The sequence below is a fragment of the Terrapene carolina genome, unplaced genomic scaffold (genome assembly GCF_002925995.2).
Source record: "Terrapene carolina triunguis isolate 2854851 unplaced genomic scaffold, T_m_triunguis-2.0 Scaffold131, whole genome shotgun sequence".
In the NCBI taxonomy this organism is placed as follows: domain Eukaryota; kingdom Metazoa; phylum Chordata; order Testudines; family Emydidae; genus Terrapene; species Terrapene triunguis.
Window position 1 is genome coordinate 2,530,863 of NW_020664482.1, and position 72,089 is coordinate 2,602,951.

General features: G+C 42.6%; 2 protein-coding genes across 5 annotated transcripts in view; both read left to right on the top strand.

Moving 5' to 3' along the window:
- Positions 1-11,577: 11,577 nt before the first annotated feature.
- WDR44 (WD repeat domain 44) lies at positions 11,578-54,962 on the top strand (the record flags this gene model as incomplete). The annotated part of the gene is made up of 19 exons (XM_024215546.2): positions 11,578-11,769; positions 18,533-18,607; positions 19,268-19,922; positions 23,757-23,839; positions 25,014-25,109; positions 27,233-27,369; positions 28,940-29,023; positions 29,778-29,884; positions 34,515-34,666; positions 38,359-38,497; positions 38,631-38,695; positions 40,061-40,174; positions 44,421-44,543; positions 45,275-45,466; positions 45,722-45,823; positions 49,474-49,589; positions 52,036-52,163; positions 53,135-53,266; positions 53,800-54,962. Coding segments are annotated over 19 exons (2,787 nt in total), but the record flags the coding sequence as incomplete, so codon positions are not given.
- Positions 54,963-62,372: 7,410 nt separating this feature from the next.
- Positions 62,373-72,089, top strand: part of DOCK11 (dedicator of cytokinesis 11) — a 121,498-nt gene continuing 111,781 nt past the window's right edge. For all 4 annotated transcript variants that reach the window (XM_026653046.2, XM_026653048.2, XM_026653047.2 and 1 more), the window contains exon 1: positions 62,373-62,495. In XM_026653046.2, the coding sequence (XP_026508831.1) occupies positions 62,394-62,495 (102 nt within the window). In that variant the 5' untranslated portion in view covers positions 62,373-62,393. The remainder of the gene's footprint in view (positions 62,496-72,089) is intronic.

A 72,089-nucleotide genomic window follows, 5' to 3' on the forward strand; every position in this document is an offset into this window, starting at 1 on the left:
TTAGCTAATTATCTGACTTTACAAACTTTTAAAAATGTATTTTCCTAATTGAGGCTGCTTCTGTCAAAAGGTCCTTTGCGCCTTGAAGAATGATTCATGTTTGCTTTGGTGATTCACATGTATGCGGTGGTAAAAAACTTAAATGCAATAGAAATGGCTTCCTACAAAATAAAAAATTGGTGAAATTAGCTATTTTAGAAAAAAATATCCCTGCAGTGTTTGCAAGTCAAACCTTGCATCATGGTGCCAATACATGAGATCATGAAAATGGCACTGATTGGTTTGTATTCATTGTCCAAACTGAGAGAGAATCTGTATGTGAAAAGCAAATTAGATATTTATAAAGATCATGGAAGTGTTAATAACCATGTAAGAATTAATAATATGAGTACTAGTTTTTAAAAGCATAATTTTTAACTTCGTAGTGTTCAATTTAAGGCCTTCTTATGAGCTGAGATGCAGAGAGTGAAAACAGTTTCATGTTTATAAACACAAAGTTCATACCTAGGAAATACAGAGTTCTTGAGGCAATCTACAGGTTTTGTGGACCTGCTTCAATATCATGTTTTATGCTTTTATGTTACTTTTCTTTTATGTTGAATTTGGAGTTTAAGAATGCCTGTACAACTAAGCAAGCCACACAAGACTCTGCAATTTAGATGATGTCATCTTTCATTTTAGAATATTTGTGCTACATCATCTAGTTTACTTATTTCATAGGATATACTCTTGCTAACGCTAGTTCAATGCCTATTGTCTTGAATTAGAGAGGGTACCATTATCAATGTTAAAGTTCAAACCATTACTGTTTAGTAAAGCCAGATTGTCTACATTTGTAACCTATGCGTGTTTGTATTGCGGGTTTTTGTTAATTGCTACAGCTGCATACTGTTTGAAAAACTTCAGTCTCATATGTTTGCTGTGCTTCAGAAACAATTCTCTATTACTGAAAACTAATTATAGGTTTTGGTAGAACAAAAATGCTTAAAGTTTTCATTTTTATCTTGAATATAAAAAAGCTCTTTAATTGGCTGCACTTGATTACACAGTTGCTGTTGGGGAGAAAAATATCACACAGATGACAAATGGGAAATAAAAAAACTCTAACCTTATTCTTAGTATCCATTACATATTTTTACATGTATATTGAGAATCGTCTTTGTAAAATCATGTTTGTGTGCCCTGGCCAAGTAATGCATTGCCTTATATAAGGACATAAATATCTTTATTACATGCAGTAGAAGGTGGTGGTAGACATTACTTTTATATATAATCTAGGAACCACAGTGAACCATAGAAGTAAGGCAAAATAAATGAGTTTTTATTTCAATGTAAAATCATAAAATGACCATCTGGAAATTGTGGATTAGCTAAAGCCACAACTACCCCTGCTGCAGATAAGTAAGCTTTTATTATAGTAACCTGTCACCAACGCCTTTCTTTTTAACTGTATATTTTAAATAGTTATTAGTTGGATCAATTCTGTGTTGCGCATAGTCTGAGCCAAAAGCCATACACCCTTTGACCTTGCAGTGGAAGACCATATGTAGCTTGTTGAAAGAGCAGTAAGATATGGGATCCATTCCATTTTTAAAACTTTAAGTTAGGGTTTTGGTTTTAACAATCTGTATATCAGCAAGCAGCCAGGGTCCAGAGCAAAGCAATAGATACTGAGTCCACACTGTCTGCACCCCCCCACCCCCCTATGCACTTTTGTCAAAGCTAGTGCATTCTGCACTATCAGCTTTTAACATGCACTCTGTCCTGGGCTATCTTAATATCACAAAGATGTATATTAGGGTTACTAGGCCTGGTATGTGATTTTTTTTTTTCTAATGTCACTCACCATGGTCATGCCTAGGCTGGATGCATAATTTAGTGGCCACCTCCAGGAAGCCCCTAGAGAATTACTGGTCTTACCCCATCTTTTTAGTAACCAGTTGCTGTATGATTTCCATGTAGAGCTGGTTGGAATTTTTTGACAAAATGGGTTTTCATTGGAAAATGCTGATTTGTCAGAACTAAGGTTTTTTTTACAGGAACCTATCAGTTTTGGGAAGGTTTCTCTGGCCCAGATTGGATTCAAGAGAGACTGACCAATGTATAGTCCAGAATAGGCCATAGTCTGGTAGTTAGGGCACTCACATGGAATGTGGTAGATCTAGGTTCAAGTCCTTGTCTCCAATTTTTTGCAAAAAACTTTGAAAGATCTTGGGTTCATCCCAATGCAGAAATATAAATTCTTGGAAAATTTCATGGGATGTAAAAACAGTTTCCCACCCAGCTCTAATTCCATCTCTGCCATTAGGTATAGAGCCTGCAAAACAGTAAAATTAAGCAGAAATATGATTTCTCACCATTTCTATGATCTGTCATTAACATTTGTAATTAATACTTGGTCTCAGGAGTACAAAACGGGAATTAATTTACGTGGTGTAATACTCCAAATACATGGTTTTTCTTTAGTAGCAGGAAACAAGAGGCATAGCCTAATAAATAGAACATGGGACTGGGTTCTAATCCTCTTACTGATATGGAAACCTCTGGCCTTGGACAAGTCACATGACCTTTGTTTCGCTGTCTGAAAATTAGGAATTATATTGCCTGCCCACATCACAGGAGTATTGTGAAGACTCTTTTTAAATAATTAAGCTTTAAAGTGCTAAGTATTATTACTAGCAAAACCAAGTATAATTTGTTAACTAGCTGTATTTTCAAATATTCCCACTGTATTCAGCAGTCAAAATGCCTGCCATTATGTTTGACTCTCTCTGGGCACAAATCATTTAGAATTAATTGTAACATCTTTTGAAATTGGGCTCACTCCATCTGGCTCATGTAGCATTTTTTTGTCGCTACCTATACAATTCATATGCTTCTGAGGCTGGATAAACATTTTTTGTTTTAGGTTGTGTTCTGCTGTCCCTGTTGCTCTTGGAGGTTTCTGTGCATGTGGGAGGAACAGTATTTGAGTTGAGATCCACAAAAAGAAATATGCCCTGAGAGAGTAAGAACTGATTGGAGGCTCTTCCCATGCAGGGTATGTCTACACAGCAGCTGGGAGTTGTGGTTCCCAGTGCAGGTGGACATCCATACACTAGCTCTACACGAGCTAGCCCCTGATCATAGCAGTTTGGCCACAGAAGAGGTGGTTAGCAGAACCACTCAATACAAACATCCCACACACAGCGTAGTTCCTCTGACGCTTTGTTGGAGTTCTCTACTCAGCAGAATGAGTCCTATGACAGCCTCTGAAGACTGGTACTTCAGACTATTTTTCTTGCTAATTTTTGCTAAAAACTTTTTCATGACTTAGTTCATTTGATCCTTGGAAAGCACTTTAACACACTTACACAAAAAATATTCTTCAGTGCATTACAGATCTAAATGTGTATATCCTTCAGCATGGTGTGTGTGTGTATATGTATTTAACAGCTTTAATGCATCATACCTGAATTTTTAAAATTTTTGTTGCTAATACAACTTTCTGTGCTTATAAAGGTCAAACAGCATAAAGTTGGGCTTGATGTAAACAACATAAGTGGACAAGTAAACAACAAATGAAATCCTCACTGCTGAGTCTGACTTAAACAAAAACGTGAATTTAACAACTTAACCAAATAATGGTTTAATGGAAGCAGACACTTCACCTGTGTCTATACAAATGGCAGTGTTTTAATGCCACTGACTTGCCCACTGGGACAGCTATATTTAAATCGTCTTGTAAAGCTGTGCAGAACTTTATGATTTTATTGCCTTTCCAGTAGACTGCATCTCTTGTTTTTTAGCCTTCTTATCAAATAGCACATGAACATTAGATAAAGTTACTCCACGTGTCATCAATAACATGTCATATCAAGTTGACATATTGACCTTGTTTTATATGACCTAATGTACTTAGTCAATTTATGAATGCTTTTATTTACATCTTGCTTACATGACTAGGTTTTTACACAGGTTTTTAAACAATTTTTAAGTGTAACAGACCTGTGCAAATGTTATATACAGCAAGAGAGAGTGGCTGTATACTTTCATGTTCTAGTTTTTAATAGTATATGAGTAGGATTCAGAATATAGGGGCAATATCCTCATGTCGGGGAAAATGACTTAACCTCCCACCCCAAAATAGTCAATTTAGACATTGCAAAACATTCATGAGCACCCATATCATTGCTGGGACAGACCTTTTTGCAGTTCCATTGTGTTCTGTTTCTGCCAAGAGTGGGAATACATTTGAAGGGGGCTGGAGTTGTCCTTGGGAAGCATGACTTGGTCTGATTAACTTCATGTTCATTCATACATGTGCATTCAAAGTTAGGATGGTATTCCAGTGCTGCGGTGGGGAGATCCATCAGTATAATCAGGATTTATTTTTAAAAAAAAGTTAGTGTTTATGGTTACAGGGATATGTTCTGATAATGAACCAGAGTCATGCTGTCTTGCTGAGACAGCATACAAGTCAAACAGTAGCTCAGATATGTAGACTACACCACTTATATCAGTTGAATATTGACTCTGAAATTTAATGATGGTTTAAATGTCATTGTTAACAATTTCATTTCTGAACATGTCAGCAAAATAAAACTAACTTTAGAGGTGGAAAAAATGTATTGGGCCACCTACTTCCTTCCCTGAGCCCTGAATAAGATTTTCCCAATGTGTATATTCTCAGGGCTTTTTCCAGACTAATTACGGTAGAAATGGCTCAAACAATGTGGTTTCCATCATAGCTAAGGAGACTGATCTTAAGAAGTTTTCCTAAGCATTATTCTTTTTTTCTTAAATTAATACCATTATTCTTAGTTTGACCCCAGTGCTCCAGGTGAAAGGAATTAAAGAGGGGTAAAAGCTACCTATGGATGGGGTGTTATAAATTGGGCATTGGTTTTCAGTTTAACACCGGTGTGGACCATACATCCCACTACACAGGTGACAGTTCTTGTTGCTGAGGGCTTGCAGTGTAATCTCTGCAAAAGTTTGGTTTGGTCATATTGACGTAATAGCCACAGGTTAGGTTTTTCACTGTTAAGGGTGTCCACGTGTGTAAGTGTCTAGCTAAAACTTGGAGCTGATGGAAGAAACATGTGTAAATCAATAAACTTAACATTTGATTGTTTCATATAACCAGCTTCTTTCCTCAGTTTGCTAGGCCTCAGGGAGCAGTGGCTTTAGCACAGCTCCCCTACTCGAACTGCACTTTGGTAATGACAGAAATTAATGTCAATGAAACTTAGTCTAGTGACAACCACTGGTGTTTGAAAACCCTTTAAGTTTTGATGGTGGTGTGGAGAAAAAACACCCCAAGTCCTACTTGTGATTAAATTGTGTTGCTAAGCTAGAATTCTTTACATCTAATAACGTAATAAAGATGAGTTCAAGCTATTTATTTTTCACTTGTGAGCTTGCTTGGTGTGTTAATTTTGTTTTTCAATCTAAATCTTAGGGCAGGTCTTCACTACAGGGGGGGGGTCGATTTAAGATACGCAAATTCAGCTACGCGAATAGTGTAGCTGAATTCGACGTATCGGAGCCGACTTACCCCGCTGTGAGGACAGCGGCAAAATCGACCTCCGCGGCTCCCAGTCGACGGCGCTTACTCCCACCTCCGATGGTGGAGTAAGAGCGTCGATTCGGGGATCGCTTGTCGCGTCCCGACGAGACGCGATAATTCGATCCCCGAGAGATCGATTTCTACCCGCCGATTCAGGCGGGTAGTGTAGACCTAGCCTTAGTGTAATGGAAGGTCTATTGTATTACCTAGAATGCCTTGTGTAGCTTTTTATAAAATGGTCTGGACTAAGGTATAAACAGAATAGCTTTGAGGAATAGCACAAACTTGCTGTTTTATTGTTGAAAATATCTGATTAGTTATTTTAGAGCTGTTTGTTTAAGCAGCTGTCGAGCTTCTTACTGCAGTACTATGTAAGTAGTTTGTATTTCGGAGAGTGGAAAACTTGTTTTTTCACATCTAGCAGCACTATTGGGAAGGCTGGGTTTAAACACCCCATGCTGCTACTCTTATTGATAGGCCAACTTTTCTGCAGATGTCTTCACTTATGATTTGGGAGGAGCAGCTAACATGCCACAAAAGCCAGTAATTGGGATGTATGACTCTGAAGCACAAAGCCAGCATTTCAGGGAAAGCAAAAATACAAGAGGAGTCTGAGTATGCAAGGCTATCATTACACTATACATTCTTCAAAATAGTGACTTGATTTGGTATTTTTATCTGTTGCATAGTGATATTCATAGTAACAGCATAAATGATTTTAACAGGAATCACAATTAGCAATGAGGATTTTGTATGACTACACTATTGTGCTTAGAGTCAGTTGAATCTCACTTATGGGCTGCATACACTGGTGGCAATGTTACTTGAAAACCCTACTTGTCCCTCAGAAAAGAATATTGTGACTCGTGTTTAAAATCTTGTGTCTGTCATTCTGTTTAACACAACTTCAAGAAAAACCTTCTGATTGCAGCCAAATATTAAGCGATGCCCTTAAAGAATTGTCTACTCCAATATCACTATGACCCTGTGTGCATAGGAATATCTTTCAAAAATTTCCCACCACTGATGATGATAGTTCAGTTTTCTGGTGTTAGCAACTTTGGGGAACGCAACTGCTGCTGTTTTAAGCACCATGTTGTCTAACACTCAACTGGGGTCATCTCAAACCTCATTTCTTGCTTTTGCAGCCGTAAATATCTTAAACAATGTCCACTGTGATTTATGTGGCGGAGTACAGGAACCTAACAGTAAGGATAGACTGGGTTTGCTAACTGCAGACTCAGGAAGCCCAACCACTCTGGCAAATAATGAGTTAGAATGGATGTAACATTTCTAATTCTCTGTGTGAGAAACCTATTGAGATGAAAGTGTCTGGTCAGTATATGAAGTGTAATAATTTGAGATTCTATACTCTCTTCTATGACAAACATCAGTTTTGCCTCCCAACACTGCTGTGAAATGTATTATCTCCATTTTACAGACAAGGAGACTGAAGCATAGAGTAAGTGACCTGCTCAAAGTTGCTCTCACCTCTCCTGCTGTGTTTTGCCCACTTTTCAGGCCTTGTCACTCCCTTTGTCGCCTCATCCCACTCTCGCCTTTGTGCTTCTTGACATGCTGCTCCTTATGTCACGCTTGCAGATGTCATTCCAATCAGAATTTGTAATTTGTCCATTATATAATTACTCAAATTTTTTCTTTTAACCTTTGACTCTCCTTTCCCTTGCCCCTCCCTTTGTCTGTCATCTTGTTGTGACCTAAACTTCTATTGCAAGACTGAACTTTTCAAAGGAGACTTGGGCTCCCAACTCCCATTGCAAGTCAATAGGAGTTGGCTGCCTAAGGCCCCTTTGACAATCACAACCTCAACTCCTTCGGGAAGCATCATGCAAAACTATGGTGCTATGTAAATGTTTAATATGGATAAAAATCCATACAAGTAACTGCATAGAATGCAATTTATCCCGAGGATTAAGGGCTGAGTTTACCCTTCCGGATTGGGGACTTCAGTAAGATTAAATATTCTAAGCCAGATGTTTAGGGAGCTAAGGCATTCCCTCTAGCTGAGCCTATATGCTTCATTGTCAAAGTATATCTTCTTTTATTTGTAACTATGCTTCTATGACTGGACATATGGAGAGAGTCAGTCTCTCAGATAACTGGGTCCTGGACCATGTCAGCCTTAATTAGTTTCCTGTACATCACTGAGGAAAATAACTTGGGCATTGTTATGGACTGATCAATGAGAACATCTGCTCAGTGTGCAGCTAGGGTCAAAATGCATCCTAGATGACAGGCTGTATTAATAGAGAATAAAACTGAAAATATTGTAATGATCCTATATAAACAGATGGAATGCCCTTATCTGGACTACTGTTTTTAGGTTTGGTCACCCCATTTCAAAAAGGGTATAGTGGTAGAAGGGGTTCCAAGGATGGCAATGAAGATTAATAGAGACATGAAGATTTTCAGGAGAGGAAAGTGATTCAGGCTCTTCAGTTCAGAGAAGAGGCAAGTGAGATGGTAGAGATAATGAATTGTATAGACCAGGTAAATAAACGCCTATGAGTGACTTTATCTCATACCACAAGAAAAAGGTGTCACCCAAATGGAAACAGTAGCAGACTTAATACTGATAAGGGGATACTTCTTGTGAACTACACATAGGAAACTTTGAACTTCTTGTTACAGGAGATTGGGGCAGAGCCTAGTAGGATTAAAAAAAGGATTAGACTTCCATGGACTATAAAATATCCTCTGTTACATTAACTAGGTAGGGTAAATATTTGAGGGTTTCAGCGCTTATGCTTTTAGGATGTAAGCCAACCACTAGTTTTCGGGGGTTACTATCTAACTATCCCAAGGTTATTATATTATTGGAGTTTTAAACTTTGAAACATCTCATACTGGCCATTATTAGAGACTAGGTAAAACGCGGATGTGACATGTATGGTAATTCCTTTGTTCCTATACTTATTTTAACCAACATCTAAAACTGCACTCAGAGTGAATCGGTAGCCAGTGCAATGTATGGTGCATTAATTATATCCTTGTAATGGCTGGCCCCTCCTGAGACAAGCTTCTTTGTTCTCTATCAGCTGACATTTCCAAATGTTTTCCAAGGGTAGCCCAAGTAGAGTGCGTAGCAGTGATGTATCCTTGTGATTACAAAGGTCTAGACTACTGCAGTAAGATCTGCAGATAGGAATAATTGCAGCCTCTACCAGCCATAGGTCATAGGAAGGAGGAAAACATTACATGTCCTTGGTGTCACATGGAAATCAGAGCAGCAGTGGATATGATGACTGGACTGGGCTGACTGAGGTCAAACATACCTCCTGTACAAGATGGTCTTGTGGCTTCAGTCCAGTCCTCTGTTTCCCTCTTCCTGTCAGCCTCATCTTCCTCTTACCTAGGCTGATCCTAAGCCAGTTTGCTCCCCTCTTGTTCCTTCATCCCAGGAAAGCAAGGAGATTACAATTAAGGGATTTGACAAAAGATCTCGGTGTCTTTCATAGACGCATAAAATTTAAGCTCAGAAGGGACCATCATGATAATCTAGTCTGACCGCCTGCACATTGCAAGACATGGAACGTCACCCACCCACTCCTGTAATAGACCCCTAACCTCTGCCTGAGGTACTGATGTTCTCAAATCGTGGTTTAAAGACTTCAAGTTCAGAGAATCCACCATTTACACTAGTTTAAACTTGCAAGTGACCCCTGCCCCATGCTGCAGAGGAAGGGGGAAAACCCCCCAGGTGCTGGGCCAATCTGACCTGGAGGAAAATTCCTTCCCGACCCCAAATATGATAATCGGTTAGACCCTGGGCCTGTGGGCAAGACCTACCAGCCAGACACCTGTAATAACTCAGAGCCTTTCCCATCTAATGTCCCATCACCAGCCGTTGGAGAGATTTGCTACTAGCCGTCACAAATCGGCTACATGCCATTGTAGGCAGTCTCATCATATCATCACCTCCATAAACTTATCAAGCTCAGTCTTGAAGCCAGTTAGGATTTTTGCCCCCACTGCTCCCCTTGGAAGGCTGTTCCAGAACTTCACTCTGACGGTTAGAAACCTTCACCTAATTTCAAGCCTAAACTTGTTGATGGCCAGTTTATATCCCTTGTACTTGTGTCCATATTGGCACTTTACTAAAATAGCTTTTCTCCCTCCCTGGTATTTATTCCTCTGCTGTATTTATAGAGAGCAATCATCTCCCTCAGCCTTCTTTTGGTTAGGCTGAACAAGCCAAGCTCTGAGTCTCCTCTCATAAGATAGGTTTTCCATTTCTCTGAGCATCCTGGTAGCCCTTCTCTGCACCTGTTCCAGTTCGATTTCATCTTTCTTAAACATGGGAGACGAGAACTGCACACAGTATTCCAGATGAGGTCTCACCAGTGCCTTGTATAATGGTTCTAATGCTTCCCAGTCTCTACTGAAAATACCTCACCTGATGCAGCCTAGAACTGCATTAGCCTTTTTTACAGCTACATCACCTTGGCAGCTCATAGTCGTCCTGTGATCAACCAAAACACCCACGTCTTTCTCCTCCTTCTGTCAATTCCAACTGATATGCCCCCCAGCTAATAGGAAAAAAAATCTTCTTGTTAGTCCCTAAATGCATGACTTTGCACTATTAAATGTCATCCCATTTCTATTACTCCAGTTTACAAGGTCATCCAGATCTTTTCGTATGATGTTCCGGTCCTTCTCCGTATTAGCAATACCTCCCAACTTTGTGTTATTTGCAAATTTTATTAGTGCACTCCCACTTTTTGTGCAAGGTCAATAATAAAAATGTTAAATAATATTGGTCCCAAGACCAATCCCTGAGGAACTGCACTAATAACCTCCCTCCAGCCTGACAGTTCACCTTTCAGTATAACCCACTGTAGCCTCCCCTTTAACCAGGCCTTATCCACCTTTCAATTCTCATTAATCCCCATCTTCTCCAATATAACTAATAATTTCCCATGTAGAATTGTATCAAATGCCTTACTGAAATCCAGGTAGATTAGATCAACTTGATTTCTTAGACAAAGGAAATGCAGTAATCTTCTGAAAGATGATGTATCATGGACAATGCACGCCTAAATGTCTCCTGTTTTCACTTGCACTGAATTTAGCAAGAGCTGTTCAGTGATGAAGACATTAATCTTCATGAAGTCTCCACTCTTGCTTGACAGTCTACTAGCATGGAGCTGCCCAGTAAGGGGAAACAGGGAGGAGGAGGCCTTTTATAGCCTGGTCAGTTTTAGGATGAATAAGTAGGTTGAATGAAAGATTATAAGAGCAAGATCTTCAGGAGGCTGCTGGTATTTTCAGTTTTAGATATTTTAATAAGCTGGTTATGTTTGTGGCTGTCCCACTGGCTATTCTTTGACTCCTGCTTTGTCTATTAAACCCCATTTGTTCAGGTGTAGTGACGATGGCAGTGATATAATAACCTAAACAAGCTACTCTAAACATTTCATCTGCATTTAAGTGAAAATCAGTTTTGTTGGAAAGGATTTGTATGAAATCTGTTATGCAGGGATGATCCTCTAACTGCTAAATATCAGATAATGGGATTATGGAGCTGATAAATTTCCTGGATGAATATCAGATTATATTCAACAGTACTTTCATAACTAATAACCGTATCTAGCATCTTCATTTGCCTTTAGTACATTACATTTCATTGTTAATATAGCATAAAGAGACTTCCTAATTGATTTTTTCATGCAGACTCAAACTTCTATAATATTTGTACCAAATAAATTTCATGTCTTCCGTACATTTATTTATGAAACTGCTGCTGTTCAGATACAGTATTTGTAAAATCAGTGTCTGATGAAGTAGATCTGATAGATAATTTTAGGGGGCTGGGAAAGAAAAGAAAACCATTACAGAACAATATTAACAAAAATTCTTATTGGTAAAAGTGCCAATAAGAAATTGGTAAAAACGTTTAACTCCCTTCAGCTTCTCTGAAAAGTCTTCACTGTAAGTGTTGAGGAACCTGTGGTACAATCACTCTTCTCCATGTAGAAGAGGCAGACATAATATTTTTAACCTGAAAATTCAAAGTAAACCACCAGTTTAGAGAAGACTTTTGTCCTTGTGCTTTTTGTATAGTGAAACTTCCATTAAATAATCAAGGGAAGGATTCATTTTTGGAGCTTTGGGATTCTTTTGCATACTTTCATCTAAATCTTTTTTCCTTTTTTTCTAGCAGGTCACCGACAAAAGTTGGGTCCCATGTATTAAAGGTGTGTCTTTCTTTATATAATCTTAAATGTTTGTAATTTGACAATGCTTATGTAACATGCCTGACCGTAAGTCCATAAGGTTGATTCATGATATTATATAGCTGCATGTCTAGGCAGAAAATGGCAAACCAAGGATGAAACTTTTTCCCAAATCAGACTTTCCTTGTTGTGGGTTTGTTGGTTTTTTTTTTTAATGCTTTTTTTTTTTTAAGTTTTTAAACTTTTCTTGTTTCCTTTGGCTTAAAAAAAAGGAAAAGAAAAATGAACCCGTTTGCTTTGACTAAAGAGCTTAATAAATGGTATCCTTAAATTTGCAGAGTTTTTAATTACTCAAACAGTATGTAGAGGAACTGGGCCCATCTCTTTTGTTTTATATTCAGATACAGGAGTATGTCGGAGAGTTTTGGTCACCTTGATTATGCTGACTTATTTCAAATCGTTGACTTAAAATTTCTATTCGTATTTTGGTGACAGAAGGCAGCAAAGTGTTTATACTTCAAAAGCTACCACTTCAGGTGACATGAAAGCAAAACTCTAAATTTAGCTTATCGAGGCAGCATCACCACTTCCCACGCAGGTAATTAGTATGCTGCTTCTGTACACAATGACAGTGCAGCTGAACCTCTGGCATTTATTAAGTAGGTCAGGAATTGGTATATGTACAGATACAATTCATTATATGGGTTGGGAGAAGGGCCAAAGGTGATGCTATGCAATAATCTTTTATGTGGAGTAAAGCAGGGTTGGCCTTTTCTGTCCCAGAAGTGCTGGGTAATCAGTAGTAAAAATAGCAATATTTTGATTCATCAACAGTGGTAGAAAATAAGTCACAACACTGTCCCACAGATAACAGCATATCTTTATTCATTCCACTGTAATGTGATTTAGGAGGAGAGATTTAGAAGTCAGTGACTTAATTATGTCATTAAATTTATAGGTGTCTCACCTGGTATCCTGCTTGAATTTCAATGTCTCCTTGACAGTATGGTATTAAATGTCTAAACTTTTCAGTAAATGTAGTTCCATTTAATTCTGACAGAAAGTAGTATGTGGACATGGATTGAGTTGGATTCCATGTATCACTGGCTAAACTTTGAGTGAGAACATTTGTCTATAATCTACATTTTTAAGTACACCTCTACCCCGATATAACGCTGTCCTCGGGAGCCAAAAAATCTTACCGCATTATAGGTGAAACCGCGTTATATCGAACTTGCTTTGATCCGCCAGAGTGCGCAGCCCCACCCCCCTGGAGTGCTGCTTTACCACGTTATAGCCTAATTTGTGTTATATCGGGTCACGTTATATCGGGGTAGAGGTGTATATTCAGTGGCTGGGCACTACTGTTTGTTGCTTATGGGGTCCTCACCATGTTACTAATTTTCATTTTTCATTAAGGAGCAACTTCCTAAATCACTTGACCTTCAAAAATCAGCCTTGTATAAAAACACACTATCAGCTTCACCGCTTGGTACCATTATCAGTTCATTAAACTTGTGACTAACCGTACAGCTGAAGGAGTTTGGGATCTTTCACAAGTCCAAAGTCTACTGTGTTAATGTCAACAAAAGTGGAAATTAATATAGCAAGCTTGTTGAGGCACGGACTATAGTGGGATGTATTTGTGTCAAAGTGTGTTTGCTTCTTGTCACCTTGTCAGTGTGCCGTCGAAGGCAAATGTTGTAGGAGTTTATTATATGATGTCATGTCACTAAGAGTAATTAGAAAAAGTACATTAAAATATACAAGTATTTCTGTTATGGGGAAAGTGCCTATATACTCTCCTGTTGAGTAATTTTGCTCATTAATTAGTTCTCTGATAGAATAACTGCAGGTGCTTCTCTACTATATACTAATGTACATTTCTGGGCCAACACTTAAAAAAAAGTGTGCCTAAACTTGGCTTTCAAAAGACAGCTGAGTTCCACTGAAGTCACTGATAACTGCTGGGTGCTCTGCTTGGTTAAAAATCAGGCTACTGATTTAGATGCCTGAATATGGATTTGGGTGCTGGAAATCAGGCTCCTACTTTTCAAGAACTTGCCCTTATTTTCTAACTTTTCAGTTCTAATTGTTGGAGTGTATTATAGACAATTCTCCCTGTTCCTTCTCAGGCCATAAACATGTTGACTTCTGATTTTTAACTGAGATTAGTTAAGGGGTTTAATTGTAGACTAAACTGGATCCCATTCAACAGTTAAAATTTGGTCTGATATTACAATTTTTTGACAAACTTGATATTACAGTAAAAGCTTTGTTATCCGGCATGTTGGAGGAATGGGGGGTGCTGGTTAGTCAAAAACTCCAGTTAACTAAGAGTTATACTTACCAATGGGTTACCAATTTTCAAAGAATTAGAATACAATAAAATGAATAAACATTCCTATTCTCGCCCTTTACAAGACATGTACAAATATCTATTTTCTGTTTTAATATCAATACAAGTCTCTTACACTTCTCTCCTTTGCTTTTCACTGGTATTTTGGATGCCATAATGGTAGTGTGGCATTGATATCTTATGATAAACACAGGACAATGCACCGAGTAATAAACCGACCAATCACAATGGCAGATACAAACAGAACAGCCTTTGGCTCTTCTTGGCTAAATCGAGCGTAGTCTGACTGCTCTCGGAAATACTCGAGTCCCGAATAGCTTCGGCATCAATTCCGGTTAGCTTCAGCATCGGTCCTAGTTACTAGATTGAAGATTTGTGTTGGGAGGTATCAGAAATGCCGGTTTCTAGAATTTTCCAGTTGGTAAAGTGCCGGATAACCTAGTACAGTTAAAAGGTGTGTTACTAAAAGATCTAGAAAAAATAGACCAAAATAGACCAAATCTGCTTGCAAATTTATACTTAATGAAATAAGAGGTCTGGATGGGGGTGTGAGGGAGCACGGTTCAACTCACATGAAAATCACTGCTTCCTGATTTGCGCTATCATCACCCCAGAGGTGTAGAATAGCGTTGGCTGCATCCGAGTTCAGAGACTCAAAGTGCATTCATTTTATATTGCTCTTGCATTGGTTTTACCTCATCACAGGTTAAAATAATGGCTTATCAGATTACTCTTCTCAGCCAGTTATGCACCAGGATTTATCTCTTCTGTGTAAGAATAGCTAATACTGGCCTTTGCCTGTGGGTTTGGGCTCTAAGTGCACTCTCTTTTCTCCACATCATCGTAAGCCATATAGTATGTGAGTTGCAGAGTGTCTAAAAGCTTACGGGTCAGCATATGATCAATATTCTGTCAGCTGAAATGAAAACTAGCTTTTTTGTCCCCTTAGCAGTGTTGAGGAGGAGAAAGTGAATTCCTAATAAGTAAATTGCAATAGCAGATGTGTAAGGAGCACTTCCACTGATTAGTAACATCAATTTTCCAGTATAACTTTTTTCTGTTCCTGAAAAATGCTCATTTTTGGTCCCTGGGTTAAACTTGAACAAATGGTGGTGGTCTCCTGAAAATACTGCACAGAATGTCATACCAGTACAGCCAGTAACTATTTAGAAATGCTGTTCAAGAAGTAATGGGTCATAACTATAAATCAAATAGCATATTTCAATTAAAGAAATACTTTTTTCTTTTGTACATTTCTTTTTTTTTTTTGGTCATTGTATGAGAAGTCCACACTTTTAACATGCAATTGTAGTCTTTAACCAATCTCTAAAATGTTCAAAATTAAGTTTAGTTACTTGAGCTAAATAAATGGCTAATGCTTTAGAATTGGGTTCCAAACATTTGCTTTAGGTGTTAGTGTATTTAATACACTTAATATAAAACTTCATTGTGTCACTGTTTTCCTGGAGCTGCTGCTATGTAAACTTGCTAAAATTTATGCTACATTGTACTTTCTTGGCTAAGTGTGACTGGGGGTGAAACAACGTGCTCTAAGGGTTGCATTGTATGTTTAAGATTTGTTCATAAAGTTAAAATATAATCAGTGGAAATACTATTCAAATGAATGGTACAAGATGCAAACTGCCCTGGATGTGAAAGTATTTTCTAACCACAACATTTCTTATTTTTGTAACAAGCAAATATCCCATAAGGATCACACTTAATGACTTTCATTTTAGGGTGGAGCAGTTTTGTCTGTCTGAGGAATGGTAAACAATTGCTTAAGTATTTTCTTGTTTGTGTTCATTAAACCACATAATGAAATGGGTTTAATATACTGTACTGCAGATTCATTAGATTCCAAAAACATCTGATTGAACATATCTTTGTATTTAGTTGTATTAACTAGTATTGCTATGCCAGGTGTTAAGCAGTTATAGTTAGGACAGAATACAAGGTTGTGAATTTTCAAGAGCTCAAAGACTTATTTGTGATTGCCAAATGTGACTATCCTGATTTAACCTGGCAACTACTAATCACATTTGACTTGCTATTGTGGGTGATGGTAGTACTAGGCTTTAAAAATGTGAAAATACTGCAAGTACCTAAAGATCACTTGTACTGAACTAGTTTTGCATAATCAAGACAAACTTTACGTAAACTACTATAAATGTAGCTGTGTTGATCCCAGGATATGAGAAACACAAGGCGGTAAGGTAGTGTCTCTTATTGAACCAATTCTATAAATGATTGTATACAAGAAACCCATGTATCACCAAACTTACCTTCACAGATCCAGCAACCACCTTAGACACACCAAAAAATCTGTTATCTACAGCCAGGCACTCAGCTACCACTGAATTTGCGCCAGAGAAAGAGTCGGGGATACACATACCTAAACACACTTAAAACTGCCTTCATCAAGCGAGGATAGTCTACCAGAGAAGTAGATTGCATAATGGAAAGGGCCACCCAAAGACCCTGGGAGAACCTATTTCAGTATGTGGGAAGGGGGAAGCCAATGACCGCTCACCCCTAGTTGTCACCTACCACCCCACACTGGAGCCCATACGGAGTATCATCATCAAACAATTACAATCCATATTTTATAGGGACCATATCCTGAAGGGGGGAGGATAGCTCAGTGGTTTGAGCATTGACCTGCTAAACCCAGGGTTGTGAGTTCAATCCTTGAGGGGACCACTTAGGAATCTGGGGCAAAATCAGTACTTGGTCTGCTAGTGAAGGCAGAGGGCTGGACTCAATGGCCTTTCAGGGTACCTTCCAGTTCTATGAGATAGGTATATCTCCATATGTTATATTATATTACAGAAATAAATCTTTCCTGAGCCCCTTCCTCTGGCTTTCAGACAACTCCCAAACATTAGTTAGCTCCCCACGGACCAGGACACACCAAATCAAAAATGGCACCAGAGCCTACCAGAACAATGGCTACAAAACCTACGGACATTCTCCACCCCTGTGATGATGAATACCCCCCACAACGCACCTTTCAAGATTTATGGATCCTATACGTGGCCTGTCGCAACACGTAGAGTACCTCATCTGGTGCATCAGATGCCCCAGTAACAACTATGGGTGAAACTAGACCATCACTGCACTCTAAATGAACTCTCAGAAAAATAAGACAAAAATGCCATCTCATCCATCAGTGAACACTTCACAAAGCAATCACTTCATATCTGACCTCTCCTTCCTCATTCTGACACCTGCACAACACTTTCAAAAGCAAGCCTGGGAGCTTAAATTCTTAATGCTGGTAGACAGTAAAAACCATGGACCTAACAGGGACACTGGTTTCATGGCTCATTCCAACAATCTGTAACACACACCTGCCTGCTAACCCTCAGGCCTGGTCTACACTGGGGGGGGAATCGACCTAAGATACGCAACTTCAGCTACAAGAATAGCGTAGCTGAAGTCGAAGTATCTAAGGACGACTTGCCTCGCGTCCTCATGGCGCGGGGTTGACTGCCGCTGCTCCCCCGTTGACTCCGCTTCCGCCTCTTGCCGCGGTGAAGTACAGGAGTTGACGGCAGAGTGATCGGGGATCGATTTGTCGCGTCTACACTAGACGCGATACATTGATTCCCGATAGATTGATCACTATCCGCCGATCTGGTGGGTAGTGTAGACATACCCTTAATGGTCCACTTCAAACCCCTTTTGCATAACAATCTTATTGCCCACACATCTCAAGGGATCTGCAATATGTTACCTCCTTATGCTTACTGTCTGTCCCACTCTGATTTCTTTTCCTAGACCTGAAGAACAACCATGTGTGGTTCAAAAGCTTGTACCCTCCACCAACAGAAGTTGGTCTAGTAAAAGATATTACCTTACCTACTTTCTCTCTTATAAATGTTTAATTTTTCCTAATTTTCATTTGTTGCAGATTAAAAAATATGCTTGCATTTGTTTCTCATAACTCAACATTACCTTCAATTTGGTCATTTTAGCAATGAAGTCAGAATATTGGTTTTTGTGAGATTTCAATGGGAAAACACTGGGTTTCATAAGCATGAGATTCTAATTTCTGTATAGGATCATTTAGATGGAAGGAGGTTATCTTGTGATAGGCAGAGACCTTACCAAGCACTCCTAAAATAGCAAGAGAATAGAAAAGTACTGAAATTGAGTTACACTACACTGAGAAATAAAAAAGTATGTTGTCTATTTCTATGATTACCCCAGTGTGACATCTTTTCCAGTTTGCTCTGTGAACTACTGCTTAAGCTTCTCAATATGACAGCAATCAAACCAGTCTTCATAGATAGCAGAATGTTTGCCCCTTGGGATATTTTGCTGTTTTGCCACTTAATTTGTATCTTTGCTTAGTTACCTTAGCTTAGCAAAGAATTTCTTATTCCTTTCCTTACTTATTATTAATGGTTGTTTTTACAGGAAACAGACAGCAATATACACAGAGTTGCAAATGAGGCCCTGATACAGGAAGTAAAACAAGATGACTCTAAAGAGGTTGGTTAAACATCTGTTTAGCAGTATATAAAAATGTCTAAATTTAGATTGAAAATTTTCTTCGCTGAATTAAAATATTTTAATATTAATGTTTAATTCTAGCAATATATTGAAATTGGAATCAATAAGTTTTTAAATTATCTTAATACAAAGTTTTTAGAAATAGTTATTGTAAACAGCCCAAATGCTGTTCAGTGTGGGGAAAATCAAGCTAAATATGTTCAAAATAAAAAATCAGGATTTGTGGCCACTAAATCATTTGGCTAGTTTACTTTTTTTTTGACATTTATTATCCCTCACTCCCCCTATTTATTATACTGTAATCAGATTTGATTTTTGTGTTTTGTTACCTTATCTTTTAAAAAATATAAACTACACTAAAATGCAGTCTACGTTTTCTGAAGTCACTTGCCCCCATTACCACTCAAGTGGGCGTATTTCTGTACTTATCTTCTAGCCCCCATAATTTTGTTTAAAACATGCTGGAGGGTAATATTTACTGGTTGTGTCCTCGTTTTCATTATAAAAGTGAGGTGACTTTTCCTTAGAAGCTGAGACTTATCCTATGCTGTGGCATGGACTGCCTGACAAGTGTGCTCTAAGAACGCTGCCTTCCTATATTTGTATGTCTTGGCAAACCTATGTTTTGGGTTTTTGTAGATTATTGACAGTATTCTAGAAGAAAGCCAAAAGGTACAACAGCTAGAAGATGATCCTTTGGCTTCCCAGGGAAAAGAACTAACTGATCAAACTTCAGACACAAATACTTGGATTCCTGGAGCAGATATCCTTAGTGATATTCCTGAGCTACTAGCTACAGAATCAGCATTACAAGAAGATACTCAAGAACCTGTGACTCAGAGTACATGTAAGGAGGCAGAAGTGGAATCCAGAGGGGGTTTTTTGCCTTCTGACCATGCCGTTGAGCATCAAGAAGGTGAAACCACTAATAAACTAGCAGAAATAATAAATGCAGCTGAAGAGCTTAAAATCACAGAAACTTACTCGCCAAAAGAAACCTCTAAAAATGAGGAAATAGAAGTGAAACAGACAGTTATTTTAGAACGGGTAACTTCTGATTTCTTACCTACCAAAGATCTTACAACAGAAGAAATGCCTCCAGCCAAACCCCCAAGGCAACTTAGTGTAGAACCCGATATAGTTGCTAGCACTAAGAAATCTCTTCCGGCACGCCCACCGCCTCCAGCAAATGTTCCTCCTCCTAGACCACCACCACCTGCACGACCCGCTCCACCACCACGGAAGAAAAAGAGTGAATTGGAGTTCGAGGTGCAAAAATTATCTGGTTTAGAAGGTAAGTATATGCTTTGCCCTAAGGTATTCTGTCCAGATTAGTGCACCAACTTTCTATCAATAGACAGTTGCCATTTTTCTGCGTTTCAGAAATTACTGAGCCTCTTGATTTTCTTTTGGCTAGCGATCCTTGAATTAAAGAGATGCAATCAACTGAACAATCACATGAGATTTTCAGATATCTAGGTGAGTTAGGAGCCCAAGGCCCTTTCAAAGTCAACAGGATTTGGGCTGTTAACTCTCATATTTTCTTTTGAAACTCTCACTCCATACTTCTGCCAGAATTTTTCACCCACTTTTTTTATTCAGAACACCTAAAACAACAGAGCAAGAGAAAGTAATGGAAATATTTTCTCTAATTTCTTTATTTTCTGTGTTTGCACCATTTTGTGATCAGTTTCACTGTTCCTTTATCTTTTCCCTGCTTATGTCTCATCTGCACAGCAACAGGAGACTAAATGTTTTTTAAAAAATAGTGACTAGAAAGCCACAGATTAGATGTGGGACTCAGTTATGGTTTTGGCTAGATCTTTAGAAGTAGAGTCTTTCTTTGGTATTCATATTGAACTTCTTAAAAATCTGTACACATGACTTTTAGTTATTATTGTTGCCTATACTGTAGGTATCTTACTACCTTCTACTAATGATGGTTGGGTGTGCATTTGTATTGGAGTGTCATAAATAAACATGATACGCAGTCCTGAAGCTAGCACTATGCCACTTTATACTAAGTAATTATATACTGTCCCAGAGAATTGCCCAGCAACAGTGAGGACAGCTTATTAGAAACAGTAATCAGTTCACAAAAATCAAATTAAACCTTCAGTACTAAATTTCTGATGCAATAACTGTCAAAAATAATTTTTAGTCAGAACCAAAAGAAGCTTGATCTTCTGGCACTCTGTCAACTATTTCTGCATAGGAGAGGGCTGTCTTTTATGTTGAGAATAGTGTAGGACAGAAAATGGCAAGTTTGATAGGCTATAAAATATATTTTGAGCAAGATAGAACTCTTGTGGTGAAAGGTAAAACGCAGCATAGTACACGCATAAATTTCAGTTTTCCAGTGATGGATTTTCCCCATATGTATTGTCTGAGGATTTGGTTTTTAAGCAGGGCACATCCCTAATGAAACTCTTTGATGAAACATTCCACTAGGAGGAAAATTAACCTTTGCTCCAGCAAATAGAGAAATTGTGTAGTTTCAGTATGCCAAAAGTCAGCTTAAATAAATTTTTGGGTGCTTTTTAACCACTGGATGATGAAGAGAAGGAGTTAGCGGTGTCATATTGTAACTATATCATTTTATATCATTACAGATTATTTCAGTTCCTGCTGATTCTAAAATTATAAATGACCTGTAAAATATTCTATAATAAATATTTAGTTTCAGAGATTACTATGGGGGAAAAACAGTTCAAGAGAGTGGGCAGTTTTTCAAAGAGACATTATTAAGGTCACAGTAAGAGCAAACTATCCCACTGTGTAGGAAAGATAGGAAGTATGGCAAGAGATCACCCTGGCTTAACCAGGAGATCTTCAATGATCTGAAACTCAAAAAAAGAGTCTTGCAAAAAGTGGAAATAACACGAGATTAAATTAACTAGAGACATAAACGGTAACAAGAAAATATTCTACAAATACATTAGAAGCTAGAGGAAGTCCCAGGACAGCGTTGGCCCGTTACTCAATGAGGGGGGTAAAACAGCAGAAAATGTGGAAATTGCAGAAGTGCAAGATGAGTTTTTTGTTTGTCTTCACCAAAAAGGTTAGTGATTGGATGTTTAACTTAGTGAATGCCAGTGAAAATGAGGTAGGATCGGCGGCCCACATAGGGAAAGAACAAATTAAAAGTTACTTAGGTGTCTGCAAGTCACCAGGGCCTGATGAAATACATCCTCGTATACTCAAGGAGCTGACTGAGGAGATATCTGAGCCATTAGCGATTATCTTTGAAAAGTCATGGAAGATGGGAGAGATTCCAGAGGACTGGAGAAGGGCAAATATAGTGCCAATCTATAAAAAGGAAAATAAGGACAACCCAGGGGAAATTACAGACCAGTCAGCTTAACTTCCGTACCCAGAAAGATAATGGAGCAATCAATTCACAAACACTTAGAAGATTATAAGGTGATAAGTAACAGCATGGATTTGTCAAACCAACCTGGTAGCTTCTTTGATAGGGTAACAAGCCTTGTGGATATCCGGGAAACAGTAGATATGGTATATCTTGACTTTAGTAAAGTTTCAGACAGTCTCGCATGGCCTTCCCATAAAGAAACTAGGGAAATACAACCTAGTTGGAGCTACTATAAGGTATCAGTTCTGGGTCTGGTTCTGTTTAATATCTTCTTCAGTGATTTAGATAATGGCATAGAGAGTACACTTATGAAGTTTGCGGATGATACCAAGCTGGGAGGGGTTGCAAGTGCTTTGGAGGATAGGATTAAAATTCAAAGTTATCTGGAGAAATGACCTGAAGTAAATAGGATTAATTCAATAAGGAAAAATGCAAAGTACTCCACTTGGGAAGGAACAATCAGTTGCACACATACAAAATGGGAAATGACTACCTAGGAAGGAAAGGGATCTGGGGGTCAGAGTGGACCACAAGCTAAATACGAGTCAACAGTGTAACACTGTTGCAAAAAAAGCAAACATCATTCTGGGATGTATTAGCAGGAGTGTTGTAAGCAAGACACAAGAAGTAATTCTTCTGCTCTGCTCTATGCTGATTAGGCCTCAACTGGTGTATTGTGTCCAGTTCTGGGTGCCACATTTCAGGAAAGATTTGGACAAATTGGAGAAAGTCCAGAGAAGAGCAACAAAAATGATTAAAGGTCTAGAAAACATGACCTATGAGAGAAGATTGAAAAAATTGGGTTTGTTTAGTCTGGAGACCGGGGGGGGGCGGGGACATAAGTTTTCAAGTACATAAAAGGTTGCTACAAGGAAAAGGGAGAGAAAATTGTTCTCTTTTACCTCTGAGAATAGGACAAGAAGCAACGGGCTTACATTGTAGCAATGGCAGTTTAGGTTGGACATGAGGAAAAATTTCCTAACTGTCAAGGAATAAATTGCCCAGGAAGATTTTGTCATGGGAGATTTTTAAGAGCAGGTTAGACAAACACCTGTCAGGCATGGTCTAGATACTACTCAGGCCTGCCATGAGTGCAAGGGTCTGGATTAAATGACCTCTCGAGGTCCCTTCCAGTCCTAGGATTCTATGTTTAAAGAAGCTCCTATATTATTGTTTCACCAAAGTACAGTATCTGCACTGCCTGGCTGAGCTGCCTGTCCTGCTCAGTAGAAATAGTTGCCTAACCAAGTCTTGTACAAGGAACAGAACAGTGAATAGTGTATTCAGCAGCCTTGTGTACACGGCAGGCTTCCCAGAGCTGTGCACATTGCAGCTGAAGCATGTATAATCTATATCTCCATGCTAATAAATAGACAGAAGTAAACAAAAAACAAGTGCTGCTCAGGCCCTGGGGGGAAAAAGCCAGTAACATAAACACTTGCTGAATGGAGTAGAGGTTAGTAGCAAAACTTATTTTCAGGCTTAAATGATCCCCTTAACTGGTGCTGGATTTGTGTGCATAAGAAATCTAATTGGCAATACAGATTACTAATAGTGTTTGATATTTATTTCAGTTTGAAAAATGTGGTTTATTAATGTAACTTTGACTAAATGATCTCTGTTTGGTATTGTAATTAAATACAAAAAATTCTAGGGCATATAATAATATCATGGTGCACCTTTTTCTAACCTGCAGTTGCTTTATAGTTCCTAGAGAGAATTTAACAACTGGTGTTCTCTTTGCTTTGAATACAGTGACAGACTGCATGGTCAAAGATTCTCAGCCTTCTTTGGATCTGGCAAGCGCAACCAGTGGAGATAAAATAGTTACTGCACAGGTTAGTGAACTATTATATTATTCTGCATTGTGGCTATCTGGAATCACATTCATGTATCCGGGCCCCATTGTGCTAGGCACTACATATGTGTACACACAGACAAAATGAAAAGATAGTCCTTGCCTCAAAGAGTGTACAAATAAAGTAACATCTTTGGCCGACCCGAATAAAGTATTTAGAAATCGTACCGAATGGGTTCATTTAAATAGGCACTTTCACATCATAACAAACTTGGAGAAATCAAAGGTGTACGTATGTGTAGCTAATATTGCATAAAATACAGTGCAGCAAAAGGAGAATGAAAATAGTGACAGCATGTTGTTTTTAATTCTTGAAAGTCCTTTAATGCAGATGGAGCCTCACACCAGTGCCTGGCTCCTAGAGCTGACTACAAGTAGCAGCGCACTTAGATGCTTTCCCTTCCTTCTCCAGGTTCTCTCTAACCCCACCTACCTGCATCCCAACTAGTCAGGGGGAGAGCCTGTTACAATAGAAAAGACATTTACTTTGTCAGTATTTTTTAGTACGTCTCTTGCCAATGAAGGTTTTTTTTGACTGAATAATATTTTTCTATCTCCCAGTCCACCTTTTGTTTGATTGTACAGTAGATTTTGACAAACTTGCAGCTGAAATTATTGTGGCCAAATTCACCTTAGGGTTAACTCCATTATAGCCAGTAAAGTTGCCCAGGGATTTGTTTGACTCTGAACTTTCACCACAGGACGTAGCAAGAGAAAATGAGATAATCGGAAAGTCACTTAAATATAAGCACAATCACCCTTGGTTGGGATCAAGGCAAGGGAAGCTATTAGATCTTGGGACCCAATCTTTCACAAGTGCTCAGCGTTCACAACTCTTTAATAGAAGTCAGTTGGAGCTGCAGGTGCTCAGCACTTGCAAATATCAGGCCTAGAGGTTTAAAGTATTGTGTATTTGGTAGTCCATCTGTATAGCTATTCATTCAGAGTTTAATTTCAGAATACTTTATTTATAAACATTAAATGTACATTTTTCAATTGGAAAATGGTTAATATCTCTATTTTTCTGGGAATCTAGTGTAATGTAATTGCCAATTTGTACTTCTGGAATTATAGTGAAACTAATGTACTTAAAGAATGTTTTAAGTAAATACATATATTAATATATATATATCTATGCACACCCACAACTGCAGGAAAATGGAAAAGCAGCTGATGGACAAACCATACCAAATGAATTGCTTGGACCACAAAGACCCAGATCTAACTCTGGAAGAGAACTCACAGATGAGGTATTACTAGGACTTCTACCCAGTTTTTTCTTGTGTATGCTTTTTCTTTGCAGTTTGAGAGGTGGGTTAGAATAGTCATGTTTCATCACCCCTGCTCGTGCACTGTTGAACCATGATATAATGAGATGGGGAAAAGGATGGCACGGTGGGGAATGGTGAAGAGCAACACAATTTTTCTTCACAAGTTAGGAGTTTCAAGTGAATCAAGGCTGTGAATGCTCACAACGTGTTTAAATGCTTCTGAGCGTACTGGAATTTCAAGAGTGTTTGGCTGCATATTTTATTAGAAGATAGAATATTTTCTGTTATACTTATGACTAAGGGTATGTTTATGTCACGGAATCCATGTCTTCCAAAGACCTCTGTGACATTTTCTGCTTCAGCCCCTGGGGCTGCGGGACAGGAGCTGGCAGCCAGAGGGGCCCCGGCAGGGTTCCAGCAACAGCCAAAAGCCTCCTCAGGGTTCGCCTTCAGGTTTCCAGCCACAGGCAACAACCTCCTCAGGGTCTCCCTGCAGGGTTCCAGCAATGCGGGGGCCCTCCTCAAGGGGACAGCTTCCTGGGGTGGAGGTGGGGAGGGGAAGAGTACCTTGCAGTTCCCAGCCACCACGGTGGCAGGAGAAACCATGGAGCTGCAGTAGCAAAAGTCACGGACAGGTCACGGCTTCCGTGAATTTTTGTTTATTGCCTGTGACCTGTCTGTGACTTTTGCTTAAAAATAACCATGACACAATCTTAGCCTTACTTATGACTTGTATTCTTGTGTGTATTCTTGTCCATTCTGACATTATAGGATTCCCTCCCCTCATAAATAGGTACTAGCTGTCTTGTTGTTGGAATAACACTGTTGGCTTTGTGTTTTCTTCACGCTTTTCCCTTATGTATCTCTTGCTTCATTCCATACCTTAAATTTGTACTAGTTATTTCAGCAAAATTTTCGATTCCGTTCATAAGAGCATAAGAATGTCCATATTGGGTCAGATCAATGGTCCACCTAGCCCAGTATCCTGTCTTCTGACAGTGGCCGGTGTCTGATGCTTCTGAGGGAATGAATAGAATAGGGCAATATATTGAGAGATCCATCCTGTTGTCCAGTCCCAGCTTCTGGTAGTCAAGGGTTAGGGATACCCAGATCATGGGGTTGGATCCCTGACCATCCTGGCTAATAGCGATAGGGGACCTGTCTTTAAAATTATTCTTTCTTGGATTGCTTTCCCCCCACTCCATTCTCAAACTAAGTAGCTCATGAGTGGGAATTTCAGCAAGTTTAACTTGTCATGCATCTAAAAAGGATGGAGGAAAACCTTTCTTCATATCAAATGAACATCTTCCTAGTGTCATTAGGAAACAGATGGCTTATTAATAAACTAAAAAAATGAATGGTGGCATGAATAAGCCAACCCAGGATTTAATCATTGCTATCATGAGATGGCAAACCATGTCTAGGACATCAGTAGGTTAAACTGCCTTTCAAAAGCTGTCTGTCTTTCCCTGACTAGGACTCAACTGTTCCAGCCCACAGTGCCCCCTGGTGAATAGAGGTTGGCAGTAGGCAGATAATATGATCCTCTCTCTTTTCCATTTGGACATAAACCTAAAGTAAAGTTTTTGAAGAGAAGGATTTCAGAATTTTGGAATCTGCATCTTATCCAATATGCTCCCTTATCCAGTTTTCTAATTGTATAGTGGTACAGTTGGCTATTAAATAGGGCAGTATCAGTTACCAAATATCGATTCAGAAATTGAAGATAGTTGAGTTTGCATGTTGTAAAACAGAAGACAAGTTAGGTCTGTGTTCTGCAGAGGTCAGAGAATGTTTCTCTTCACACATCTAAAATGTGTAACTCTACCTGTATAATCCAGTTAGTTGTGTCCTTTTTTAAAAATGCATCATGGGCATTCTACATGTCTAAATCAAGACAATTTATGAAAAAATGGTTCCTATAATGCAGTATTGTAAGGCATAGAGTGTACTGCAGAATTTCTCACTAAAAACAAATACAAAATATTCCAGTATATAAGGTGTCTTTTTTTTCTTTAGAATCCTCTAAAATCATTGTTTTAAGTCTCAGGACTTAAGGAAGCCTCATTAATGTCAGATTCTTCATATTTTCTTTACTGCAGGAAATTCTAGCGAGTGTAATGATAAAGAACCTTGATACAGGTGAAGAAATACCATTGAGCTTGGCAGAAGAAAAATTGCCAACAGGCATTAACCCCCTGACGTTGCATATCATGAGGAGAACTAAGGAATATGTCAGGTATGAGTGAAAATGGTTTTTAGCTATTCATCTCTGGTAGCTTGTGATATATTGCTGTAGACCCTTGCTCTAATATTTCTGCTTTGTTTCTGTACTCATTATTTTGTTTAAAGCCTTTTTTAACGGAAGCAAGGAAGTATGTTTCAACCCATCCATCTGTTTGTGATGTGTATAATTTGAATGCTGTTACCTGGTTCTCTCTGACACTAGCTTATTTAATTAGGTAACCGAGGATATCTATTGAAATACTGTATTTTTAGGATAACTGACTATTGGACAATAAATCTCTGACTGGATCTGCACGTGTTCAGCATCTCTGAAAATCAGCCCTAACTCCAAACCAAACAGCAGTAAATATGCGTAATGTGTCACTTCTGACCTGAACTGAATGCATTTTATTGTATCACAATAATGGGTGCCTAAGAAGTAGTTAAAATAAATTTATGGGAGAATAATTATTAAGAGGTAATTCATGCCTCGAACATCTACGGCCACCATTACAGTTGAGTATTTTACAGTCTCCATCCTATTTAAGCAGGTGTATAATTTCTCTTTTGAGTTCTTGAATAAGTTTGGAGATTTTTGTCAATTGACCTTATGGTAGACTATCACAGATACTGATAAGTAATGGTACGTCTACACTTACCGGAGGGTCCGGCGGCAGGCAATGGATGTTCTGGGATCGATCCCGGAAGTGCTCGCCGTCGACGCCGGTACTCCAGCTCGGCGAGAGGAGTATGCGGCATCGACGGGGGAGCCTTCCTGCCGCGTCTGGACCCGCGGTAAGTTCGGACTAAGGTACTTTGAATTCAGCTACGTTATTAACGTAGCTGAATTTGCGTACCTTAGTCCGAAGTGGGGGGGTAGTGTGGACCAGGCCTAAGTCATATTTTAATGCAGAGATCTCTAAGCTCTTAGCATAAATGTCAGAGAGGAATTTGAACATTTGTACTGTTTATAAATACGTATAGCATTGGACAAAATAATGTTCAGACAGCCACATAAATAAACTTCTGTGTGCAAAGTTTTGCTTTGCATTTTCTTCCTTCAGTATTGGTTTTCTTAGATACATATTTGCTTAATATTTACAATTGGAAATGAAGTAGCATAATGGAACAGAAGTATCCATAACATGTTATGAAACAATAAAAAGTTGTTATACATACAAATAATTTGTTAGCCAATTCATGTATTTAGTCTGCTTCAGACATTCTTTCTTGTCTGTGTTTTGAAAAATGTGCCCTTTCAGGATACTTGAATGTACAGAAGGTGATAGATAACATGTAGCTTGAGTTGATTGCTCTGGAAGATGTGTATGCAGTTTGCCTTAATCAAGGTACCTAATGCATTGTATCTGCTGACTAAAACTATTGCTTGCTGAATGTGATGCTGAACGTTAATGGAGGATGTTGAACTTACTAACGGGCTCCTAAATCAAGAGCTATCAAGATGTGTGCTATAAGTAGGAATCAGAAGATATGGTTTAATGCTTAATAGAATGATGCTAACACTTTAATTTGTGTTAAGAGCTGATAATGGTATTTTGCATAAAACATTGTATATTTCACAGCAATGATGCGGCACAATCTGACGATGAAGACAAAATGCAGACACAGCAAACTGATTCTGATGGAGGAAGATTAAAACAAAAAACGTAAGACTTTAGGACTCTTGTTTTAATATGTTTTATGTAAACTACCAGTATCTTTAGAAGTACAAATGTTTTGTTTTTATGTAACGATCTGCACTCTGGTCACAACATGTCTCCCCTTTGTGTTTAAGAACGATTTCAGAACAAGGATCTGAAATAAGTTATGCCTACTACTATATATTAAAAACAGGCAGCTATATTTTACCCTAATTAAATTACTGATGCTTACAAGCAAAAAAGCTTGAACCAACAGATTTAAAACAAACAGAAGGAAGTACTACTTCACACAACACACAGAAAACTTCTGTTACTCATTGCCAGGGGATGTTGTGAAGGTCAAAAGTATAACTGGGTTCAAAAAATAATTAGGTAAATTCATGGAGGATAGGTCCATCAGTGGCTGTCAGCCAAGATGGTCAGGGATGCAACCCCATGCTTGGGGTGTGCCTAAGTTTCTGACTGCCAGAAGCTGGGACTGGACAACAGAGGATGGATCACTAGATAATTGCCCTGTTCTGTTCATTCCCTTTGAAGCATCGGGCACCAGCCACTGTTGGAAGACAGGATACTGGGCTAGATGGGCCATTGGTCTGACCTAGTATGGCCGTTCTTATATTAAGATGTAAAAATACAAATGGAAAGAAATAACACTTTTTATTTCAAACCCAAAGTGGTTTTGGGTCACAGATGGCAAATACTATGTGATTGGTTTTCTTTGCATGACATGGGTGGTGAAAAAATATTCTTGCTTTTTAAGGACTCAGCTGAAAAAGTTCTTGGGCAAATCAGTAAAGAGGGCAAAGCATCTTGCTGAAGAATACGGTGAACGTGCTGTAAATAAAGTTAAAAGTGTTCGAGATGAAGGTCAGTGAAATAGAATCATTATCTAATAGAGCCGAATCTTGTTGTGTATCCCTTGGGACAAAAGCCAGCTGTATAAGGGAATTTGAGATCTTCCTTTGAGGGGAAAATTAAAAATGAATTATGCTCCCACCAAATAGCTTCGACAGAATGCGGGTTCTCGAGACAGGTCTGTCCTGCAGTTCTCTGTATACGTGACAGATGAATACTTCAGGGATGGTTTTGTTTGCTTCCCTTGTGGTGTTACTGTTTCTTACACAGTACAAACAGCAGGGTGGTGGGAGCTGAATAACCATTTTAAATGTAGCATAAGATCTAGTCTATAGATGTACAGGAAATATAGGGGATTGTAAGACATTTAATCGATGTATATACTTAATAAAAACATAACTAATTTAGTCCTGGTCCCCATGTGTATTCCACACCTGGGTGTGCATGTGCCCGAGACTAGAAATTTGTAGCAGGGAGTGCTCTTTGATCTGCACATGCACAGTTTGTTTCCCCATGATCCAAGCCATGGGCATAAAGGGCGGCGTAGACCGATGCCACTCCAGTTCCTTCTTACCACCGCATGGCCTGAATCAGAATTCTGTGTCTGCTATGATCTTCCTCTGCTTTCAGTATCTATAAGTGGCCTCAAACTGTGAGCGGCATCAACCCAGTGTAGAGGCCAAATCAGTTAAGCCTAAGAAACCCTCTCACAAGAGTAAGGAATATGACCACAGGCATAAGGACAGATCCCCATCCTCATCTGCCTCTAAGAGAAAGCATCCCTCCCCATCCCAGCCCAAGTTGGGTGAGTCTTTGTGTGCAGATCATAAGGAATTTAGGTCCTCCTAAACCTACCCAAGAAGGAAAGGTGCTACTGAAGAAGGATCTGACAATACCGGCTCTGGCCCACAAGCCAAAAGATCAGCACTCACTGCTCCTGTCCAGGAGCGTCACGCTGGACCCCATTCAACAGTTCTTGCACACTCCAAGTGGGATCCTCAGAGTACCAGGTCATTAGAGGCTCTGTATCTGTCAGTTCCCACCTCAGGAACTCCAGGTAGGACTGAAACCTTTACCTCGCCCGAAGATATTTTCCCTCTGCCCTATCCACAATCTCTTCTTCTGTCGGGCCTGGTTCTCCTTAGAGACTTTTCAACACCAGAAGAAACCATCTCAAGGAGAAGATCCTCCCCTACTGCATCCACAGGTCACAGTATTCTCCCATTGGCACAGTTGGTAGAACAGGAGCCTACCTTTTCAACAGATGGATCCGAAGCTCCAGATGAGCACACTCGATCACACAACTATCAAGCACTGTTAGCAAAGTACAGTTTCCTAAATTATTCTGAATTTCTGGAATTCAGAGAGAAACATCCTCAGGAAGATCGAGCTCAGCTCCAAGCCCTCATTGATGAAGGCAGGTTGTTGGCTAAAACATCACTCCAAGCAGCTGTGAAAGCAGCTGATACCGTGTCTAGAGCCATCTCCACAGCCTAGTCATGAGGCATGAATCGTGGCTTCACTTGTCAGGATTCCCCCATAGAGGTCCAGAAGACCATCAAGGACTTGCCCTTTGAGTCTAATCTCTACAATGAGAAGACCAACAAATCACTACATTCTCTTAAGAACTCTAAATAACGGGGGAGCGGAGGGTTTTCCTAGACCCTGGTCCCAAAGAGGAAACACCTCAAGCAAACCTACAGGCCATGACCTCCTTCCCACCAAGCATTTATCACCAGTGCCCTTATGAACTACCACTCAAGCGACAGGGTTCAGGGACCCAGGTACGTGGCTTCCTCCACTTCTGTGATCACTGCCCATGCCCACCTACCATGTAAGGATTTCTTTTGATGGATCGCTCAAGCACTGCGTAACAATATTTGATGCCATGACGTACTGCCCCCCATCTTTTGGTGGCTGTCTTACCCACTTTGCTCACAACTGGAGGGCAGTAGCAACAGACAAGTGGGTACTAGATGTCATCCACTCCAGCAACCCAATCAAGTTTATTTCACCCCCCCCACCACCACCACCACCACAAACCACCTTCCCAGCCTCTTCTCAGGGATCACTCTCATGAGGAGATCCTTCGTCAGGAGGTGAACCTTCAGCAAGGGACCATAGAACAAGTGCCACCACAACATCAAGGGAAGGGGTTCTACTCTTTATATTTCATAGTTCCCAAGGAAAACAAAAGATGAAGACTAATTCTCGATCTACATCAACTAAATATCCTATTCGCAAATCAAAATTTCTCATGGTAATACTGGCAGAAATAATTTCCTCCTGGGAGAACACATGGTTCCTGGCCCTCGATATAAAAGATGCATGCTTTCATGTGGGTATTCACCAGTCCCACAGAAGATTTCACAGATTCATGATAAGACAAGAGCATTACCAGTTGAGAGTACTCCCATTTGCGCTGGCAACAGCACCTAGGGTCTTCACGAAAGTCCTCTCTGTAGTGGTGCCTAGTGTGACACCCTGTAGCCCATGCTCACCACTTATATGGTTGATCTGTTTTGTACAAAGCATGCCTTATGAGGTATCATTTGAAAACTCATGAGCTACTGAGCATCGTTATCCTATTAATGTGTATCGTATATGCAGTTATGAGATTTTGCTATAGTGTACTGAAACATGAGAGTCTGGGGAACACCCACAGACTAGGTCCTTAAAGATAACAAAAGGACTGTAAACAAAGGCCTTGCATGTTGTCTCTGAATATGCCTGTCAAAAGTCAGGTACACAGAAGGTGTGAGCAAGAAAGTGACACTTCACCTGAAAGATTACTCGAATCTCACATACACCAAAGAGTGATTGTCTGCACCTCAGCAGGGGTGGAGGGGGGGTGTGCCTTAAGGAGAGGAGGAGGGTGTTAAAATAAGAGATAATAGCTTCCCCATTTACCTCTCCTCTCCCCCACTTCAGACGCATGGAAGCAAGATCATTCGGAAGATAGAGAAGCATTGAAGTGTGGGAGGGGTGGTCCCAGCCTGTGAAATGTATTGCAGCTTATGGTAGCCTGGGTAAAGTTTAGGAATTAAATTGCGATTTTATCATTTTATTTCCTTTTGTAACCAGTTCTGCCTTTTATGCCATTATCACTTAAAATATAGCTTTCTCTAGTTAATAAACTTGTTTTAATATTTTAATCTAAGCCTGTGTTTTGACTGAAGTGTCTGGGGGAATCTCTACTCCGGTTAACAGAGGCTGTGGCATGATCATTTCCTTCGATGCAATGAACTAATTAATGAGCTTACAGTAACTCCTCACTGAACGTCGTCCTAGTTAACGCTGTTACGTTGCTGATCAATTAAGGAACATGCTCGTTTAAAGTTGTGTAATGCTCCCTTATAACGTTGTTTGGCAGCCGCCTGCTTTGTTCACTGCTTGCAGAATGAGCAGCCCGTTGCAGCTAGCTGGTGGGGGCTTGGAACCAGCAGCCCCCCCCCATCAACTCCCCCAAGTTCCCTGTGTGGCAGCTGCCCAGGAGGCTATCAATTGTGGGCAGTTCAGCTGTCCCTCCCCCCACTACCATGTGCTACTCCTGACCCCTGCCTTGGAGCTGCTCCCGGGAGCCTCCTGCTTGCTGTGCAGAGGGCGGGGGAAGAGGGGTGCTAATGTCAGGGTGTCCCCCGCTCCTGTACCCCATCTCCACAGAGCGGGGGGACACACGACAGGGCTCAGGATGGAGGGAGCTTGCTGGCAGCAGCTGCTGTCTCAACTTGCTCATCTAGATACAAAGGCACTGTACTTAGTGGGGTCAGCGTGCTTAAAGGAGCAATGCGTGTCTGTCTCTCTCTCACACACACCACTTTGGAAAGTGGAGGGAGTGGTGCCCTACAGTGGGATAGCATGGGTTCAGCATCACATTCAGTTTCCGCAGGGAATGTTTGCTGCCACTGCCATGCTGTCTCCTTCCTCCATTCGTGCTGCCTTGTAGGGTGTGAGGCTACATTAACAACAACGTGTTAACCCTTGAGGGCTCAGCCGAGTGCTAGTTCATCATTTAGCAGTAAGACATTCCCTGGGAAATATCCCTCCCTCTTTCCACCCTGACTCCACCACCTCAACCAAGCTTCACAATCATTGCTGTGTACATAATTAAATTGTTTGTTTAAAACTTATACTCTGGGTGTGTGTGTGTGTGTGTGTGTGTATATATATATATATATATATATATATATATATATATATAATATGCACACACACATATATATATATATAAAAATAAATAAAATATAGTCTTTTGTGTAGCGGAAAAAAATTTCCCTGGAACCTAACCCCCTACTCTTTACATTAATTCTTATGGGAAATTGGATTTGCTTAACATGGTTTCGCTTAAAATAGCGTTTTTCAGGAACATAACTACAGCGTTAAGCGGGGAGTTACTGTACTCTGATCAAGGGGGTCTTCAGCAGTGTAAGCAGATTAGTGTCCTTCCTTTCAGATTAGATTTAGACACGCTAATGCAGTAACAACCTCGTCCAGTTTGTAAGATCATCAGAACTCATTACTAAAAGAATCACAGTTAATTCAAAACCAAAATAATCTTCTGTTCCAAGAAAAATGATTGAGAAATGCACATTGTAGGGATTAATGCTATCTAATGTACACAGTTGTGTTGTGTTCTGCTTAGTGTTCCATACTGACCAGGATGATCCCTCTTCAAGTGATGATGAAGGAATGCCATATACAAGGCCAGTTAAATTCAAAGCAGCACATGGCTTCAAGGGACCTTATGACTTTGAACAAATAAAAGTAGTTCAGGATCTCAGTGGTGAACACATGGTAAGTTTATTTTTTATGTCAAATTCCACTTTGATGTAAATGAAGAGAATACTTCTGCTTGCTGAGTGTGGTCAGTGTGAAATCCAAGTGTATCTTCAGATTATGAAACGGAGTAGGGAGACAGAGCCATTAAGACTCATTCCTTCTGTCTTATCTGTGAGTGAGATTCTGCAAATAAATTTGTCTGGACTCATTCCTAACCCCCCTCCTCCCCCAAGGAGCTTTTTTGCAGGATGTAGCCGAGTATATGCAGCAGCTAATGCAGTGCCATTCCTCCAGTTAGAGTATTATGCTGCTTTCTCATATTCTTGATTTGAGTGTTCTTGTGGGAACTGGAAGGCAAGAATCTCCCTCCTTCCCTTTCCAGCCTTCCTGGAGAGCCTTCATGCCTAAGGTCAATGTTCTGTTTGAGTGCCACTGAATTAAGTCGTCAACCTGGCATTGCAATGCACTGGTATTGGCCTGGTTCGTCACGTGTGCGTATTACAGCATAATGATTGCCCAGCTCTTCCCTTTTAAAGATCTTTTTTTCAGTAGCTTATAACTTTGCCAAACTTTAACTGTTTGGGCTGAAATTTTCTATGCTGGGTGTCTCGATCAGGCTGACTTTTTCTTTAGAAAATTTCAGGCAAAATGGTTGGGCAGTTTCCTAGAAAGCTACTAGGGAAATATGTTTTATCCATGTTAAAATGTTGACCTTTTTTAATTTTGAGAAGCTCTGGCACCCTATGTTTTGGAGCAGGGACTTTAAATTCAGCCGGGATGGGGATGTGCCTCTTGCTATCCCTGTGAAAATCCACCCAAATTTGGCCAAGTTACAAGCTTTTGAAAACTTGCAATTTGCACATGTTGAGTAGAGATTTGCTAGCGCGTCTCAGCTAAGTTCCCCAAAGATGTCCTCTGCACTCGGCATGTTCCAGCCAAAGGTTGAGCAGAAATTTCCTTATAATTGTAGCTCTGGACTGTTGCAGACCAAGGTTGGACCTGGGCACTAGAATTGAGCAGGGAACTTGTCTGGCTGTGCTTTCAGTGACCTCTCACTGTAGACAGACATCCAGGCAGCGTGGAGGAGGAAGCTGCCTGATTCAAATGCAGAGAAGAGAAAATCTTGACTGTGGCAGGGAAGAATAGATTGGGAACAGGTGCAGAGAAGGGCTAGTAGGATGATCTGAGGAATGGAGAACCTACCTTACGAGAGGAGACTAGAGGAGCTTGGTTTGTTTAGTCTAACAAAATGAAGACTGAGGGGGGAGATAGGATTGCTTTCTATAAATACATCAGAGGGATAAACACCGGGCGGGGAGAGGAGTTATTTAAATTATGGGCCAGTGTTGGCACAAGGACAAATGGTTATAAACTGGCCATCAAAAAGTTTAGGTTTGAAATTAAACAAACGTTTCTATCCATCAGAGGAATGAAGTTCTGGAACAGTCTTCCAAGAGGAGTAGTGGGGACAAATAACCTAACTTGTTTTAAGACTGAGCTTGATAATTTTGTGGAGGGGATGGTATGATGAGGTTGCCTACAGTGTCATATGGCCCATCCATGACTGCTATTAGCAAATATCTCCAACAGCTGGAAATGGAGCACTAGATGGGGAGGGCTCTGATTTACTATAGAGAATTCTTTTCCAGGTGTCTCACCCACATGCTCAGAGTCAAACTGATCACCATATTTGGGGTCGGGAAGAAATTTTCCCTTAGATCAGATTGGCAGAGAACTTGGGCATTTTTCGCCTTCCTCTGAAGCATGGGGCACGGGTCACTTGCTGGTTTGAACTAGAGTAAATGGTGGATTCTCTGTAACTTGAAGTATTTAAATCAAGATCTGAGGACTTCAATAACTGAGCCAGAGGTTATGGGAGTAGATAGGTGAGGTTCTGTGGCCTGTGATGAGCAGGAGGCCTTAAAGACTGAGCCTGAGACTGGAGGCTGGCAGGAAGGTGAGGGAGACTGGGACTGGCAGCAGGGGGATGAGGGGAGCCTGTAACTGGCTGTGTAAAGAGACTGGAGAGAAGGCGCTGGGGGAATGTAGGCAGAACTGGGTATGGCTGAGATGGGGAACAGGGAGTCTGGAGGGGTGAAAGTTGGATTTACTGGGTAAGGAGCTTGGGACTGGGACAAGAAGGCTCAGGAGTGGAGGCTGGGACTCGTTAGATGAGGACAATGGGATTGTGATGAGGAGCCTGGGGTGGAGAGGAGGTCGTACAGAGGAGATCGATCTTGGGTGTGGAATGGGCAGAAGAAGAATCTGCCCACTACAACAGCCCCCTCTCTGGAGTTTGGCATGGAACCCACAATTCCCAAGTCTCACCAGACCTCTGCTGTCAGCAAATGTCTGTGAAACCCACTGACAAAGTGTGTGTCTGAGTCCCCTGCAGCGCTCATTCACCCAAAGGATGAGAACCTACTTTGCTCTCAGTTACTCCATTAGCTCAAGTGGCAGAAGTCTGTGCAGTGGATCTAGAGGTTCCAGACCTGCTGATAAGCCATGTGGATGTCAATAAGGTGCCACATGATGGAATTGTTTTCTCAGTTTACTTTTTTAAAAACCTAGGGAAATTACATGCAAAACTATGTAACAAGAATATTAAGATTGCAAAGTCAAGCCTCAAAAGTTATAAAATGTCAGAATTAAGGTTGCCTCCCCAACCTTAATTCAGCCCCCTTGTGCGCATGCATTATGATACAGTCACGAATTATGTGACCACATACTATTTTTTTCTCTGCAGGACCCCTGCCTCATGTAGTGCACAGGATGGAACTGCTCTGGAGATGAATCAGGGTTGTGTAGTGAAGGAGGTTGTTGTCTCCAAGACCTTTGCTTCATTTGTTACAGAGGTGTAGTGCACATGGCAGGGGACTGCAGAAAGCGAAAGGAAGGTCTCATAAGGCAGTTGAATGGTGCCCTGGAGAACTGGATTCTATCCCTGCCTCTGTCACAGAGTTCCTGTGTGGTGCAAGTCAAGTCACTTAAACTAGACTTTTCACAGAGGGTCACTAATTGTGTAATCTGCATTTTCTGGGTGCCTGACTTGAGGCCTAGGGGTCTGATTCGCAGAAGTGCTGAGCCAATAGGAGTTGTGCTTTGAACATATCAAGTGCTGTATAACACTAAATATTCTGAAAAATCAAGTGGTAGTTACCTCAAATTGGACACCCAGAATCAGTGGATACTTTTGACCTTAATCTCTGTGCCTCTGCGAAATGTGTATTCTAATAACCACTCATCTCACAAGGGTAGAACATAATTCACTAGTGTTTGTGAAGCACTCTGATAGAGTGGTGAGTGCCATAGACAAGCTGATGAGAAGTTGTTAATTCTGTCTTCCTCGCAGGGTTTGAATAGTGTGCAGTAAATAAGGCATGGGGCCACATATTGAATAGCTGCACTTCAAGTGAACGCTGTCTATCCTGTGCACTGAATGAAGCAGGGGTCCTTTGTAAAAAGTAGTATGTGATGATGAAATTATCATAGTATCATAATGTCTGAGCTCAGGGGGGAACAAATTCAGATTGCACAGGCAACCTTCATTCTGGCATTTCCTAACTTTTTGGTGCTTAACTTCACAATCTTAATAAAATGTTCTTTTAACAGGGTGGTGTATGTATATGCCAATTAATATGCTAGTTAATGGTTCTGGAATGGAAAAAGGTACTTACTTTGTTTATTGTGAACTCTTATTTTGACAGGGTGCTGTTTGGACAATGAAATTTTCTCACTGTGGACGATTACTTGCATCAGCTGGACAGGACAATGTAGTGAGAATATGGGTTTTAAAGAATGCTTTTGACTATTTCAATAACATGCGACTGAAATACAATACAGAAGGTACCTCTCCATATCTCACTGGTACTTTAAGGGCATTAGAAATTCTAGAACTATCTAGAGTTTTTCTTGTATTTTTTAAAAAAAGTTCTACTTAAATAGTTTCTAACTTTCTGGGTTTTAATCTTTGTTCTAGGTCGTGTGTCTCCTTCCCCTTCTCAAGAGAGCCTGAATTCTTCCAAGTCTGATACTGAGGCAGGGGTATGTGTACCAGATAGCGTAGGAGTCTTTTAAGCAATGTATTCCCTGTTTCTGTAATGCTATAGATTTGCACTGCTTTAATCCAAAAAGTATGCCCCAGCTCTGGAGGAGTTCAAACTCGGAAGTCTCAATTCTTCAATCTAATTCTACATTGTCTTCTGAGGGAGTTTCCCCTCAATAAATGCAGGCTTGGCTCTTGTGTGATGTGACTCAAACATTTATTCACTCAGTCAAAAACGAAGATCTGATTGAAGATGTTTAGTCAATGTGTGCGTGTGATACGGGCAAATAATAAAATAGAGCAAAACTAGATAACTTGTTACAGTCTGCACATCTTCATTTTGATATGTTATTAATTAAAGCTAATCCCTCAGTGGGTCTTTGAGCTGAATGCTGGAAGTAATTAAATACAGATAACTTTGAATTTCCTCACCTGGCAATTTCTTTCACAACTTTATTTAAAAATGCGTCTGACACTGTATCCTTTATTCTCACTAAGGCTAAGATTTAGTCATGGGCATTTTTAGTAATTGTTATGGACAGGTCATAGGCAATAAACAAAAACTCATGGCCCGTGACCTGTCCGTGATTTCTACTATAAATACCCATGACTAAATCTTAGGTGCTTTGGGGAGGATCCCAGGGCCCCGCCGTTGCTTTGTGGGTGGATGGCCTGAGCAGCTGGCCCCGGGGCCACTCCAGTGCGGCTGGCTTCGGGGGCCGCCCCAGCTCCCTGGGTAGCCCTGGGGTCAGCTGCACCGTCCGCTGCAGAATTCACGGAGGTACCAGAAAGTCACGGAATCCGTGACTAACTTGCACCCTTCATTCTCCCGGATTGGTGTGGAGGATTGGGGGGTATTTTTGTGTGTGTGTGTGTAGGGGGGGGGGGACAAAAAACACAAGGGAAGTTTTAAGAATGGTGTATGTTTATAATAGATGTGTGCATACCTATTCTGTTTCATTTATTTATACAGTTACATACACTGAATACTGCTTAGCCAATAAATCAGAGAATTGACCTGTCTTAAATATGCAGTATGTATTTAGACAATGTTATTTTAATCTATTCAAATCAGTTAAGTACAATAAGCATTAAAAATTCGAGATGTATGGCAGAACTTAGTGCTTTTAGAACAGTGTAGTTGTAAACTCAGTACACTGCTTACAGCACCATGTAATTTATTTTGAATGTTCAAACAACTGACATGAATCATTTATTTCTCTAATACTTGGTACTTAGGTTTCATATCTGTGCTCAGATATCTGTGGCACATCTTCATATCAGAAACCAGTAACAATGTGTTCTGTTACCGTGGCTTTTTTTTCTGTTGCATTGATTGATTTTGAGATATTGATATTTGATAGGTTTGCAGTGGAGCTGATGAAGACCCTGATGACAAAAATGCACCATTTCGGCAGCGGCCATTTTGCAAATACAAAGGTCATACAGCAGATCTCCTTGATCTCTCGTGGTCTAAAGTAAGACAGCTTTTGTGCAGACTATACAGAACTTTCCCATTTCCCCCCATGTTTTGCTGTGTTCCTTTTCTTGGCAATTTATATCTAACCAGTGAAACGACTGATTATTAGTCTATGGATATAGGCACAGCCCATCCGTGAATTGGCTGATAAATATCTAAAACACTTCGTAGCTGGTTTCCTCTTGTCTCTCGTAGAGTATCCAGCATAAGAACATTGTCTCTCATTCTAGCTCCACTGCAGTTTTTAGGGGGCCAGATTCTGAGCTGGTGTAAATGGCATAGTGTCATTGGATTCAGTGAAGCAGTGCTGGTTTACTCTAGATGAGGATCTGATCGCAGAATATTCAGTACCTTCAGATTAGCTGTCTCTGTGCGTTCGAGCTGTGCTGTCTGTGTTGTATCTAAAATGTGATCTTGGCTGCTGCTCTGTGAAGAGCTTTTTATTGCACCCTTTTAACTATTCTATTATGGCTCCATCTGTATTGGCAGGAAGCGGAGTCCATTTGTGGCTTTCCATCTTTTATATGATTACGTAATGTCCTGCCACTACTGGCTGCAGTTTGATTATCTGAAAATGTTGCTCTTCTTCCGTCTCCCCTATTTTTTAAAAAGAAGAAAACTGGTTATTTCACACCTTTTTGACCATTCACTGAAGAACTTAAGCTACACAGAGAGGAGGCAGGAATGATTGTTACTTCGTTTCAGAGGTTGACTGGCACTGGTTGAATGAGTGGTTGAATAAACAGCTAATAAAAAAAAAAAAATTTAAATTCTTGCAGCTAATTGTGCAACCCTACTGACTTGTGTTGATGAGAACTTACTCACCCTGGGGCTACTCGCGTGTGTAAGGGCTCACCAGCATAAGTACAGGTGTTCCAACACAGTTGTTAATAAATATGGAAACGGGGAAAACTTTTTATTGGATTGTCTGGAAGCAATTTAGATTATAAAGATTCAGAAATCAAGATTTTAAATTTACCATTATCAAATCAAACACCTTAATTTCTGGAGGCCATTACATTTCTTACTCTATTAAGGGTCTATATTAAAATCAAAGTAGTATACATTCAGTACCTGATACAGAACACACCTCAGGGATCTTCCCAAGATACGCAAACAAGGGAACCCAGGCAGACCCATCATATCTGGCCACAGCACTCTTACTGAAGGAATATCAGGACTCATAGAAACTGTCCTCAAACCACTCACCACCCAAAGGGCCAGCTTCCTCCAGGACAAAACTTGACTTCTTCCAAAAACTCTGCAAATTAACAATCTCCCTCAGAATATATTTACAAGATAATGGACAACCCTCAGATATCCACCCAAAACACATCGCCAAATTAATCCATTTCATCTTCAACAACAAACACTTTATTCAAACCATGGGAAGAAGTCATGATTACTAGGATGACTTCCCCGTATATCAACCTCTTCGTGGCCCACCTTGAAGAATTTCTAGACAAATGCACCATGAAACCAGTAATATACCTGAGATACATCAAAGACATTTTCATCCTCTGGACAGATGACTTGAGCTCCCTCATAAATTTCCACCACAACTTCAGCCACCACTAGCCATCCATTAAACTTTCTAGAACACACCCACACTAGCATCAGCTTCCTGGATGCCACAATCCACTTCAACAGTGGAATCCCCCTACAGACAACCATATACAGGGAACCCACGGATTACCACACCTACCTTCACAGATCCAGTAACCACCCCCAAACAAACTAAGACATCTGTTTTTTACTGTCAGGCACTCAGATACCACAGAATAGTCTTCCAGGAGAAAGTCTGGAATATACACCTTAACACATTTAAAACTGCCTTCACCAAACAAGGACACTCTACCAGAGAAGTGTAGATCATCATGGAACAGGCCACCCAAATGCCCCGAGACAACCTACTTCAGTACAGAAATAAACCCCGCTCCAACCACACACCCCTAGTTGTCCCCACTACCCCATGCTGGAACCCATACAGGGGGTATCAAACAATGACACCCTCCACTTGATTGGTACCCCATCCGGAAAGAATCCCCTCTTCTGGCCTTTAAACAACCCCCCCAGCCTCTCCAAGCTCATAATTACAAGCAGGCTCCCCACAGAGCAGGCCACACCAACTCAGAGGCACCAGACCCTGCCACAACAACAGATGCAAAACCTGTAGACGTATCTCCACTGCTCTGATGATCAACACCCCTCACAGCACACCTTTCGAGATCCATGGATCCTACACACGCCTATCACAACATGTGATGTACTTCATCCAGTGCACTAAATGCCCCAATAACTCCTGTGTGGGTGAAATCGCTACACTCTCGAATGAGCTGATACTGAAAAATAAGACAAACACGATATCAGTGGGTGAACTGTTCATAAAGTAATCATTCTGTATCTGACTTCTCTGTCCTCATCCTCAAAGGTAACTTGCTCAACACCTAAAGATGACCCTGGGAGCTTCAATTCATAACTTTGCTAGATACTAAAAATTATGGACTGAATAGAGACACTGGATTTATGGCTCATTATAACAATCTGTATCCCACTTAACAACCCCCTCCCCCAGCTTTTTTTCCTTTTCCCCCTTATGAATGGAGAGGTGTTAACTAGCCACTTTGCCTTGAATGGTCCATTGAAATATGTGTTAACTACTTATGCTAAACAATCTGTTCCACCTTGTACATTTCCCATACTAGAAGAACTCTGTGTAAGCTCGAAAGCTTGTCTCCCACCAACAGAAGTTGGTCCAATAAAAAAATATTCCTTTACTGTCTTTGTCCTTCTCAGAATGCACAAGTAAGAACTAAAAGATTAAACAGAATTTTCAGCTGAAAAAAAGGCCCTAAATAGAACTAAGTGATCTGTATTCAGTACTGAAATAACTCTGAAAAACTCTGAATTTGAGAGGAGAGGGAAGGGGAATTTCCACTGATATATTCTGTGGTTTCTAGTTCCTGCATTGCTATTTTTGTCATCAGTACATTCCACTGTTCTCGTGCAAATTGTATAGTCCTTGAAGCCACTGCTGTATATCTGCAGTTAAAAGGAGAAAATCACCCTACCTTCAGTTTTGTATCACATTTTAAAACCACATTTACTTTTCTTGAGTTCTCTATACTGAAATAAATAACAGAGCAACCTCTTAGGAATGCAGACATCTGGCCAAAGGAGACCAGGCAGTAGCCTCTCTGCCCTCACCCTGGAGTTTTTCTTCTACCCATGCTTTTTTGTTTTTTTCATATACTTTTTTAAGAACTAATTGTTATAACCATTTCATTGCCACTTTCATTGATATTTTTTCCTATTTTAAAAAATAAATTCTACCTAAATCAGTGCACAATCAATAAGTATTTTGGGTGAAAATGACATTTTTATGAAAAGATCAACTGTTAAGCATGATAGGAGGAAATGATTAAGTGGTCTTGTGGGAGTTTGTAAACAACTTCACTTGGTATCATTCTAGTCTTGAAGTGTGAAATTTATAAAGGATGAAACCTTATATGCATGCTCTCAGTAATCTTGTTTGTTAAAAAAATCTTAAAAACCTACAGGCTGCACCTTTCAAATGCTGTGAAAATTATTCTGTTTATGAACTGAAAATATTATAAAGAGAGAATATTATTTTTCTTCCATTTCCGTGAAAAGGAAAAGTTTATTCCTGAAGAGTTAATTTGCTCTTGTTGATTATTCCTCTTCCGCAACAGCAACTTTACAGTTAGTTTCTGTGGAGGTTATTTTGATGTCATAAATGGGAATGGTTCTTGACTTTAAGGTGGGGAATAATCAGGAATAGATGAACTCTAAAATTTTCATCCAAATTTTTCTAGTAATAAAGGGGGGGGCGGGAACAGAGGATGATATAGAAATGGTTTTTAAGTGGTTTTCAGAATTCTTCAAGAAATGTTGTAGGATACTTAAGAAAATAATTGTAGTTGGTAGGTGCCTCTGCTAATTACCCCATTTAGTAAGCTAGTTGCTACAACTATTGTCTTTTCAGCCCCTCCACTCCCCACCCCCCAAAAGGTGGTATATTAAAATAATAGTGTTTGAGCATTAGCATTTTGGGGCGGGGGGCGGGTAAGCTTTTAATTAATACTGAGTTTCTACTGGAGTGCTGTTACCTGGAAATCCATGTTATAATCTGAGCAGGAAATATTATATACCAAACTGCATTTGTGCTGTGTACCAGTATATTTGATAAATCTTTGAATTATTTCATGCAATTTCTTCCACAGAACTACTTCTTGCTTTCTTCTTCAATGGATAAAACAGTCAGATTATGGCACATATCCAGAAGAGAGTGTCTCTGCTGTTTCCAGCATATAGACTTTGTCACTGCAATAGCTTTCCATCCAAGAGTAAGTAGCTGTATACTCTTTAATATGAATAGAGGGGAATATTTTTGAAAGGGGATTTAGGCACCTTTCATTAACTGTCAAACTTAAAAATTGAGTCTCTGTAAAGTTGGGCACATGAATGCCCTTTGTGCCTCTTGACAATATTCCGTGTCCTTAAAATTCTGTCCTGAACACTAGTTATTGCTAAACCCTATTCCCAGTTGACTGGCTGACATGATATAGAACATTAATTGTTCTTGTCTGCACTGACTGCTAATATATGGCTAGTATTGCATTCGCTAACTTGATTGTAAAATAAATCCTGTTGACAACGGAGCGGGAACACAGTGCTGCACTCTCTGAAAATCCATCCCAGCCACTTATGAGCTTCATCATGGACTCCGGAAGGAGCTGTGTCCAACCAGCCAGAAAAACATCAGTCTTTAGCAGGGTATATCAGAGAGTAAAGAACTCTAAGTAACACATTGTGCCTCTCAGAGTGACTCTTGAACAGTTAGGCCATCTTTGGATAGAAGACATTGATAATGTTGCTAAATTAAAAAAAAAACGTAGAGGTGTGCATTGTACATCAAATGATATTTCAAATAGTGTCTGGGTCTTAATTATACTAATTGATTTATCAGTGAATTCCTGTTTGGGATGAATGGTGGGGCCGGGGATGGGGTTTCCAGTATGTATTTCAGTGCATACACATCCTTTTACTCCACAGCTTATGGTATCTGCCCTTTTAGGATGACAGGTACTTTTTAAGTGGCTCATTGGATGGGAAACTCCGACTTTGGAACATTCCTGACAAAAAAGTGGCATTATGGAATGAAGTGGATGGGCAGACAAAATTGATCACAGCAGCAAACTTCTGTCAGAATGGCAAATATGCAGTGATTGGCACATATGATGGCAGATGTATTTTCTATGATACAGAGGTAAAAATTTCTGTTTTGTATACAGAGTTGTTAATTACAGCCATGGCTTCCATTTATTGATAGGACAGTTTCACTTCTAACTTACATTATATTAGGTAAATAACTTAGTGTAAAACCTTTTTTTACTATTCATTTACAGAAATATAAGCTTTCTAAACAGTTACTATTTTTCAAGTTCTAGCAGACTTATTTATGCTGCCTGCAGTTTTATCTAATACTTTCCAATAATTAAGAATCAGTGTAATTTCTCTCTAGCACTTGAAGTACCATACACAGATACATGTGCGTTCTACCAGAGGACGGAACAGAGTTGGAAGAAAAATTACTGGCATTGAGCCTTTGCCTGGAGAAAATAAGGTACTGTAATATAGTCCAAGCAATCTTTCACATGCATGTTCAGCAAGGTGTTAGTCTCAGATACTCAGTATTCTTCCCAGGGCCTATTTAAGAGGTCCTGGACACACACTGCCCCCCACTGACTTTTGAATAATAGTTTCTGGGCACTGCTGCGATATAAACATTTGCTAAGATGTAGTTCAGTTGATAATATGGTACCACAATCACAGCAGAGAGACAAATGCCATATTTAATATTGGGAATATTGTAGCAATCTAAAATACTGAAATTGGCTGTTGATGGTTACCCCAGGAAGTGCTTATATCTTACCTTTAGTATGTCTTACTTGTTTCCTATTAATTGGGTTTATTTTTGGAAATTTTGCTGAATTTACATGTGATTTCATACGATTTACCTAGAAAAGTTGTTAAACACAACTCAGAAGCTGCTATTTTAGGGAATAAGTTACCTTTGGTGTTTCCATAGTGGGTCCCCTTGGTCGTCATAAGGGACAAATGATCAGGAATCAAAGAACCTACACTACCACATACTAAACTTAAAATGAGAGAATTCTCAGCTGCCACTAACATCTGCTCTGTCAAGGCTCTGATGTTATGAATTGTGAACTCCTGGCTCTGGTTTAACTATTTATCACCTGCTGCTCTGTTGCTTGCATGATTGTACTCTAGACGTATACCAATGCTGTAAGCAGCACTGGCCCATCTGGTTAATCAACTGGGGGGTTTTGGTGATGAGCTGTGCATGAGCTTCCAAAAGAGCGGAGGGTGGGACCTTATCACCTAGAGGAAATAGGTGAAATCCCTCTGCCCATTATGTTAAAAGTGACCTGCTCATGGGAGGTGTGTTTCTAACCTTTATTTTCTTTTCTCCTTCAACCGGGAAATATCTTCCCCCTGTAGTTGAAGGATACAATATGTAATACCTACTTCAATTGAACTTTATACAATTAAATGAACACCAAAATGAGGGAACCCAATAAGCATATGATATAGCAATAAAGCACGCCAAGGACTGTCACCATTTTTGTGCACTGCTTGAATAGTTGACCCCTTCTGTTTCACAATGCACCCAAGTTGTCCAGTGGTACCTACTTTTGCAACATCCCATTGTGGCTTATTGCTACACGGCAGATCCTATTCTATTTCCATCATGATATGAAGGTGCTAGTGAGTTGAAATTTCTTCTGTCCTCTCTTGCGTAGTTTCTTTCCCATGTACCTTTTCTAATGTTCCCTGTTTAAATGTGCACTTAAATCCCTGATCTTAAGAAGTGTGACAATGGAGGTGCAAAAAAACCAAAACATTAAATTACTTATGTTGTCAATAATGGGCCAGTCTTATTTGGGGTTACTGCTGTTCTTCCAGCTGTGTGGTGTGAATGATATACCTGTGCTCTTCTGCGAGACCGTGATTCCTGAACAGCTCTCCCTTTGTCCTTATTGTAGAATAGCTAACAAATTTCCAAAATCGCCCTTACCAAGCGATGCAATGTCCTTTGAGCCTCAGTACCTATTAAATCTGGGTGCAGGTGTACTTGCCAGCTTTAATGTCCTGTAAATGATGAGCATATCTACATGCACATTCATTCATTTACAGGTTAGTCCCAGTTATTCAAATATCCCAGAATTAACCTTTGAATAATCTGAATATAAAAAAAAAGTTTCTACATTAAGATTTGATGTGAAGGACAAATCTGAATTTAAAAACCAGGGTTCGGTTAATTGGAGTTTGTCTGTACTTCGCATGAAAGGGACGAGAAAAAATAAATATGAATACTACTAAACAGCCAATAAATCTCTCCTTCAGTAAGGTGGGAGCCTGATTTTCTGAAATCAGGAGTCAATGCAAATAGCTCAATATACTGCTCTTACGCAAAATAATAAAGGAAAAGGTGTTTTTTTTTTTTAAATTCTCTAGGCCTATTTATAAATAATTTGGTGTCATTCTCTCCCACATTTTCTTGAGACAGTCAAAGCCCGAATGATTTGTTCAAGAACTCTTGTTGATAGAAGTTGGGTTTTCCAATCAGGTAGCAGAAACAATACCATGTGACTTGAGTGAACAGCATACCTCACAGATATCAAAGGGGTAGGCAGTAGAATATTCTACTGAGTTACCTATTGATGCCAATCCGCAAGAAACCAGATTAAACAGATACATCTTGCGCTATGTCCTGACGGCTCCCAGATCTGGGCATATTACTTGGATGCTTTATAAGCTTGAGAGACAGGGACTAGATGAGCACCCAGTCCCCACCTGAAGTAACGTGGCTTGTTGGGAGAGCTCATGTCATTCAAGGATTTCTTTCTAACTGCCATGTGGCATAGTGAGAGGAAACTCAGGGCAGACGCTCCTGCTCAGTTGCTAATGCAGTGGTTAATGCAGAGCGCTGAATCGCCTCCCCCCCCTCCCCCCCCAGGCTCTCCCACTGCCTCCTTTCTCAATCACTATGGACAGTGGCACCATTCTGCCTGTTTCTCAGACCCATAACCCAGCTGCCCTCTTGGACTCAGTTCTCCCTGGGTCCTCACATCAAGGCTGTCTAGATCTTGCAGATATTCTTGCATAACATCTCTAAGATACAGCCTTTCCTGTCCCTCTGCGGAGCCAAAGCACTTGCTCAGCCTCTCATCTCAATAACCGCAGCATCCTTCTCTCTGGCCTTGACACATGCAATCTTGCCCTGTTCGTATCCATTCAGAATGCTGTTTAAAGACCATTTTCCTAGCCCGTTGCTTTGGCCATATCACTCCGATCTTTAAATAGCTTCCCTGGCTCCCCTTTCCCTCGCTGGAGAAACATAAGTTACTTGTCTTCACTTTCAAGGCTCTTCATGGTCAGTCCTCACCTTACTTCTCTCTCATTCACTACGGAGCTGTTGACTCCCACCTCCAGTCAGCCCAGGATGCCAGCCTCCATCTCCCACTTGTTCAAATTTTCAATCAGGCACCTTTGTGCTTTCTCCCATGTTGGCCGTCACACTTTGGGAAGAGCCATTCCTGTAAATATTCCTCTTATTCCTGTAAACATCACCCAAGCTACCTCATTAACCTCCTACAAAATCCCTCCTTAAAACTCTCCTTTGACGTGATCCAACAAAAAACTTGACAATAATTATGCCCCTGGTATGCTGAGACTGTTGCCTATCATGCTGACCAATATTGTCTCACTGTTTCCTTGTATTCCCAGCTCCGTCTGTCTGTTCATTTGTTCTCTTGTTTTATACTGCAATTGTCAGCTCCTTGACACAGGGATTGTCTTTCTGTTCTGTGTTTGTACATCACCTAGCACAGTGGGGTCCATGACTGGGACTCCTCGGTGATCTAGTAATAAAAATGATGTATTTGGCTCAGTCCATAACCAACATGGGTGGGGATGTCCTGTATGTGCCGTTTGACACACGACCAAAAATATGGAAATGTCACTGTACCAGTTCTTCTGGGATGAATGTGGGTGACAAGAAGGAAAGTAAGTGTCAATCTGTTTAAGTACCTGGAAATTCTGCTGCTGTGGTTTGAATCAGCTGATGATCTATTGTGTATGCTGTATTGTTTATATTAAAGGTTTGTGCTTCGTATAATTTACCTTTCTGTTAATTTTAAATTGGAAAGCGGTTTCTGAATCTTTGCAACATTTTTATTTCACTTCTAGATATTAGTGACATCCAATGACTCCAGAATCAGACTGTATGACCTAAGAGATTTGTCCTTGTCCATGAAATACAAAGGTTATGTCAACAGCAGCAGCCAAATTAAAGCCAGCTTCAGGTAAGAAGTGGAAATATGTAGAATGTGTTCTAGCAATACACTTTGTGAATCTCCTAGAAATCTGTTAAGGGTAATGTACAAAATCGTCTTGTTGGAGGATATCTGTATGTAACCGAATATGAAACGGAGCAGCTTGAATGCCAGTTTGCTAGAAATCCCAAGTGAGTTGTAGGGGAGGGGAGAACCCAAACCCACTCTGCAGGCAGGAGTGGCAGAGGTGCTTAGGGATAGAGAGCTCATGTAAATAAGCTAATCTCCTTCCCTTATCTGCACCATTACTCCCAATTCTTGAGTCGTGTCCCATAATTGCTTCCACAGCAGGCACGCCACAGGCTCCAGAAGCCTCACACAGAAGCCAGGAAAACTCTAGGGCTGGAAAAAGTACTATAGTTCATTGCAGTGGTGAGGAGAAAGAGAGGCTCTCTGAGGTGTTCTTCCTTTAATGAAGAAAATCTCTTGGTGGCTGTTGATGTCTTGGTTCTTCCTTCCCCATCTGTTGTAGGGAAGCAAAAGGCTCTTGATCACCTCTATTGGTGCCCCCATCAGCAAGTTGCTTGCATTTCTCAGGTGGGGGAAATTCTCCTTTTCGTCCCCCCACCTCCTATTGCATTGGTGAGGGGAGGAGTATTTGGCCCAATAAGCATAATATACTCTCCCTGATTAAGCTCCTTTGAGCTTCCGACTCCGCTCAGGCATGCAGGTGTCAGTTTCCTGCTAAAAAAACTGGGGAGCTCAAAGGAAGAAGAAAGGGGGCCTTCTTTACATGTACCATACAGGGTAGTCAGGCCAGGTAAGTTGCAGAGCCCATCCCAGCCCAAGCCTCTGACTGCCAGATGCTGGGACTAGACGACAAGGGATGGATCACTTGATGGGTGATCTGTTCTGTTCATTCCCCTTAAAGCATCTGGCAGCAGCCACTGTTGGAAGACAGGATACTGGGCTAGATGCACCATTGGTCTGATGTAGTCTGGCCATTCTTATGCCCTTATCCCTGAGAAGGGGGTAGGCTTGAATAGCTGCTTAACCCAAAATCTGCGCTGGGATTCTTTTCTTATGTCAAAGGTGCACATGTGTACAAAAATAATAGGTATCCTCTGGTGGTGGTGGCAGCAGGGGGATGAATGAAGTTCCCAAAGCTGAGATGTTTATGCTAACAAGCCCCTACATTGTGTGACGTTTAAATACGCTTACATTTAAAAACCAAAACTCTGCAACAAGAACAGAAGGGTAGCACAGTTAAGTTCTCAGGTTAGGAATTGCATGTACTACTTTGACTGAGCCCATTTTGTATATCATAGAACATCAGGGTTGGAAGAGACCTCAAGAGGTCATCTAGTCCAACCCCCTGCTCAAAGTAGGACCCATCCCCAACTAAATCATCCCAGCCAGGGCTTTGTCAAGCCAGGCCTTAAAAAGACTGCGTTATGACAGTCTGTCATCATATGATCACATACTATTTCTCAAATGTCTAATTTTTTGCAAACTTTCATACACAAAAAATTGTGCTTTTAGGTACTGGTCTGTTAGCCAGACCGTGAATATCTATATTGTATGGTAGGCTGCACTGTCACTGTGTATCTTGCAAGGGGCTTATTTCAGGTTGCAGCCAGAAGCAGAAGAAAAACAGGACTGTGCTTTTGTATGAGTGATTTTTTCCTCCCACTGAATGCGCTAAACTAGGATAGTGTAATCCCCTCCAGATGCAGTAGCAGCAGAAGAGTAATTTCTTTGCAGCTGCCATTGTCAGCTGTTGGGGAGCGTTTTGCGCACGGGAGGGTGGCTAGATATCTGTCACAGTGCCTCTAAGGTGAGTGGACTGCTGATTTCAGGGCAGGTCTACACTTAAAAAGCTACAGTGGCACAGCTGCAGTGAAGCCACTACTATGCCAATGGGAGAGCTTCTCCCGTTGGCTTACTTAATCCACCTCCCCGAGGGGCAGTAGTTACATCAAGAGGAGAAGCTCTCCCATCACAACATAGCACTGTCTACACCAGGGTTAGGTGGGTATAACCATGTCGCTCAGGGGGTGGATTTTTCACACTCCTAAGCGATGTCGTTCTATCAATTTAAGTTTGTAGGGTAGACCTGGCCTTAGACTCGGGGTTTCTTGTTTTAAGTGGCTGTGGTGCTGCCACTAAAGCAAAGGAGCTCCTTTGATTGTAACTTGTTTTTCGACAGTTCCTTACATTAGTTCCTTACTGTTCTAGTGTCCGAATCTAATCACTTGTTACAATCCAGCTGCTGATATGATGTATTTCTTATGATTTGACTGGTAACTCGCTTTATATATGGTAATGGAATAACTTCTGATTTCTGTTCTTTAAGTTTTAAAGAGCAGGTGTATGCTTTTCTGCGATTTCATGTCCTTTTAAGGAAAGCAATGCAGTGTGCTGAGTGGAAGGGTCAGAGATGAAGGTAATAAGTCTTTCTCTTTTGTATTCTCAGCCATGATTTTACTTACATTGTAAGTGGCTCAGAAGATAAATATGTTTATATCTGGAGTACCTACCATGACTTAAGCAAGTTTACTTCAGTAAGGAGAGATCGTAATGACTTCTGGGAAGGCATTAAAGGTAAGTTACTTGATCTTTTATATATTTTGTTTATCTAAGCTTGTACAATTTTAGGGATTGAATGTCTTTAGTGTCTTTTGGCTTTTACTTTTGCCAGCAACAATTAAAAACTTAAAGAAAGTCACACAGATTCATTAACCTAATATAACAAGCATTAAGTTTATAGAAGCAAGGTGTAATACATAACTTTTTAGCTTTGCTCATAATGAAACTTTTCACTTGAAGAGCTGAAGAGATCCTTCAAAATATTTGACTAAGTACAACTGAATAAGTGACATGATAAGAGGTGGATTTAAAATTTTCAAATAATCCATAAGTGTCAATCCAACTTCAGTCAGGGTCTGGACTTAGGTTTCTAGATGCACTATAATAAATTCATGCAGGTCAGCAGAGTTATTCGCTCAGTTGTAGAACTGTAGGGACATCAACACTGAAGAATGTGTTGCTTGGTGTCTAGTTAATTTAAAATCCTAGGGGTTTCTATTGTATGAAAATAGCAAGTTGACTCTGAAAACAAAATGAATTGCTTAAACTCTAAGCTTTGTAACTTGCCACTCCTTAAAATAAGAAAACATGGCATCAATCTAAAGAAAGTAAGAGCAGCAAAACACCCATTCTCCCCCCCACCCCCACCCCGACACCTAGGTTGGGAGGGGAGTTAAAGTAAGAGGAGTTTCTTGAATATATTTTATTCTGTCTGGGCAATCATTCATATAGTGTATCTTAATGGGATGGGTGCCTACAGAGACATTTTATTTCCTCAGATTTTTAAGATGGCAACAGTACTCCTTGCCTAGCCCCAGAATTCCCGGAGAATGCAGGTGATGACTTGGTTCAGCTTACATTAAGCTACTTTGGGACTCTGAAATTCTTGGTGTTTTTTTTACTGTATTTACACATGCTGTATTCTAGAAAATTGATGTTTCTTGAAATGAATTTATCTTAAAATATATTTTCCCCTCTTTCTTTAGCACACAATGCCGTTGTCACATCAGCAATTTTTGCCCCAAACCCCAGTTTGATGGTATCATTGGAAACCTCTGAAAAACAAGAAGCTGAAAGCAAGGGAGATGATCCTGAAGCATCCGACACTATACCTTCTGGTAGGTTGCTGATGTCCACCTGTATTTGGTACCAGCCGAAAAGATCAGAGGCAAGATTTGATCCATAGTGTATAAATGACTTGTCAGAATGTTCTTGAGGAAAATGGTAGTTCATCTGTTGGTATGGGCATTTTTTTAATGAGCTGCTTTAATAGATATAAAAATACCCAACTATTACTCTGTAGAAATTGTTTAGAAATGTGCAAATGGAACATGGAACATATCACTGACATCCAGTCCCCATTAGGAAGATGCATTGTTTTTCCATTCAGTCTGAGGACAATGGGGCCCCATTGTGGTAGGTGGCTGTACAAACCCATAATAAAGACTGTCCCTCACCCAAAGATAGCTTATGATCTTGGCAAATAACAAGAGGCAGCTGCTGACTATAACAAATGGGGAATATGGAGAGGACAAGGTATCTTGTACCTGATCTTCAACTGAAAACTACATCTTTCATTGCAAATGGTAGCTTTGTTTTAATAAGCAGGTCTCTCTTTTAAAATCAACTAAATACTTTCTTTTCCGTTAAGGTGCTTTGAAGACAGATCACACAGAAGTGCTTTTATCGGCTGACTTTACTGGAGCTATCAAAGTCTTCATTAACAAAAAGAAAAATGTATCTTAATTATTTGTAGCTGTTAGCATTAAAATGTGGTACCCTGGAAGTAAAATTCCACAGATGACATGGACAGAAGCAAGTACCTAATGTAATAGCATCATGGGCTGATTTAGTTTTAAATCATTATTTTAAAGCTACTCAGTTATCAGACCTGTTGGGAAGCAGTCTCAACCTATTAACACCTGGGCTTGTAGAATAGAAAGGAATGTGTAATAATAACCTTGCCAAACAAATAGGCTCTACGTTTTCTAAATATCATTGTTTTGCTACATAATTGTGAACATGCACAGATTTCTGCATGAAAATGTTAATATATTCACACATGTGTGTGCCTTTTTGGTTACATGCACTAAATTGAACATATATCAAGAGTTAATTTATTTAGTGGTGCCTATGGCCACTTGATGGGGGAGGGGAAAATAAAATTTAAAAAATGCTAAATGGTCTAGCTTGAAAAGAAAATGCGATCTCTTTGCACAAAGTTCCATTTCTAAGAAAGGTGATCTATTTTGAATTTGTGGTCGTTATGGTTCAGAATATCTAAGTTATGCAAGTTTCTGATGGGTCAACAACCATGTGTTAAATGTTTTTATAAATTTGTCAACTTTCAGGACATGTGAAAATTTTTGTTGTCTTTTAATTGTGGATTTAGATTCCTTTATATATGTGTATATATATATATATTTTGCACACTGGAGCACAATATTTCTATGTAAAGAATTCTCTCATTCCTTGTTCACGAGCACCATGCTATGCTCACCTAAAAAAAGTAAGCTGCATTAGAAACAATTCTTATATTTTACAACAATGTAAAATAAACTGTTTACATATTTTTTTTAAGCATTGTAGTTTAAAAAAGTTTTAGGTTGTCTTTTTGTTCGTTTAGAGCTACTGAATTTGAAAGTCTTTGTAAATATTCATATAATGTACCAATGAAATAACATTCTGGGCAACATAACCATGAAATGTTATTGATGGTTAAAACTGTTTCAGAGAACAAACATGTATCATTAAAACTGGTCACAAATACTTGGAAAATATCATTCCTTTTCAGATATTTTGTATGTTTGCCTCTTTGCCTTAATACAGTTTCCACCTGTTTTTTCTCAGATCAAAATCTTTTTGCATACAGTTGTTCACTTGTCCACTCCACTTTCCCTGATTTTTTCCCCCTCCTCTGATTTTAAATGGTGATTTCAATTTTCTTCTTGAAAGAAGCAGTAGGGGACTGGAAATGGGTATTAGGCGGAAACTATGTTAAGAGTTATTGCATGATCCTATACACACACTTCCCTTCTGAGAAATTCATGAAGTCTTGACATTTGTAGTAGCATGGGGAAAGAAATGGGAAAGCCATAAAGAAAAGGAAACGGCTTACTTTAATTGCTCTGATTTCTTATTTCTACTTTGCCACTACTGCTGCTGTGATGAGTATGATCACAGTTTGAGTGAAGTTAATATTGGAGGCAGTATCTTAAGCCAGAAAGCGGAGAGTTGAAAAGGACTATAGTAAAGAAATCATTGCTTCTGACATCCCTGCTTAGTAGATGCTAATATGGGAGACATGCTGTCGAAAATCCGGTTTGCCTTCAAGATGCTGTTGCTTGGGATAAGCATGACTTATTTTCAAAGTAATAAGTACTTGGGTAATGTAGACCAGCTGAAAGCCATCTTAAGTTGGGATGTTCTTAGTGGGTACTATTTATTCTGTTCTTTTCCACTACCGTTTCTTAGTAATTTGAGGAGAAACCTGAAGAACATGAAGAAAGGCACAGCTTGTGATTCCTAAAATGAAATGAGGTGCCACTATAATGAAGAGGGTGAATACACGCTATGTTCTACTAGACAGTGTTGCTTCCTGTAGCTAGATACTGGACTTAGTCTGTGACAACTTAGATTCCACTTCATAGCTTGTATGTTTTGGAAGTACATGAATACCAAAAATCCACGTGCTCACTTCTCTAGCTATAGTGCTATATGCCATCAAGCATGTTACCTAGATGTGATCACCGTAGGAATAGGAATGCACCACTGATAGGGTCTCCTCCTTTAGAGAGCCTGTCTTTGCTAATTTGCTACAGCCCTTTAATTCAAGCAACTTTGCTGGATGACCAGGGAAGAGTGGTTCATGTGGAGGGAGCTCGTTCATGCATCTTCAGCTGTGGTGCAAGCAAAAGCCATTTAGTTAAAGGCTGACCTTGGTCATTACAGGTAAGTAAAACAGGAGGATAAAGGTGCTCCTTTAGTCCCTATGTTTCAGTATTGCTCAAAGAATAGACATGAGCAGGGAACAGATTCTTGTCCTGCACGAATTTTTATTTTGAAAATTGTTCCTGTCCTGAATCAGAGGGAAAAATCAATATTCTGAAATCTTTCACAAGCTGATAATCCAAAACAATTCAGCTTGGGTCAAATGAAATACCTTGTTTCAATTTTGACCTTTTTTAAAAATGTAACCTTAGTATATGTTAATTAAAATTTCAAAACACAATCTCATCAAATCAAAAAATGTTTTTAAAGTCTAAACATTCCATTTCTACAATTTTAAAATTTTGAAATGTTTTAATTGGGAGATTTGTTGAAACTGACCTTTTCCCACTGCCAGTTTCCGTTTTGACAAATCCACTTTTCTTGACAAAAAAGCGTTTCATCAGAAAATTCCCGACCAGCTCTGTTGAACAGCTCATAACTGAAACACTGTTGCCAACTTTATTTTCAACATCTGCTTACAACTGCATTTGCTATAATTTGTAAATAATCACATGCTGCAAACTTAAAGGAAATAGTTGATTTTTTTCAGTCTCCTATCATCCAGCAACTGGAGGTGAATAGTACCTCAGCATCTTGGCTTCTTGCAAATATGTATTAGATAATCACTGACCTTTGTACATGCAATCCCACTGAAAGATATCTAGCAACGAGTGAGGAACTGATTCTTTTTAAGTTACTACTTCTCATGCCTGAGGACCAAAGCTGATCTACACAAACCACCTCAAACCTTCTTCTAATCCTTTGTCTCCTATCTTTCCTTAAAGATCTGGAGGAGGGATTTTAATGTTATTGGGTTGTAGTTAAAACATACCATCCACTTTGGAATTTGATGAATCAAACATTTGTTTTTCTCCTTAGCTGCTGAAGACCCCATTACTTAAGTTTGATGTGCTCCATGACTCTCTAAAGTATTCAATACCCCTTCATAAAAATCACTGATTATAGCTATCTTTAATTATCCAGCTCCTTTTACAGTATCTGGCAGTAAGTGAAATGCTCTCTCAAAGAGACTATTTCTGATTGAGACAATCTCATATACCAAACATGTTTTAGTTTTGCTTTCATTGCTATATATCTACCGTAAGTGAGATTGTAACTTTCAGCTCTCATGGTTTCTGAACTATGTTGAGATTCTTTGAATAGTTTAGGTACATCAATTTAAAAGGAAAAAAAAACACACACCCCTTGTTACCACCAAGCTGTGCCCACAACCAGTCTGTTTACGGCTGGTGCCTTTGTTTTTTCCCTTGTGCTCTTGCCCCTGCTCCTTCCTACCTTCATACCAGTTGCTGCATCTTAAACAGGGCCTGTCCTGTCGTCCTGTTTGTACAGTGCTTGGCACAGTGGTGCCCCAATCCTGCGTGTAGGTGCTACTATCAGAGACGTAATAAACATCAGAGCGACTCATCTTCACACTGCCTGAAGTTGGTGGATCGCTGAGTACTTGGCTACAACGTACAACAGCAAAACAACCTACAGTTTTGTCCATTCAGGCCTCTGGACTTTGCTTCAGTACCACAGCTCTGTGATGTGTACCAGCTGTGTTAGGTCAGGCATGATCCACTGGCACCTCCAGCAGAAGGAATCTGACCTCCCTCAGCTGCGTGAGGGTATCTGAGGCATCCGAGAAGCTTACAAGGAGGCACTTCCTGTCATTCCTGAGGTCTTCCTCCCATGCCATACATCTCTTCCAACAGACTAACTCACTTCCTTTCATCAGCAGTGGGATCAGTTGTGCAGGCAAAATCCCACCTAAAAAATGGCAGCTCTCAGCCCCTCCCTGCCAAGCCAAACAAACCATGAGAAATGGATGGAGGAGGAGGGGAATCATCCTTGTGGGGAAGAATTCCTACTCAGAGGAAATCCCCGCAAAGAAAAATCGAGCTCTCCCCTCCCAAGAATCAGTAGAACAAGCCAGCTTGATCAGATTCTGTAACAACAAATTTTATACAGATGGTGACCAGCAGTAGAGTCTGTGCATGACAATTCATAGATTCATAGATTCTAGGACTGGAAGGGACCTCGAGAGGTCATCGAGTCCAGTCCCCTGCCCGCATGGCAGGACCAAATACTGGAGAAACAAAGCTTGTTTCCAGTAGATGGTGCTACAAGCTTAAAATCTATAATAAAGATGCCAACCATTCCTCATACTGAGGGCACAGGCAATGATTAGGTTGTTTGCTAGGGAGAGAAGGAACAAAGCGCTTTATATTTGTTATAAATATACAACTTGGGGCTTCTGAATGGTCTTGACTTGCATCCCTGCTCCTATTGACAGATGCTGGCCATAGCATACGTCATTGAAAAGTACTGGAGACCAATTTATTGAGGCCTGTTCCCATCCCCAGAGATGGTCCCTGCAGATTGAGGCCCAGGGACCAGCCTGTGTGAGGAGCCTTGCCCTGCTGCCCCTTGGGCTGTCTCTCCCCCGTGGACATCGTGGGCTGTCCTTGAGGCACCTTTCATGAGCACCAACAAAAAATTCGCCCCACAAGGGCTTTACATCATGTACAAGACAGGTGCAAGTCCCGCTGGATTTCTGCTAGGGTGCAGGGGTTGCACTAACAGCAGCGGTTGTGCTCTGTTTCCTAAAGGCTGTTTAATAAGGAATCCCCCCTACTCTTGTTGCCAGTTCCTGAGGAGGGGGCAAATAGCAGGTGAGCATTGAAGGAGACGGACAGAAACCTCCACCTTCACCTCACCTGTCTGCTGAAAACGTAGCGTTCACTGCATTACTTAGAACTAGGAGAGGGAGAAAGTCAGGCATTGCCCTGAGGCTTTGACTCCACATGCTCCCTCCCCAGACAGGACACCCTGTCCTTTGCTGCAGGGGCTCTCTGATACATTAAAGTGGAGACCTTTATACCAATATCTGTAACCTCCTTCGACCTGTGATTAACATACAGAATAATCCAGCACTGAAACTCTCATAGACATTTACCATCCCCCACCAGAGGCCTCCCAGGCCCTCACAGCTGGGAAACAAACAGGCCCTGCATCCTATCCACCCCTTAGTAGGGTGACCAGATAGCAACTTTGAAAAAACAGGACAGGGGGTGGGTAATAGGCACCTATATAAGAAAAAGTCCCCCCAAAACAGGGCTGTCCCTTTAAAAACAAGACATCTGGTCACCCTACCCGCCCCTTAGTGCTCCTGCTTAACAAATCCCAGAAGGAATGGATGTATGGCCCCACCATACCACCTTCATACCAGCTGGGCTCCAGGACTTCTGCGTCTGTACCTGGCCTGGCCACACACTTCCTTCACCTCTCCGTGCAGTAGTTAGTACTTCTTTCCCTCACAGGGGGTGTTGCGGGTAATTCATTCCTTGGGGCAGGGACTGACTCTTTGTTCTGTGTTCGTAGTGCCTAGCCCATGGGGGTCCTGGTCTGCTAGGCACTACTGCCATGCAAACAATAAATACAAGGGATAATCAGTGGCTGTAAAGCACGTGTGGTCCATACATGGGAAGGGATAAAGGAGTGTAAAGTATTTAGGCAGAGGGCCTCTTACTCACTTTGCTTCTCTACGAGCATATCTCTAGATTTCAAACAGGTCTCTTGTTAGAGGGCTTATTTTTTTACCCTCTTACTTCCCTGGTCCTTCTCGCGTGAACAGAGAGCAACAATCCCCGAAGTCCAAAGGTGCAAACAATTTGTTTATTGGGGTGAACTTTTAGCAAGCATGATTCCAGTTTCCTTCCTCAGTGTCTCCCTTCCCAGCTCTGACACCACAGAGCCTTGTCTGTGTCCCTGTTCCCATTCCCCCACCTTAGTGAAACATGATTCCAATTTCCCCCCCTTACGTCCTGATTGACTGCAGACTATATAGTAAAACTTAAGTTCTGCTTAGCTATACCTTAACCAATCATTTTACTGAAATTTAACTCACATATTGTAACATGATTATTTAACCACTTATCCCACCACCTTAATTGGTTTACACCCAACAAAATTAATTATACAGCAGACAGAAACAATTACAGAACCAGATAGAGTCATGCAAATAAAGTGGGGGCCATAAAGATAAACCATACAGAAATGAGGGTTTCACAACCACAACTATTGAGAAGTGAGTTCTTGCCAGACAGGATGCTATCAAACTAAGTTTCCTTTTACATCTTCTAGGCTCTTCCCTTTCTCTGGAGGTGACAGGAATATCAGGACAGGATTGTATTCCTAACAGCCCAATAGCACCTTATTTCAATGTGACTAGTTTGAAATGTGAAGATGTGACCATCAGGAGCGCCGCCAGCTTTTCTGCTGCCCGAGGCGGCAGAAGGTCCCGCCACCGAAATACCACCGCGGTCGCCGCCCCCTAAATTGTAGTGCCCCAGGCGACCACCTAGGTCGCCTAATGGGTTGCGCCGGCCCTGGTGACCATACACTTCCCACCTTATGGCTGCCCCTACTGCTTAGCCGAAGGCCTTAGGCTAAGAACAGGGCCTCAGACTGTCACAGGGAGGTCTCTTTTATACCTCTATAACTAGCTAAATGATAAACATATACCTAAATTCTTAAACTATAGGCCTTTACAGGCTGGCCTGCATATCTATATCTTAACACTCCACCCCTTAGAGCAGTGGTTCCCAAACTGGGGTTCATATGTTACAGGGGGTTCTCAGGAAAAAATTCCCTAATGGAATTCACTGCATGGAAGTTTCCTGAAGGAACAATCTTTGTGTGACCCTGGTGTTAGATCTTTGTCACCGTGCACCGCATCCTGGGTTTGGGGCTTCGCTAGCTGAAAGCTACGGCCCCCCCAAGGTCTTTGCTTGTGTTTAAAGCTTGCCCTGGTCAGTGTGATGCTAGGGTGCAGGAAAGCAGCCACTGGAATTAAAACGTCTTCATATCTGATAAGTCGTCACCATCCGACAGCTGCTCAGGGACCATCAGAAATGGGCACAGAGATCCTAGTCCAGTTCTGTGTGGTATCCGCCTCTCAGAAACCCCCATCCCAGTTGGCTCCTTTGCTGGTGACCTTGGCCCAGGAGCATATTTGAGAATCAGCAAATGGGCTTGCGTTTCTTCACTCATTTTTCCTTCCAGAGGCTCCAAGCACGGAGAAGCAAAAGCAATATTTCTTATGAAATGGTATTTCCTACCCATTTAACAAACTGCTTCAAAGCCAAATAGCAATTGAGGACATGCTTTAAAAGTTACTAATAATGTTTAAAATTATTTCAACTATAATAGCTGCACTTTTGAACCCTACAGATAATCTAAATAATTCCTTTGTACTTTGAATGGTTGGTAATATGAATACAGTAACAGCGAATATCCTCTTCAATTGTGCTTAAATGACAATATTGCAGAAAGCATGTGAGCTCTCTTTGAGTGCAATTAGAGCAAAAGTATCCAATTCAGTTTTGATACTTCTCATATACATAACTGTATATTAATTATATGTCTTAGCCCTAGACCACAGAGCACAAGAAACTAAATACAACATAAATATAAATGTTAAAATCAACACAGCTTGGTAAAATAAAGACAAATGTTGAAGACACACCACATGAAAACACAGGCTCAACCCTTCTCCCAGGATCTATTCCACCCATAACACAATATACAACCATAGATCAATGGTTAGAAATACATTGTTGCAGTGAGCCTTTCTTTCACCTACTTTTTTCTTTTTTGTGGCCTACCAAGCAAACTGGCCGCCAGCCCCTAGGATCAAAGCAGGGGTTGGTCAGGGCAGTGTGTGCATTCGCATCTCTGTCACCAGAAGGCACCACTGCATCACACTGGCCGCAGGCACCAGCAGCCCTCTGAAGTGCCCCTGTCCGGAGTGAACCCCGGAGAGCTGCCAGGGGCGAGAGGCGATATCGGTTCTGGGCCCAGTTTCTGGGGGTGAGACAGAGACGCTTTCGAGCCCCACGAGCTCTTCTTACCCGCCTTGTCTCTCGAATGCCCCGGGAGGACCCGGGGACAAAGGACTCGCCGCTGCCGGGGCGGGCGGAGCGAGCTGGGGACGGACGAGGCAGCCAGGGTGCCTGGTGCCTGGTGCCAGCTTGGGTGCCTGGTGCCTGGAGCCGGCACCTGGAGGCAGCCCCTGTGCGGGGCTCGGGAACCCTGGGGCAGGACAGCGGCCCCCGCCCAGCCCAGCCGGGGGAAGGGGGCGGCTCCTGCCCGGCCGCGGTGCGCCCCCCCCGGCACCAGCCTCCCTCGTGACCCCGCCCCCGCCCGTGCCGGGGCGGGCCCCTGCGAGCGGCCGCCGAGCCGGGCACCATGGCCGAAGTGAGGAAATTCACCAAGCGGCTCAGCAAGCCGGGCACGGCGGCCGAGCTCCGGCAGAGCGTCTCGGAGGCGGTGCGCGGCTCGGTGCTGCTGGTGAGCGCGGGGCGCACGGCGGGGCGCACGGGCAGGGCGCGCCCAGGGCGCACGGGCAGGGGCCGCCCTGCATGGCCGAGCGGGGCAAGGGGGCGCCCTGGGGGGCCGGGGGCGCCTGGCCCTGCTGCCCGGGCACTGCCCCAGCCCCTCCCCGGGAGCCCTGCGGCGCCCTGTGCAGCGGGGGCCGTGGGGGGGAGCCCCTGGGCGGCTCCCCGCGGCTGTGATGGGAGGGGAAGGGCCGCGCCCCGCTCGGCCCCGGGGGAGGGGGGAGCTGGCGCTTCCTGCTGCGGGCGCCTTCCCGCCCCGATCCGCTAAGCGAGCCCCGGGCGGGGCTGCCTGGGTTGCCCCTGGCCCCGGTCCCCGGGCGTGCCCTGGGGCTCGCACAGCAGAAGTGAGCCCTGGGCCAGCCAGAGCCCGGGTCCGCCCGCGGGCACGAGCGGGTTCCTGGTCCGCTGTGCCCCCAGCCGGTGCCCTCGGCGCTGCGCCCAGTGCCCTGGGGGGAAGGAACCACCCTGCCAGACCGCGGGGCGAGGGGCGGGTTCCTGGTTCGCTGTGCCCCCAGCCGGCGCCCTCGGCGCTGCGCCCAGTGCCCTGGGGGGAAGGAACCACCCTGCCAGACCGCGGGGCGGGTTCCTGGCAGCAGAGCGTGGCAATGGGGCTGCAGTGGGAGTCAGCCAAGCAGCCGCAGTCTCTGGAGCCGGGTGACATGCTGTTGGGATGGGGTCCTGCAGGGTGACTCTCCCCAGAGAGCCCGGGGTTCGAGGCGGGCGTGGAATGTCCAGTGTTTCTTCGCTGCCGGCCCCGGGCTGGGGCGGTTTTCTAAAGTTTTGTGTGGCACATGGGCCGTTAGCTCTGCAAGGGCTGGCGGGGGGCCCACGTTCAGCTCAGCTGAGGACCCTCAGTCCTTACTGCAGTGTCCCGTCTCTTCCCGCCCTGATCCCCACCTCTCGTGCAGGAGCCGCCAGGCTGGATCAGACCAGTGGTCCGGGCCATCGAGCCCAAGTATCTCATCTCTGATAATGGCCAGAAGCTTTAGCGGAACCTCTCGTTAGGCAGAGGTGGGATAATCTGCCCCCACATTAGATTTATAGCTTCTAAGGCCAGAAGGGACGGCTGTGATCTTCTAGTCTGGCCTCTTGCATAATTTGGCCAGAGGAGTGCCCTGAAATCATTCCTATCTGATCTAGAGCAGAGCTTTTAGAAAAACAGCCGGCGTCTATCCACTCACCCGTCTATCCACCCACCATGCACTCACACCCCTCTCCCCCTCACCACTATTCATCCACCCACCCATTGCTGCACCTCTGTCTCACTGCGGTTCCCCTCCCTGTCCCCCATGGCGTCGGCCACGCTCCGACTGGGAGCTCTGTGGGGCAGAGCCTCGTGCAGTGGGGCCCCACTTCCCAATGGGGGCCCTGGACACTATCTCAGTACACCCAGACATCAATGAGGGGCCACCTCCTCCTGCCCCGCCGGGCACTCATTGCCCATGGTGCTGGGTCTGTCGGGGGGTCAGAGTGCCTGCCTGCTTGGCGCAGGGCTGTTTGTGTCCTGCTATCCACGGTGACTCCTGGGCGGTTGTTGCAGGGCCAGGGGTGAGTTGAGGTTGTTTCTCCCTTGGCATGGAGGCTGCTGTGAGGGAGCTGGTTAAGGGTGTTGTCCATTGTTTCCAATGGATTGTGTGTTTGTACTTCCAGAGCCACAGGTAGAACCCAGGAATCCCGGCTCCCAACACTTCCTCCGGCTCTAACCCATTATACCCACTCCTCTCCCTGAGCTGGGGATAGAACCCAGGAGTTCTGGCTTCTAGCCTCCCACCCCAGCTCTAACCCATTACACCCACTCCCTTCCCCAAGCTGGGGACAGACCCTAGGAGTCCTGACTCCACCCACTCTAAACCACTAAACCCCACGCCCCTCCCAGAACTGGGATAGAACCCAGGCGTCCTGACTCCCAACCCCCTGCTCCCCCTGCTGTAACCCACTACACCCCATCCTCTCCAGGAGCCCTAATAGTGAGAGATTGACTTGCATCCTCAAGCTCCCTCTCAGTCCTGGTTTTCAGCCCCCCTGCTTTGCTGGCCTCTGTGGAGCAGCCCTAGCTAACGCCCAATGGCCTGTTAGTCTGTGTGAGGGGCACAGGAATTGGCACCGTTGTGACCTCTTCTCCTCACGGTTACGGATTGTTATTTCTATTGTGGGAGCTCTAAGCGGTCCCCAAAAGGGAGCAGGGCCTCCTTGTCCTGGGCACTGAGCAAACATTACACAGAGGCGGTCCCTGCCCCAGACAGCTCACAGCCTAGGATCGACAACACGCAGCAGTGGTACAGAGAAAGGGAGAGGGTTAGCAGCAGAGACAGATGCCCTGGTATAAGCAGGGAGTCCCAGAGGTCTCTGTAGTTACAGAAGATCAAGTGTCCAGAGGCACCGCTTGCCCCTTTAAAGTTTTAGAAAATAATCAGAAGAATATTGTGTTCATCTCAGACAGCCTGTACTCCAGACCTGGGGAGGAGGATGTCCCTGCCAGCCCCGTACTCTGGATATCTCTGTTGTAGTGTGCGCGCCATGTGTCTCAGGTGGCACGTCACCAGGATTCATCACCTAATTTGATCCCGCAGGGTGGATCATTAGCTTCCCCGGCCCCGGGCCGGCTACTGAGGGGGAGCATGTCGTGAACTCTGTACCCTACTGGGTGGGTAGGCTATGGACTGAACATTAACAGCAGGGCTGTGGGTGATCCAGCATTTGACATTCAGATCAGATCAAAGCTTCTCTGGGCTGTAATTTGATTTGCTGCCCTATTCCTCTTTGAATTACGTTAGGAGACAATTAGGTGTGACCTTGAACTTGACAGAATGTTAGTCGATCCTACGTACAACAATACAGGTACAGTTTGTGCAGGCACGTCTCAGTACAGATTATTTCTACGAATCCTAACCTGACAGACAACATCTGTGGAACAAATGAAGAATTTTAGACAAATCTTTTAAAAACAAAGCGGCCAAGATTCAGATCTCTTAATTTAACAATATCTTCACAGACTCAGGGATTTTAAGGCCAGAAGGAAGCATTATAATAATCTAGCCTAGCCGAACGCGGGCCAGAGAATTTCACCCAGCGATTCCAGCATCATGTTTAATCTGGGTTTCTCAGCAGGATCCCGTTCGTTTTGCTCACCTTTTTTCAGGAACAATTCAGATATACAAATGCTTTCTTAAAGCCGATGAAACTTTTCTCATTAAAATTGTGATTATCTCTATGGATAGTCTGCCAGGTACCTGACAGCCCAGTAAGGACACAGTCCCTGCACTCGGGGACTTACCAGCAAAACAGACAATGGATGAGAAAAAACCCAAGTCACTGAGCCAGTAATGATGTTCAGCACCCATCTGGCATGTTCTTTGTTTGCCCACACCCCCCCTTGGCTCGCCCTCACATACACGCTCTCCCCGGGCTCACCTCTCTCTCTCTGCCTTTCACACACACGTGCCCCAGAGCCCATTAGTGCATCTTTGGAATTGGTTTGAGTGTTCACAGCCAAGTGCGGGGGGCGCAGGCAGTTCGATTCTGCAGAAAGCCCAGCTCCTGACAGCTGAGCAGCCAAGGATAAACAAAGCCGAGGCTGGAAGTTGGGTCTCCCGTAGGGGGGCATGTTGCTCTAACACTAGGTCAGCTGTCAGAACCAGAGTCCCAGGGTGAACGTGGGACAGTCCCATAAGCTGAAACCACCTTCGCCCTGGGACTTGGCACTCGGTTCTGGCTGGGAGCAAGGCACTCGGTGACGCGAGGGAAGAGACTATTCCGCTGGTCTCCAGATCTCACCTAGCTTGGGAGGGGATATCGCCCATGCTGCCCATAGTGATCAGGAGGAGGAAGAGAGGCCGGTAGCAGAAACTGGCCGGGAGGAATGGTGAGGGGAAAGCCTGAAGGGCCGTGGGGTGAGGAGGTGCTGAGAGGGCAGGGGAATCGTCTCACGGGCGGGAGCCATGACATCTCCCGTGTGTGCTGATGACACGGCCTCGTGTAAAAGCAAAGCACGATGTGGAGCTGCTTGGCCCACGCTGTGCCTGTTGGGAATGGTGTGAATGCACTTACCTGGCCTCCTCCAGCACGAACCGTGTGAACAACTTTCCGAGGAGATTGTCATCACAGGCTCAGAGTGGCAGGATCTGCATTTTGGGCTCCGGCACCAGCAACGGTTCATTTTAACAAGAGACGCACAGCGCGCCTGAGGGACTAGGACAGCTCGCAGGTCCTGTAAAAGGTGCCAGGACTGAGAGCTGCAATCTTGGAGCACAGAGTAGGTACAGCCTGGGCCGGGGCAGTGCCTGCTTCTCCACGCAGCCCTCCAAACCCGGGGCTGATCGGGCACCTCGATGGCTGTATAATCCTAGGCCTGTCTGAGGCCGTCAGCCAGGGAGGTGCGGGAGCTTGTGACATTGGCACTTGCCCATAGGAACTGGCCTGAGACCTCACTGTCACAGAAACCTTTTTGGATGCTCTGAACCAGGCCAGATTCAGACTAGTGACCGCGGAGTGTAAAGATCCACGTCCTGTTACCCACGCCATCAACCATCCAGTGCCGGGCAGTTCTAATGCAGGAAGTGAGGTTTAGCCAGTCAGAGCTCTCAGCTGAGTTCAGTGCTCCCACACAGCACAGAACAGCTGAAGGGATGCCTCTTCCACCGGCTGCTGGGAGATGCGTCCTTGGAGAATTTCTGTTCATGAGCCCTTGAGTAATCCAGTCTCCGAATCACTGCCCTCCCTCGCTGGTCTAAGTAGCTGTGTCCATCTTCAGATCAGTCTTAGCATGTAACCACCGTATAGGACAGTCATACATAGGGACTTGGCCCATTGTCCACTGAAGCTGACGGAAGTCTTTCCAGTGAGCATTGATCAGGCCCCAGAATAGAAAATACACTGTGCCTTAGAGTTAAATTTATCCTCCTGGAGGAGCTGACTGCGTGGGTACACCAGGGCGAGCCTGATTCGCCTCCAGCACGTGGGGAATGTTTCTCTGTCACATAGCTTCTGCAAATAGGTTTAAAGGCAAACATCTTACTGAGGGTGACAGACCGCCTGGCGTTGGCTGCTTTGGGAAGACAGGATACTGGGCTAAATGGATCATTGGTCTGACCCAGTAACGGCCCAGTGTGGCTGTTCTTATGTACAGAGCTTTTAGCAGCAGGAAACAGTCTGGTTTTATTGCGGAATAACACTGTTCAAAAGACGACATAACTCCAACTTGACAGGGACTGCTGAGAAATATACCCCTGTGTAGGCTAATCTCTGTGTGTGTCTCATGTTGTGTAGTGTGTTGGTTAAACAGCACCCGTAGCGTTCTTGCACTGGTGGATTTTAAGGCGGTATTGTTTCCTTTGTCACTTCCAGTGAAGCCTAGCTAGTGGGGGAGAGTTCGAAGGAGTGTTGTTTGTGTGTGAAGCAGGGTGAAATCCTGCCTTAGGGAAGTCAGTGGGCATCGTGTCATTGCCTTCGTGGGGTTGGGATTTCACCCCAGGCCTGTGAAAGAGAGGAGCCGAGTACTGCACTACCCACCGTCCGGTGTAATTCCAGCTTCCTCCCCCAGCTCTGCTCTAGCGGGACAGGCTCCTGCTCCTCCAGTCCTGGGCTCTCCCCAGCGCAATGTGGTAGCAGTTCTGCACTGGGCGAGGCTGGGGGGTGGGTTTGCCCTTTTGGCTAGGCACTAGGATAAAGCCACCAACGTTATTTCTACTTGTGCTGTGAACTGGGTTGTAATCCCCGTCTCTAGAGGTGAAAGGGCTGCCCGCAACACAGCCTGGGACAGTCCTAATCTTGGTGGCTAGGACAGGATGGAACAGAACTCTCAGTCCACATCATTTCACCTCCGCTAACCCTTAGCCAGCATGTGGCAGCTGCCTCTCCCCTTCCATAACTCTGGCTTCTCTGTGTCTCTCACACCACACAGCAGAGGAAAGCAGCCATCAGGGAGGGGTGAGAAAAAGAGTCTGGGGGACCCCCCCCCCCCAAGGCAAGCTGGAATCCTTAAGAACAAAACCCAAAGAGCCCTGACTGCTCTGGGCAGTGAAGACATAGGGGAACCCTCGTTCTTTCTGCAGGCTTGAGGTTTTTCACACCGCTGTAGGGTGAGATTGAATCAGTTACAGCCTTTAACGTTCCCTGGGTTTGCCTGCCTGTCAGTGAGTGGCTGGATAACTTCTAAACAATGTCACTCTTTTCCTGCTCTTGCTGTGTTTCGTTAGTGGTCAGGCTGTGGTGTAAATGGCATGCACTGGCAGACCGTGCTGCTTAGGGAACAGCGGGGCTAGAGCTAAGTGCTCAGTAGTTCAAACCCCTCTTAACCAAATGTTTGGTCGCGAAATAAATCTTGGGGCCCCAGAAAGTAACCTGTTGCCATCTGGGCTGCAGCGTCACCCCCAGGATGGAAAGCGAGCGCACCGTGCGGTGAGGCATTGCGGAAGCCGAGCCTGGACACGGGGAAAAGGGAAAGCCTTGGTCTCATGCGGGCAAGGATTGGTTTGACTGAGCTTATCTATCCCACAAATCGTAAGTGCTAGTATCACAGTATCTAGAGTCTCTCTTCCCCTCGGTGCTCAGGATGTAACTTACCATTAATGGGCGAGTCCCCCAGCCAACAGGGAAGGAGAGACCCTTATGGCCCAGCCCTGCTCGGTGCTGTGAAGAAGAGCATGCAGGAAAACCTGCAGACAGCCGTGGGAGCACGGGTAGAATTTGGGTACTTCTGCTGTAGGAGTTATGGAGCGGCATAGGGAGGCGTGGATCAGGCTTGCCAAGCATGGTCTGCAGACAGGTTCTTGCTGACCGTGGCAGTGGCCTCTATGTGCATTTCCTCCCCTCTTTGGATCACATGAGTCTTGGCTTCACCACAGGAATATTGCTGGCCATTGCAAAGAGCCTCCCACTTAGTTTAATAATGTAAAAGTCCCCAATTGGAATAGGATCCAAAATGCTGTACCTGGTGACATAGGCAGCAAAGTTACAGAGCTCCGTCTTAGGAAAGCAAATCAGCTACCCCCAGGTAATTGCTTTCTCTTTGTGAAAGTGAGACCATCGTGATTTCAGCACCATACCACAAAGTTCATGCATCTCATTCCCCTGGTGAACACGAATGTATTCTAAAGGAGCAGGGCCTCTGCCATTATGTCACTGCAGGGATGGGGGAGATTTAATGTCTTCCAAAGGTGCTGTCCCGTGTGGCGGGGGAGAAGTAAAATATATGGAAGTGTTTAGATCAGGAAAGCAGGAATTTGGGCAAATATAGACAAACTGTTTCCCTGACAGTGTTGCCAAAAATAGTCATCTGGTGGCAATTTTAACTCTGACAGTAAAAAGCAACAGAGAGTCCTGTGGCACCTTTAAGACTAACAGATGTATTGGAGCATAAGCTTTCGTGGGTGAAGGCCCACTTCGTCGGATCCATTCACCCACGAAAGCTTATGCTCCAATACATCTGTTAGTCTTAAAGGTGCCACAGGACCCTCTGTTGCTTTTTACAGATCCAGACTAACACGGCTACCCCTCTGATAGTTAACTCTGACTGTGTTAGTCCTACTTGTCTTTACATTGTTCTATCACAGAACGAATTGAGGATACAGTCAGTATGTTACCTTAAGGATTTATAAAATAAATAAGTCATGGGTGTAATACAGCATCTTAGCTGAAAACCAGCAACTGCACCAACACGTTCAGAAACATCAGCCAGCCTCATCCTCAGTCTATGGTGCAGTGCATTACCTGAGCACGCCTGGGTGGTCATGCACACGCGTGTCTGCACGCACACAGGGTTGTGAAAATCTCTGCTGGCAGAGGGCTGCGTGGGTTTTTGCCATATTAAATCATGCATCTACTCTCCCAGGTGTTATGTAGATGCCTGAGATGTGCTCCCTGACACCTAGCTAGTAGAGAACTGGCAGAAAGCCAAAGGAAGGTCATTTTCATTTGATCCAGTCTGGGCTCGGTTTGTACGTGTGGCTCAGTTTCCAACAGAAACAAAGTAGGAGACAAAAACGGCCCATAATGATGGTGTTAGAGAGGCTTTGACTAGAGGCAAAAAACATTTTATTTTTTCTTTGTGCGTCTCTTTCAGTTTAATCTGTATGATTGGCTGCAGGATTTACACTCGTTATACAGTACACGAGAGGGCCTCTCTGCAAAGAAAACAACCTTCCAACTGCATAAACCCTTGTTGTAATAACCTAACCCCACTGTGAATTGCGGCAGTGCTGGCTGTGTGCTAGGCTGGTGCAGACAGGCGAGCGAACGTGGAGCCTGCCCTGAAGGATTTACTGTCTGAGCAGTCACTACAAGGTATAATAGTGACCGCAAACAGGTGCATTACAAAGGGTGAAATCAATGGGAGCTTTGCCAGCCACGTCAGCGGGGCCCCCCTACACATCAAAATAACGAGGGCCAGATTTTGCCGCCTTTACTCACTGTGAGTAACCCCTTGCTCCCGGGGTGGTCCCACTGACATCCATGGGGTGACTGGCAGGGTGAGGCCGCTCAGAGACCCGGATTCAGGAAAGCACTGAAGCACACGCTGAAAGTTAATCACATGCTTTCCTGGCTCAGGGCCGCGGTGAGTTCGGGTATCGGAGAACGGCTCAACGTTAGTCACATGCCGTTATGTGCTATCAGGCGATTTACACAACCCAGAGGGGCCGTTTTGCTCTGGCCGCCCCGTCCAGGCTGAGCAGCATGGGGCAGAAGGGCTGTAGGAGCACTGCAGAGGTACGAGCGAGCGCTGCTACCATCACATCCCCCTAGTGCTGTTCAGCTGGGGTCCCACCTAGAAACAGCAAAACACCCCCCCGCCCACCTCCGAAATCCGCCAATTGGCGAAACCCCTGGCTGCCGCCGCCACCACCTTCCCCGGCCCCCTGCTGCCCCCTCACAGCTCTGCCCCGTGTGTGGGATCGAGACCCCTCTGCTACCGCAAGAGGTTCCACCCCCAGGCTGCCGAGGCGGGCAGGTGGCCGTGGCGGTGCAAGACCCGGTGAACGGCCCCTGGGTGGTGGTTTTGGAAGCTGGGGCCGGTTCTCCAAAGGCGCTAAATCTTATCCCTCCCTATCACGCTTTTCAACCTGCCCCCGGGACAGGAAACCTCTCAGCCCGGGAGCTGAGAACCTGACTAGCCCGGCTGAGAAGAGATCCCCCCCCGCAAGCCCAGAGGGCTGGATGTGACAGGGGTGTACGTGGGCCTTCCTTCTCTCTGCTGGCTGCATTCACCTGCTGAGGTTCGGGAGGGCGCAAGCCTGCCCACCTCTGAAGGCCCCTCCCCCAGCCTAAGGGGAAGAGCTACCAAACCTGAGGCTCAAGCAACTCCGGGGGACAACTAATGAGAAAACAGGGTCAGGAATGAGGGGTACAGGTTCAAAATCAGGGATCCGGAAGGGGACACCAAGCAGAGAACCCAGGCAGTGCCCACGATTGCCTTTTGGTGACCAGCTGAACATACTGCTGCTGGCTGGTCACGCTACAGAGACGAGACGTGGTCGAGGTGTACAGCCTGAGTAACGTCCCCAGGGGGGCTTGAACCACCGGCCTTTCAGTTAATCGCGGAGCGTGCGGACCG